The 72,089-nt window shown below is 39.7% G+C and overlaps 2 protein-coding genes across 2 annotated transcripts; one reads left to right on the top strand and one right to left on the bottom strand.

Annotated features, from left to right (window-relative positions):
• Positions 1 to 17,973: 17,973 nt before the first annotated feature.
• Positions 17,974 to 42,405, bottom strand: LOC121516169 (A disintegrin and metalloproteinase with thrombospondin motifs 15-like). The gene is made up of 8 exons (XM_041797269.1): positions 41,210 to 42,405; positions 36,069 to 36,201; positions 32,178 to 32,345; positions 28,247 to 28,530; positions 27,973 to 28,150; positions 25,335 to 25,510; positions 24,155 to 24,330; positions 17,974 to 21,163 (listed from the first exon to the last, which is right to left on the bottom strand). The coding sequence occupies exons 1-8, from the start codon at positions 42,176 to 42,178 to the stop codon at positions 20,389 to 20,391; spliced, it is 2,859 nt and encodes a 952-aa protein (XP_041653203.1). The 5' UTR covers positions 42,179 to 42,405; the 3' UTR covers positions 17,974 to 20,388.
• A 1,387-nt stretch (positions 42,406 to 43,792) lies between these two features.
• Positions 43,793 to 65,798, top strand: LOC121518575 (A disintegrin and metalloproteinase with thrombospondin motifs 8-like). Its single transcript, XM_041800954.1, has 9 exons — positions 43,793 to 44,800; positions 48,277 to 48,516; positions 53,971 to 54,103; positions 54,422 to 54,589; positions 55,421 to 55,713; positions 60,388 to 60,574; positions 61,671 to 61,843; positions 62,899 to 63,074; positions 63,420 to 65,798. Exons 1-9 carry the CDS (start codon positions 44,066 to 44,068, stop codon positions 64,162 to 64,164), a joined length of 2,850 nt encoding a protein of 949 aa, XP_041656888.1. The 5' UTR covers positions 43,793 to 44,065; the 3' UTR covers positions 64,165 to 65,798.
• The last annotated feature ends 6,291 nt before the right edge of the window (positions 65,799 to 72,089 follow it).

Below are 72,089 nucleotides of genomic sequence, written 5' to 3'. Positions count from 1 at the left end.
TAAGAGACAGCTGTTTAACCCTTTAAAGTTCATTAAACTTGGCTGCATATCAACAGCTGAAATCAAAAATACTTAAGGCCAGCCACACACTACAGGATTTTAAGTCCAATTTTAGCCAAGATTTGACTCCCCCGACGATCGTGGGGGCGTTTACCGACTGAAGCCTCATCGCACTTATTTTTCTGAGTAGTCTGCATGTGTGTGGTGTCAACACCATTCATTTACTGCTTCAAATCGCGTCATAGCCTCCCAAACCCGGAACTGTAAATATGTTTGATATTTAGGATTCTAGGTCGTAATGCTGCTGACGGAGTACCCACAACAACCAATGAGATCGAGCACACCGGTAGCGTCACCAGACAAATCATACGTACTTTAATCGCTCACAACCATAAACAGAACGGTACCTTAACTCCAGCCAGGATTTCATCCCGAGTCTTTCCCCTGTTTTATGATTGTTGCTGCACCTGTAACACACGCCAGGACAGCCTGTTGTGGAGAGACAGCAGGACGGTATCAACAGATATCCGTGTTTTTTTTTTTTTTTTGAAGTCACATCATCATGCAAGGTTGTAGGCAGGTCGGCAGGTGTGTGGTCTCCAGTGATCTGACAGTCTGGCTGAGTCGTCTAGTGTGTGCGTTCAGAGAATTAAAGATGAAAAATCTTTGGAAATTGTCCTGAAATCTGTGGTCTCTCACGGTTTTAAAATCATTTCAGATTAAAAAATCGTCTAGTGTGTGGCCAGCCTTAAGCATTAAAAAACATTCAATCACTTCATATTATCAGGCTGTTTCCTTTGATTTACGTCCAAGTTTTAAAGTTTGAAGTTTTCATTTATTGAAAGAGTTTCACAAATGTCTTTGAGGATGTAGTGGACGAGAGTCTAGATTATAGTCACATAAATATTTTACTTAAAATCAGTGCTGTCTCTTATTGGAATTTTCTAACAACGTGCAAGATGAGCAAGCATTGGCAACATGATCTGCTTCATAAGTTTCCTATTACAGTGTTCTAGTGATGCAGCATGGAGAAGTGCAATGTGACACACTGTTTTTCCCTAACACCCTGTTTCCAACATGTTTACAGGGAGGCAGAACTTTTAAAAGCTCAACACTACAAGCAGAGGCTTGCAATACATTTTATATTTGGTGAGCCATAATAGCATATAATATTTTTTATTTTTAGAAAAATCGTTCAGTCAACAATCACACACTCTGTTTGCTTTACCAGTCCTTACCACATGACACACAAACTCTGATGGTGGTGCTCTAATGTCCTTACTAAAAACACTGATTGTTGTGGGAGCTCAACGTGTTCTTATGCCATGTTTAGTAAATGCTGTTGTCCTGTATAATTTGGTAACATTATGACGTTGGCCTTGCATGTAATAAGCATCAGGTGTCCTCCTTATGTGACTCACAGCTTATGCAGCAGCCCTCATCAAAAAAAAAAAAAAAAAAAAAAAAAAAATGCTGGGGGCCCCACTTTTGCCAGGGGCAGTCCTGTAACCATAACAGGAAGTCCTAATCGTAACCAGGTAGTCCAACTTAACTAAGTTTATAAAGTAAATTTAATCACTTAAACATTTCATAACAGTAGCAAAAGACCTAAAGAATTTAAAAAACACAGGTATGAATACCAAGAGTCATGTATGTTACAAAAAAATATATATATATATCATCCCTATTTTAGCATATTTTGAGGTTGCAAGGATAACTACAGAAATAGGTTTGGAACTGCTCCAGCAGATATTTTCCAGGTATCCAGACTGTAAAGTCTGCAACTTAATCTTGATTGTGCCAATAAAAGTACAGTCAACCCAATACCAGGTTTTGTAATGGGCTGACAGGCTCAGATTGTCCTACACCGCTAAAGCCCTTTTCACACCGCTGCGTGGCAACTCGCCGCCTCCAGTCATTTTAATGAGCGACGGGCAGCAGACGGGAAGCAGTTTTAACCGCGGCGGTAGGACCCAGAAGCAGTTGCCGCCCAAGTGAACGCGCACAGATTTTGCCCTGCCGCTCGGAGTTTGGCGTGTTGAACTTTCCTGTGGCAGCCGCCTGGCAGCAGCCAATCACTTCGAAGGATGGGAGAGAACCCAGAAAAAGCAGTCTTCGTGGGTCCAAGCAAACATAAAGCTCATAATGTTGGTGTATCCTGAATATCCTGAGCTCTACAACACATCTCTACCTTCATATAAAGACAACTAGAAGAAATATTGTGGAACCAACCACTGAAAGATATTCGCTAGCGGGAATTATTTTGATGATGGAACCATATTTTTCCTTTCGTTTTATAGTACATTATACATGTTAATATACAGAGATTGTGAGGTACTCTACCTTGTTTTTGGGGAGGGGTGTGTGATGGACTTGTGGGTGGGCTCTGCCACTAAAACAAAGTAAGGCTGGCTACACACAAAGCAATTTTAAATCCAATTTTGGGCCTCGTTTCCAGCCTAATCAATGATTTGCCCAAATTTACTTTAAATGTGTGGTGTAAAGTGCCTTCATTTATCAGTCGTCGTACAGCAGATATTTAGTTTTACAGTCATTTCCACACAGATCAGCATTTGTCAATCTAGACGTGAGTGGAGGATACCCTAAAATCCCATGCCGTGGCCCAGTCCTCGTCCAGCAGTCCCTCCCAGCTGCAGACAGAGCAGGAGATGTTCACCCCTCTGCATCTGGACTGTAAATAAATTGTGCCACGAAGCTGCCCTGACAGTTTTCTCTATTGTCTCTTTGTGTCCATTAAAACTGTTACTGTAGGTTTTAGACACAAAAAAAAAAAAATCCAGTCTGCCAGAGTGTCTCTTTTGTGTCACTTTTGCTGCTCCCAAGCATAAAGATGGATGGCTGGAATTGTAGGGGTGAGTATTGGCAAGAACCTCACGATACGATACGCATCACGATACTTGGGTCACGATACGATAGTATCATGATATATAAGGATATCACGATATTGTAATATATTGCAATATTCTACACAGTTAACTAAGAAAAAAATAGAGATGATGTATATGTAAATCACACAGTACGTCGGTGGTGTTCCTGCTATATTTCACGGCAGCAAGACAGAGCTTGCAAACAGCATTTCCTTTCTTTAACTCGCTGTTTGTGCTCACACAAACCTGTGAGCAAGTCGTATTTTACTAACAACTCAGCTAAAATATGAATTTTTGTTTTTTACCAAAAAATCGATATTAAGAGTTGAAGTATCGATATTGTATCGGATGTAATCGCGATATATTGGCGTATCGATATTTTTTCACAGCTCTATGGAATTGTGACATTACTAAACAAGAACTGACAGAAGAAAGTTCATTTGTAGTTCTAAACATATTTTGGATATTTTTTAGTCACGTCTGGTCTCTACCACGATGATATTCTTCTGTACTGCACAGCCTTTACAATTACATGCACATGGCCAATTACGCAAATTAGGTGATGACATCTTTTAACCACTTAGCGACTTTTAGGACAGTCCATTTATTTCCCTATGGAGGCGTTGGCAACACTGCAGCCCAGGATAGTTTCAGGCTGGCCTCCTCCCATTAACATAGCTACTACATCTTTTCAGAGCTGACCAAGTTTTTTAAAACCCAACTTTAAAGAATTCTGATTATAATAAAATCTCAACATTAAGCACTGCGATAATATCATACACAAGTTATACATCACAGATATCTGAATTAAATATTCAAATATCAGCTGGAGTTTGGTTGTCTAACAACCCTGTTAAACTCAGCAGCGACTTCCCACCACATGCAGTATTTCTGAGTCACTTTAATGCAATTTTTCAGGCTGGAAAACAACAAAGATTTAATTTTCTTTTATTTCTCTGACCTGGAAATGTCCAGGGTGTGCTCACGGGTATATTAAAAAAAAAAAAAAAAAAAACGGTCCGTCTCCTGTTTTTAAATCAGCCCAGAGAATGGGGTAGTTGATGAGGATAATGCACTTGCTGTTTTTGGTCTTGAAAACAAAATTAATCTACTTGGGAAATCCCCAGATTTTTATGCCTTTTTTGTCATGTTTACACACAGAATATGTGAAAGCAGCATCCAGACAAATAAGAGACACCAAAAGGATCCTTAAAGGCCCGTTCTTTTAAACATGTCGTGACTAAATTATACTTTTCTCCCTCCCTGTTAAGTCAAACTGCACACTAAGCATGCTGTAATGTAACTTTACTCTCCATTTAACAGATGCCGGAGAGAATGAAAGAGATTGAACCAACTGGTCATCCATGCAGGAGATCAAACACTGGACCTACTTAACCTTTGTAAGTCTAAAAGACACTGTCTAATTCACAAAACACACAAATGGTGAAATTCACCTGCATAAGCTGCAAAACAAACAGTGTCTGTTCATTGGTGCTGTTTGTGTGTATTTAAATGAGCCATTATGCAGTCATTTGGAAACTATTGTCCCCTTTCCATGGAAATGGGCCTCACTGCATCTCATTCACAAACATCGGTGCTAACCGTCTGCTGAGAGCTGTCTGTACCTTTGCTGAGTATTTTACAGTGATATCACATTCAAGCTTCCCACTGATTAGAAAAACAAAACAAAACAATAAAGTATCTACATGACCCAAATGAATTAGTCAGTCCATCAGTCTTTATTTGTATGGTGCCAATTCATAACTGAAATTATGGAACAGTCCTTTTACGTTACCATCAATAATATAACCATGGGTTAAATCAGTTCACTTGACACGTGGAGAGGGAAAATTATGCTCATTTTGTTTGTATCTGTGTCCATTATTAATGAAACATACCCTAAGCATTTTAACCAACTTTACTTTAAGGCGGCTGAGCAGACAAACAAACAACAGCATCATTGACTCTTCCCAAGAGAACTCAACAGTGACTGCCTACTTTTTAAGCAGCTCTGGCTCTGGTAAGGAAGTTTCTCCATTCAAATTCATCCATCCATTATCTATACCAATTCTTTGGGGTTGCAATGGGCTGGAGACAATCCCAACTGTCATTAGGCTAGAGGTAGGATATACACAGGCCTGGCTGGTAATCAGTCACTGGGCTTACATATAGAGGGAAACAACCAGCAATGACCACGCTCATGGTTTATTCACCAATTAACCTAACAAGCATGCTGCCTTTTGAATAATGCAATACATTGTAAAAAATCTGTACTTTCTTTAATGGTATTTCCTAACAACATGCAACATGAGCAAGCATTGGCAACAAGATCTGCTTCCTAAGTTTGGCCTGTTGTTGGAAGCCGGAGTACCCAGAGAGAACCCACACATGCACAGAGAGAACATGCCAACTCCACACAAAAAAGCCCTGCTCAAACCAGGAACCTTCTTTCAGTGAGGCAACACTGCAAACCCCTGTGAAGCCCCCCATTCAAATCCTCCATTGATGTTACCCAAACTCCTCATTAACATATGTAATACAGGAAACAAGCTAATAAGCTATCTGAATTCTCATGACTATAAAACATTGAAATTCAGCACAAAAACAGCAGCAGAAAAAGGCAACGATACAATGTGTCCTGAGTGTGAATGAACTATGCACCCTAAACCATAAACTAACCATTGCAATACCATAAAGTCATTGTTAATAAACGTTTTTCAAATGTTTAAACCATAGATGGACCTTCGTTCTGTTTCTCTTTATTATAGCATTTATTTTGTTAGTGTTGTAGATCGCAGATATTTTTACGGTATGGTACCTTTCACTGATGTCAACAGCTGACAGCCAACATTTGTAAGCCTGATATTCACCAGTCTATTCTAACAATTGCATATATTTACAGTTCTGCCATTTGATTTTTGGGAACTAACATTGTGTAATGTAAGTGAAGGAGAAAACCATTAGGCTGAAAAAAAAATAAGAAGACAGAGAGACCAGACAGAGGTAAAAACTTTGGGAGTGGCCAGCTAAATAGTTTAGTACCCTGGTACTCTATTCTCAACCCTGTCACATCTATATTTTACCTTAAAAATTTAAATCAATATTTATCTTATTTATTTATTAGTTTATTTGACAGGGGCTATGCAAAACAAAACTGTCAAGCCAGACTTAGCTATAAAGCTAATTTTCATCTGTGGTCCCTGGGGAGGAAGATGTAAAAGAATATACAACTGAACTCTTCTGAGGTTAAACCACAACTTTGACCAAAATAGTGCAGTCGCTGTCACAAAAAAAAAAAAAAAAAAAAAAAAAATCCCATTTCAAACTTTAGCGCGGTAGTAGTTTGAAATTTTGTGTAATTGTTATATTTGCAACTACTGAATTAGTGTAAAGGACATGGAATATCTTAGAAAAATTATCAATAATAAAAGATATTTGAGGACTGAGGTGGGAAAATATTTCTTTCTTTAAAAAAAGAACACAATTGGTTTAAAAAAAAAAGCCAAAAATTTTGAGTCCAAATCAGACCGTTTTCATGAAATAACTTTGATGAGGAAGGCCTTCTCTTCCTTAATCAATGACTGTTTCCAGAATCACTACCTATTCACTATATATGACTATACAGTGAAAAGGGATATATACTATATATCTATATAGTGAATACGCTTTTGTAGTGGTGCCCGAATTCTGAGTACTGTTATTCATTATATAGTGCACTCATTCTATCCCACAATGCATTTTGAAAAGTAGTGAACAACCAATGCTCACTAGCTCAGCAATACAGACAAATGAGAGGAGCACAGTAACACATATTAAAACTTTTTAAAATACTTTTTCCTTTGTTGATTTTAACCAAAGTTTATAATCTGTAAGAAAATGTTAAGGATTCAAAACGTAGTAATTTTTTCCCCCATGATGATTACAAGACATGAGACCACCATCTTTAAGCAAAAATAAGTTATAATACACACAGAAATGTAGATTATTTTGCCACTAAAGACACAAACTCTTTTTATTTATTAGTATTTTTTTTGTGAAAATACATTATGTTCAGTAACAGCTTGCAATGAAATTGTACCGTTAATGTCAATCCTCAGCCATTGTCATCGAAATCTATGAGCTGTTGTTGCTAAATGTTTTAATTGCCAGACGGCGACGATGTCATCGTCCACAGCCAGGGTAAGTGACCAAAATCATTTTTGAGTTTTGCAGTTGAGTCCACTATATAGTCCACTATATGCTGCTCACTATATATTGGATAGGGAGAAGGGAATGAGTGAGTGGTTTCGGATGCAGCCAATGTCTTTACAGTTTAAATTCTAATGAAATCATCTCAGCAGCTGCTGATTCTCTGCCTGGAATGCACAGTGTTTTTTATTAACCAGTAAAAACCATCAAGTTTTCTTCATGCCTGTTCTCATTGACCAATGAAAAACACTTTTTTGTTGTTGCCCTATGGTTACTGCAGAGATGTGACTTTCAAAAAACATGCCTGACAGGGTGACCACTCCACAAGTAGCCAAGAAGAGAAAGCATCACAAGTACCGCAATGATTGGGAAAAAGACAAGAGATGGCTAGAAAATGTGAGAGAGAATTTTTTTGATATTTTGAACATAAGATTTTCTTTCCAAAAGTTAGTTAATGAGATCTTCCATTTTATTATGTTATTATTTTGTGCATTAAGTTATGTACAGTGCTTAACAAATTTATTAGACCACCTGTCATAAAAATGAGAAAACATAAATATTTTAGAAATCTTTTTAAAAACTTGTTTAAAACAAAAATGTTATTATTTATTTGTCAAATAACAAACTGAAACAACTAAATAGTCCTTTTTCAAACATAATAACCAAAAAACTTCATATTTTGTATGGCGTCCTTTGGCCTTGATAACAGCTTGCATTCTTGCTGGCATTGTTTTTATGTACTTTTCCACAGTCTCTTTTGTTATTGAGTTCCAAATAGTTTCTAGCTGTTTCCACAGACTTGCTTTAGATTAAACTTTTGTTCCATCAATCTTTGAATCTACTAAATCCCAAATTTGTTCAATAGGATTCAAATCCGGACTTTGACTTGGCCAGTCCATCAGTTCCAGTACTCCAGATTCCTTTTTCTTGGCCAAATAGTCTCTACACAGCTTTGAAGTATGCTTGGGGTCATTGTCTTGTTGGTATATGAACCCACGACCAATCAGATTCAGCCCAGAAGGGATTCCATGATGCACTAAGATGTTGTGGTAGACGTTCTTGTTCATGATACCGTCCATTTTCACTAATTTGCCCACGCCGTATCCACAAATGGAACCCCATACCATAATAGAATCTCCACTGTGTTTCACTGTGGGTGCAATGCATCTGGCATCAAAACATTCTCCAGCTTTTCTGCGGACATAAACATGACGATGCTGACCAAAGAGTTCAAACTTGGACTTGTCCGTCCAGAGTACCTTCTTCCAGTCATCAACAGTCCAGTGTTTGTGCTCCCTGGCAAATCTGAAGTGTTTCTGGATGTTTGCAGGCCTCAATAATGGCTTCTTAGCAGCTATTCTTCCCTTTAAAGTAGCAGTGTGTATATTTAGCCTAGTAGCATTTAGCAAAACAAGCTCGGTTAAAATGAAACATAACATTTATAAGTTGATTGATCTAAATTAGTGTTGACATCTGATAACACATTTTTTAAATTTATTTTTTAAATTAACTCAGAATAAGCCTTTTATTCATACATAGGGAGGGTCCCCTCCAAGGACGCTGCCATCTTGGATTTTTGCATTTTGCCTGTTTCTATGGCACCATAGAAGGAACCAAATAACAGTTAAGCATGTGTTGATTTTTAAACTTCACTGGTTCCCACAGTTATCACCAGAGAAATGATCATCACACTCCAGAATTGACTGTTAGATGTTGATAGTCCCAATTTTACACACTGTACCTTTAAGCCTTGTTCTGTCAGTTATTCTGGAGACTTTCTCAGACTCTAATCTAGAAGCATTCATCTCTGCCTGATGATCAGCAGTGGTCGTCCTTCTGTCTCTAGTACTTCAGATCTTGAGGTGTCTGACATCTGCTTCAGTTAACTTTGGTTTCCTGCCCCTTCTTTGGTACATTTTGTAAGTACCAGTCTCAGCAATTGACTCCAAAGCATACTTGACCACACTGTGAGAACACTTGTCTTTCCCTATTTGTCTCAGAGACCATCCAGCATCATGAAGTGCTTCAATGCGGACTCTTTCATTTTCAGTGAGCTCTCCACGGTTTACCATTTTGAACAGGAATGAGGAATTTCAAACTGAATTCACCTTTTCATACCCAAATTTGAGTCGGCTCACTGGGCTCCTCTGAGAAGTCAGAAATGAATCAAGCATAACATTCAAACACTAAAACTCATTTGTCTGTTCAGGAATGCAAGTAAATAACTATAATTTGACACATTAATCAAGAAATAATAATGTGCTTTACTATTTTTTCAGTTTTTTGTAATCAGTAAATTTGAAATTTCATGGATAACAATTATAATTATAATAAGGCTAGCTAGCTAGATATTAATTTGATGTAAAGCTAGCTAACTAGATTGTAATTTGGTTTAAGGCTAGCTAGCTAGATAGTAATTTGATTTAAAGCTAGCTAGATAGATTGTAATTTGGTTTAAGGCTAGCTAGCTAGATAGTAATTTGATGTAAAGCTAGCTAGATAGATTGTAATTTGGTTTAAGGCTAGCTAGCTAGATGGTAATTTGATTTAAAGCTAGCTAGATAGATTGTAATTTGGTTTAAGGTTAGCTAGCTAGATAGTTATTTATGTTTTGATAAGCATAATGAGATACTTTGTATTTGACCATCAAACCCATTTGAGTAGTTGCAGTGTCTGGACTATCACTCCAACCCCTTATTATAGGCATACTGAATGGATGGACTCCTGTTGCCTCTTGAACGTCCCTTTTTTTCTCCGGCAGTATCACTTACGGCCAATTTCTGCTGTACCGTGCAGCCTTCCATCACATGAGATGAGACAGTCTTGATACCTTAGCTGGAGCATGACCCAGATGAAAACACATTCATTCATCCATTTTGGTATTCTGCTGATTCAAGCTCCGTTGTCCTGGCTGATCTGTAATAACACACCCAGCCCGGCCAGCGTCTGCCCCATAAGCCTGCTGCATTGTTGGACAGACGTCTGTCAGACTTGGACACCCTCACCCCAAAGATTTGACCTACATAAAGAGTTAGTGATCCATCTCAATATCAGTATTTACAGACCATCTCCATATCAGATTACAATTCAGTTTTTATTTTTATCTTTATTTTTGCTGCAGACAATAAAATAGATCAGCTTTGATATTTGAAGTAAAATGAGACATGTTAAACTGATCCATTGTTAGTTGGTGGAATCTGGACTCAGCTATACATTTTGGTGATTTGTCATCTATCAGTTTTGACATGAGACCCCAGTAGAAAGCCCCCTACATAAACCTGATTATCCTAAGAAAAATGTATATTTTGTGAAGCCAGAGTTGTGGTATAAGACTTAGGTGATGTTAGTTTTGGGCTTTTAATGGGATTTGTTCTCACAAGCCAGAACTGTACCTCCCTAATCCAATAATTAAGAAGCTCTGTCTTGGCTTAAGTTTATGAGCCTTTTATTATTTATCTGCATGTGAGACTTTAAAAGATTATGTAGGATTGTGAGACTTAGATCTGGACTCATGTTGCAGCAGGTGTCCAGCCTCTTTAAAGTTCAACAAAACCAAATAAGCGCATGCTCTGAATTCCTCCTGATCTCACCTGAAAAGCCTGAGTCTAAACTTCAGAGTGAGTAAACCAGATGTGCTTTGTTCTTTGCTTTTATAGAAGATATCTGTAGAGGAAGTTTAGTCTTTGTGTCAGAACAACCTGTGAGGCCAGTGAGCTAAAAACATAAACACAATTACTTCATTATCCAGAGGTCATCTTTTGAACCTGAACTCGGTTACCTTATTATTCTAAACACATTTAGAAACAGAGATGTCACACAATAACAGAGGTGAGACAATAACAAAAGAGCCAACAGTGGGATTTCAGAAGTAAAATTCTCATTTCTCCATAGCTGAACTGATTATTAGTCATGTTGTCATAACCATCCCAGGAAGACACACCAGAAGGTACATGAGTGTGAAACAAGGTTGTAATAGCCTTTAATTACCTCCACCAAGGAGATTATGTGATCAGCAGGGTTTTATAGTTTGTTAGTTTGTTTGTTAGCAACATAACTCATAAAGTCATGGATGGATTTTGATGAAATTTTCAGGAAATGTCAGGAATGGCATAAGGAAGAACTGATTAGATTTTGGAATTGATCCGGATCACCGTCTGGATCCAGGAATTTTTTAAAGGATCCTCTAAGGACTAATGGGTCTGCGCTCTCCGAGTGCTTTTCTAGTTTATCATTAGTTTTCATTTTATTTCCTTTTCAATTTTGGTTTTCAGTTCCAGTTGAGTTTTGATTAGTTTTGAATGGTTTCTTAGTTTAGTCTTTACTTTGCTAAAATGTTTAGTTTAGTTTTTATTCATTTAAGTGTGAGCTTTAGATTTTTTTTCTGTAGTATCGGATACTTGTCAGGGGCAAGACCCAAAAGGATCAAAACAAGTAAACATCAAACAAAAAACATAAAATATGTTTAAATGGGTTACTCTTCACTCTTTGTTTTGTTTATCCAAATTTGATGTTTTCAATACAACTCAAGACCTACAATTGCCTTTATGTTTCTTTATGCTTCTTAAATCAAATCAAGCTATTTTAAACTCCACCAGCTTGTACATGTCAGTTAGTATGCTGCTGTCACAGACTAAAACTAACCGGTAAATTCTACATGCACAGGCTGCCCCATGCTCCATGGCTTTGCTCTCATATAGTGATGATTTACTGTCAAGAGTGGACCAAATACATCCATGTTTTTCCAGCTATTTAGATCAATCTGCAATACATGGATTGGCATGGTTAGGCAGCAGTCGGGGCTGAAGATAGACATTTGTGAGATTGTTTATCATACATATATTTTGAAAAAACAAAGATAATTTCCACGATTTATTTGTTTCTATCATTCCATGTAACAGTGTTGAGTTTTTAAACTTTACAACTACAACATCTCAGATAAACACTGAAATGTAAAAGATGTTGGCAACTTACCTCTCTCTAGTCCTGCTGCTCCAAAGGCCCCTAAAATGTCTCTCCTGGTTGCTGGTGTCACATAGGGATCAGTTCAGTATTTTTATAGGGGAAAAGATGCTTGTGTAACAGGGGTTGAGAGGTTACCAATGGACAGAGTTAAATTTTGATATTTTAATAAGAAATCATGAACTTCTTAAAACAAACACCAGTAAAAAAAAAAAAGGACATGTAGATGTTTGTGTTACTGGCAACAATTATGGATTTATTCTACTTTAATAAGTCATATACCAGGTACACTTTCATTGAAGGCCATGTGGGACATGACATAATAGGTGGTTTCAAATAAAAAAGGGGAAAAAAAACCTGTTAAATGTTTTTTTTTTTTTTTGTCTTAAACCTTCTTACAGGAGAAACTTCAATTTCTTTACATCAAATTGCTACCTAGCTTTCTAGCTTCACACCAAATTACTATCTAGCTGCTTTTACATCACAACACTATCTAGCTAGCTGTACACCAAATTATCATTTATCTAGCTAGCCTTACATCAAAATAGCTATCTAGCTTTCCATCAAACTGCTAGCTAGTTATTTACAAATATCTAGCTAGCTAGCAGTTTGATGTAAAGCTTGCCTTACATCATTTCAAGAAACTTAAATTTGCTTGCTGCAGTGACAGCCAGTTTTACTCAATACCTGTCATATTTTGCTCACAACATCATGAAATAAGCTGTTTTTCTGGACTTGCTGGGTGAATATAGTTTGTGTCAAATGGAATGAGATATTTTTTTTAATAGAAGTTTAATGATTACGCTTGCTCAGATTTGTGTTTTGCAGAAACAGTAATATTTCGGTGCTGGCCGACCACAAAATATAAAAAATAGAGCAGTTTTTGGCACCTCATTGTTTGTTGTGCTGTTTTCAGGGCTGTTAGTAGTAATGCGTTAATGCTTGTGATTAATCTTGAAACCTTAACGCATTGAAAAAATAATAACGCAATTTAATTATATGACTAAGTTTGATCACAACCTGCTCCCATAGTCCGCAGATGTTTACATGCCTGGGGTTGAAGAGGTGAGAGGGTCAGACACAGCCAGCGGTGATGTGTGAGGAGACAGACCCAGGTCTGCTTAATGGTAATTTTCATTTTAAAAAGCTGGCGAATATTAGTCAAGATAAAACCAAAGCTGTGGGCACATGCTGCAGTGATGAACTGTCTTTACACCGCAGCACGAGTCTGAGGTTCCACCTTCAGGCAAAGCACATCTTTGCTAATGTTAGCAGAGATGCTAACAACAACGACAGTTTTTTTCTTCAGCTGAAAAGAGACAGTCCTGTTTGTTAACAATATTAATCCAGTGTAAAAATCCACAGTGGAACTGGCAAAATTGAAGTTAATTAGCAAACTTTACAGGCTGAAGATGGAAAATATGATGCGTTCAGGTAACCTCAGTAAATTAGACCACTGTATACTTTATGTTACCATGTGTTCAAATCTAACATAAAAATGGGAACATTTAGTTTTTGATGAGAAACTTCAATAAATACAGTGTGAATGTGTTTATATTTTAGGGATATACAATAGATGTGACAGACTGAAATATCAATATGCTGTACATAGAATTAAAAGAACAAAAATAAAGCACTTGACAGTAACAACCTTTAAAATTATAAGAACAAAAATATTCTTAACTATTAAACATTTTAAAAATGCCGTTATTAATCATGATTAGTCACAGAATAGTGATGTGATTAACTTGATTAATTCTTTGTAATCAATTAACAGCACTAGTTTATTTTAAAACTATTTTACCAGTTTTTAAAGAACAACATGGTCCCACACCAGTCTACCTTTCAGAGATTGTTTAAGTATATAAACCAGTATGGCCCTTCAGATCTTTGGCAGCTTCTCTTTTAGCTGATTCACAGAGCAGAACAAAAACCTAAGTTGATTCAAATGTTGCTGTCTAAGAAAGTGAAAAGGGTTGAGAGAATCGCAGAGGAGCTAAAGTATAGAGATTTTTAATGTCAGTCTTTAAACTTGTGTATTCTGTATATAGGGCTTTATCATTTTATGGTTATCAATAACTTACTCAGTTTAATGTAAACATCATTAGTCTATTCTACTTTTGAATTAATATAATGTTGTAATCATGGTTTGTAGTACAACCCCAATTCCAAAAAGGTTTGAGTGCTCTATAAAATGTAAATAAAAGCTGAATGCAATGATTTTCAAATCTTATAAACCCATATTTAATTTACAATAGAACATAAACAACATACCAGATGTTAGAACTGAAACATTTTTACCATTTCATGAAAAAGTAGGGACACGGCCATGTTTACCATTCCATAGCTGTAAATGTAAATTCAGACTGTAAATGCTAGGGAAGTAAGGAGACCAATTGGTGGAGTCTGATGCACGATTCTAGCTACCAGTCCTGGGTCTTATTTTGCCAGATTTTTTTTAATGATGATCCAATTGTTTTGTATTAGACCTTTCCTGACAGAGGCATTGTTTTGATAGAAGCATATGTTGCTCTAAAATCTCTATAGACTTCTCAGCTTTTTTAGTGCCTTTCCAGATGTGTTAGCTGTCCATGCCACAGGCACTAATGTGAGTCCACACCATCAGATATGCAGTTTAACTGTGCACTAATATGGTCCTGTTCTTCTTTAGTTTGTAGGACATGGTATCTGTAGTTTCCAAAAATAATTTCAAATTTTAATTCTTCTGACCACAGAACAGTTTTCCATTTTGCCTCCATTTTAATTATAGCTTTGACCCAGAGAGGATGATGGTTTTCTGGATCCTGTGCACATGTAGCTTCTTCTTTGCACAACACTGCTTTAACTTGCATTTGTGGATGGCATGGTTGACTGTGTTGACAGACAATGACATCTGGAAGAGTTCTTGAGCCTATTCAGTGATTTCCAGTACTGAATCATGCTGGTTTTTAATGCAGTGGCTGCCTGAGTGCCTCAAGATCCCGGGTATCTAATACTGACCTTCAGCCTTGTCCCTTAAGCACAGAGATTTCTTCAGATTGTCTGAATCTTTTGACAATATTATGTACTGGGAACAACTGAAAATTCATAGTCCTCAAAATTTTACATTGAGGAACATTTCTCTCAAATTCTTCCACAATTTTTGGATGCAGTTTTTCAGATTGGTGAACTCCATCCCATCTTTACTTCTGAGGGACTATTGACCTGTTGCCAGTTAACCTAATTAGTTGCAAAATGCTCCTCCAGCTTTTTTTTTGGGGGGGGGGTCGTATCACTTACTTTTCCAGCCTTTCGTTGCACCCACCCCTACTATTTAGAGATGTGTTGCTGTCATCAAATTCAAAACCAGCTTTATATTTTTCATGAAACGGTAAAATGTTTCAGTTTCAACATCTGACATGTTGATGTTATATTGTGAATAAAAAATGACTTCTGTTTTACACAACAACCCAACTTTTTTGGATTAGTAGTTAGATTTATTTCCTATTATGTCTGTCTAATTTTCATCCTTTTTCAGTAGCACTTAACCAGTCTTTTTTTTTTCTCAATCTTTTCAACATTGGTTTGTTACATTTAATTAACCTTTAAATGTTTCTTGGTTTTATTAATTCATAATTTTATTGCATTGCCCTTGATTTCATGTTTTGTTTTTTGTTTCTTCATTCATCTTTATTTCACTGTTATTTATTGAATTCATATTAGTCTTCATTAGTCTCTAAATCTCTTTATCATACAGCATTTTTAACTACCGTTTAATTCACTTGAAAGGAGTGAAGAAAAATTGAGCTCACTGACTGATCACATTTAGCAATTGTTTATATTCTTTAATATATATATATATATACTTCTATACAGCTAAATGAATGTATACATAGTATACAATACAACAATACAAAAGAAAACAATACAAAATAACATTAACTGTACATGATTTATAAGAACAAAAACAACTGTACAGTACCATCTCTTGGATGGTATGATTGGACCTTTTGAACCAAAACAGACTAGAAAGAGAGACTGAGTGAATTTCCTACTGAAGAAGTGTTAGCAGTGTTCATCAGTTGTAAGGTTGGGACCAGAGGGTGAAATCACACGTCTTTCAGCTGCTCTATCTTGTAAACCCAAAACTAAATGTTCTCATTTAAGCCTGTACCATAAACTGTCCAGAATCTAATCATGTAGTTTTAATGCCCAAACCCTCACACTGTAAGGAAGTGGATAGAGACATCTTGATGTTACCCCATTTTTTTGAACTCTTGTTGTAGTGAGGTTAGAACTGGATGACCTTGTGGGCAATGACTTCAATAGGTTACCATACTCCAAACATACCATACCTCATCACCTGTTTGATCCTAAATAGGTCATAATCAGCTAACATCATACTGTATCAAAGATGACTTGAAACTAGAGATTTGGACCTTTAGCTCATTTAGAAAGTATTGAGTAGCTGCTAAATCAAGAAGGAAGTAGTCTGATTTCCTCAGCCAATCAGACTAATGCCAAGCATTAGACATAAGACAGATTTAGGAATTTTGATCATATAGGTTACATTCTCCTCTTCTATACAGTCTGCTACCTACAACTAACCAATGTTAGTTATATACAATGTTAAGCAGCTGCTTGAAAAGGAGTTCAAATCTAGGCACTAATTCTACATAATTAGATTCGGGAAGATCTGCTCCCACCTTGAACTTTGTTTATTGGTACAAACCAACTACAAGAATAAGAACAAAACACACAGTTTTGCAAATGCAACAATCCCATCTGACATCAGGGCAGTTTAACAGAAGATTCCACCTCCAAATATGAAGCTATCTGTTTTTCTGAGATGTTTTTCTGTCATGCATTCCAGCTGTTATCTAATAAAAAAAAATGTTGACATTGGAAGTGTAGGAATTTTTCGTCCCAAAGGTGAGGAAATCTTTCTCTTTAAGTGCCTATCTGTCTGTTTCGTTGTTGAAAATGGAAACTTTATAAAGAGTCCAGACGGACGCCCTCACACTGTCGAAACTTGAGGTGTGACGCCAAAACTGGACCTTTACCAAATATTTTTAAGACTCTGAGACATTTTTTTAAACTCAATCTCACATATTTTCAGCTGTACAGGACATACAGTATCCAATGAAAACAAACTCTATTCCAGCAACAAAATGGAAAGCCAGGATAGAAAATGGAAGAAAATGTTTGATAGCTGATTCTTCATGCAAACATGCATGTGACTGATTGATTGACAGACAAGTGTTTTTCTGCACTTTTACGTCAAGTTTTACTCATCCATAAAAATCAAATTAAGTGTTGGAATAGCTCTACATGTCTGACATGATTTATGAGTTTGACAATTTGTCCTGTTATTTTGGGTTTGAGTCAATGAGGCAGCTGTGCAGCATTGGTATACTGGGTATACGGGGTATACTGTGAATCAGGATTTGTGACTATTAAGGGAACTTCTAACCTTGAAAAGCAGATGGATACGCCCGTTTCCTTGCTTCTCACTGGCGAATCCATCTCGCAAAGCTCCCACCTGAACTGTTTGGGCCCAGTTAGAAAGTGACAGGACCAATCAGCGATGAGGGCAGTACTTTCAGGTGTAGCAGAGTCATGACATAAACAAGCAGCAGCAAGAGCTGGTGTAGTTATGGAGGAAGAGATTAGCGTGGATGCTGCTAAAACGCCAGTTTTACCAGAACTTGACGACACTTCTTCATTAAAAGAAAGACAAAGAACAGCAGTGAGTTGTTTTCTTTTCAAAAACGACAAAAGTCGAGTACTTACATGCCTATAGTTGCCATGTTTCGTGTTATTCGTTGTAGCTGCGCACGCGCAGCATGATAGCGGCTACGTCATGTGTTTTGTTGCTCTGATTGGCCTGTAGAGATGTGACAGACAGAACATTCACCCAGTCACACTCTGAGTTTTTTTCAAAGCCTCTGCCTTTTCTCAAACATTTCCTTATGAAGCTTTCCCAGATGGATGTGTGAAACAAATCAGGGTAAGGAACATCTGGGTTAACTGGGATTTTAGCACTTTATGATAACTTGTGCTGAACACCTAACCTACTCTGAATCAGGATATGTTCAAGATAAATGATCACTTGGTTTAAATCTGAGCCCACAAACCAATCAGATCCCCCTGATCTGACCTAAACAATTTAATCTGATCTGATCTAATAAGATCAGATCTGATCCTATCAAATCTAATCCATACAATCAGATCTGATTTCGTATTATCTTATCTTATCAAACCTAGTCTAATTGAATCTATTCTATTCTAATAGTATCTAATTCAGTCTAATCTGATCTAAAATGATCTGACCTTTACAATCTGATCTGATCTAATCTACCTAATCTAATTTAAATGGATCTAATCTAATCTCCTCAAATTTATAAAAGCTGATGTGATTTGATATGATCTAATCAAATCTAGTCTTATCTAATCTAATTTATCTAATTCAGTCTGATCTGATCTGATCATATTATTTTGGTTTGTTAGTCTGATTTTGAACAATCTGGGCCAGTATGACCAAGTCAGTGGTTCTCATATGGTGTAGCAAAGCACACTGGTGTCCCTCGAGGCAAGTCTTGGTGTGCCCTGGCAATTTTTACAGCCATGCATTATTACTATAACTATACAATAACTTAAGTTACTATGACATGTTTCAAGGTGGTTGTTCTGTATGGATATGGGTATGGTGAGCTCTAAGATTTTGGCTTACTGAAGGTGTGCCACTCATCTCAGTAACTAACATGTTTACATGTAAAAGTCAGGTGTAAATGGAGTAACACAATAATCTGATGTTTTCAAACCAGTCAACTTCATGACAAGTTCTGCCTGCTATTGGGTACATAAATGACAATTTTAATTATAGTCAACCAAAAAAGAAAGATTGCTTTTTCCCACAAATTGTGTTACTGCTACTAAGGAGCAGGAAGAATCAATCTGCAAAGGTCAACCTATAGCTGAGATCAACTTGGTGCAGGAAGCAAAGGCTTCCAGAGACATTGTAACTCCAACAATTTCAAGTGATACAAGGGTGGAGTTGATTTTCAAGTAATGCAACCTTCAAAGAGTAAATTATTATTATCATTATCAGGGGCCAGGGTTTAAGAGCCACAGTTCCCTAGTGCCGAATGGGTTATATAACTGAAATGTTTTGGAGCTAGAGGCTGTCTGTTGAGCTTCCAGGAGGTCAGATTTTAACAAACTTTTAAGACACAAGAGCACAAAGGGAGTCGCAATACAAAGCAGGAATGTAATCTTTTCTGTAAAACACATAATCAAATCTTAGCTGGACTTTAAGGTACTTAAGGTAAGCAGTGATACTGTTAAAACAGCACCAAAGCCTCTTTGAAAGTCATAACTCTTTGGCAACATAGCACTAATAGCTAAATATGCTCAGTTTGGTTTTCACAGAACATGCATTATGATTGCACTGGAAAAAGCCTATTATACATTCACTACGGAGAGTATTATTACATCCTACCTCTAACTACTCTTATTTCCCTTCTATATAAAAATATTCTTCAGTTTTTGGTCTCAGTTAACAGTGAGGAATTGTTTGATTTTGGTGAAGTTCATTAGGGTGGTAACATATGCATAACATGTACTGTAGACTGCAGGAAAAGAAGCTTGTAAAGCTTTTAGTCAAGATGAAATCACTCTGGTGAGCAGCGTAATTGCTAGCTGGTTTTGTTTTTCTACAATGAACGACAGCAATTAGCACTGAATAAAGAAAATGAAAAGTGAATAAAGCAGATGTAAAAACAGCATGAATGATACAGTACTGTGTTTCACATTTTGATAAAGTGAAATAAGAAAAAATGTCAATTCACAGGTGAGATTACTGCTCAGTGTTTCTGCAGTTTTGAGTTTCTCCTTGTGAAACTTCCATCCGTTTGTCCTGGACTTAAATTTTCCTCATATTTTCATCTCATTCCATGCATGTTACAACACCAAGAGGCAATGTCTCTGAGCAGGCTGTGATTGCTGTCTCTGCATCTTTCTCCTTGTTTACTCCCATATTCTCAGGCACTATGTCCTCTCTCCTGGTAGAGGTAGACGTACCACAAGTCAAACCTGCTGCAGAGGGTCCAACAGTTCACAAAGGACAGATTTCCTTCTTTTCCCACATCTTTAAAGATGTCCATGTCCTCAAACAATGGAGAAAGACCCTCCCTGTCTCTATTAGCCTCTTTTGTTGCAGCAGACGCCCCTTCAGGCACTGTAAGGCTGCTTTTAAGAGTAGTTAAACTCAACACAGCGTTGGAATCCTTATCATGCTGATCAGAGCTGAAAGTTCATGTCAAGTCATCAATTTGACTGACAAAAGTAGTCCTCACGCTAAGTCTGCTCTGCTCTAACATGGCCTAAGGTTGCAGAGGTCCAGTTCCTGAGGCTTCCTCCTTCCAGCACAGTGATCTCTGGGTAGAGTCAGGCCGTTGTCGGTGATACAGCGCACTGGCCGCCTCTTAAAGCCCCTTCCACAGGACTTTGAGCAGTGAGACCAGGCCCCTACATCCCACATGGGGCAGGGATCCCCACATGCTCTCACTGCTACAGGCCTGTCAGCATGGTCACAGTCCACTACAGGACGCCCCTCCATGCTCTGGCATTGCACCAGCCTCTTCTGCAGACCGTTCCCACATGTCACTGAGCATGGATCCCAACTCCCTGTCACCCAGTGACTGAGCGGCCTTTTACCCATCATCTGCTTCTTTGCTTCCACCCTGTTACTGTCCTTCAAGATGCTGTTCTGCACTGCATGACTTCTCTCCTCTTTCTGCAGTGTCTTCTCCTTGTTCTCCTTGGAGATGTAGAAGGAGTAGCGTACCCTGGGAGGAGTCATCTTCCCCACGGAGAGCACCTCCACAGTCAGAGGCTCCTGCAGAGGTCTGGTAGCCTGAAGAATCTCTACAGAGGTGGAGGTGCCGCTGTAGCGCAGTAAGCTTCCCTTCACCAGCAGGTCACGCTCCACAGCTGACACCACATAGTTGCCGTTTAGGAGGTACTTGCCATGTCGATTCTTCACTGCCAGGTAGTTTTCATCACTGACCATTCCTCGGTAGCCACGCTGACGGATGTCAACATTGGAAGCTCCAACAGGAAGTGTCACCACAAAGTTGTAGCCATGACTGAAAGGAAAACAAGGAAATATACCACATTAATGATGTCAGAAAGTCAATAAAGATTTCAGCAACATGATAAAAATGTAACCGGTACACTTGAAGTGCTTCATGAAGCATTTTTAGGAATGCTCAGTATGATTTTCCACGGAGTAGACGATAGTGTCATCTTGTTGAGCCCTTACACTTTCACTTCATGACTCAAATCTTAGCGTGAAGAGGAAGTCAAAAATTATTCTTATTGCACTTCTTCTAAGTTCACATGAAAAGTCCAGATAAGCATTTCAGTTTGAGATATAGAATACAAAATTGGATTAAGTAAAAAATATCTGCAAATACTGATGGGATATATTTCAAATACTGCATTGGATATGTTTCACATTTGTCTCGGAAATCTCCCATACAAAGCTTTTGGAAAGTGCAGGACTTTTCAAAGAATTCTCAAAGGTCATTGAACCACCATTCTGTCTGTCACAGTAATTACAGGCCAATCCCAGCAACAAGACTAAATAAGGTGGTAGGTATGCATCACTCAGGTGTAACAAGGTTTTCCAATGGTGGAGGTTGTTACCCACATTGATGAAACCAGCAGGGGGTTATGTAAAGGGTTCTGTATCTTTGTTGTTTGTTAGTTTGTTAGTTAGTTTGTTTGTATGTGTACAAGATAACTCCAGAACAGAAAGTCATATCTTCACCAACTTTCAGGGAATATTGGGATAGTGACAGGGAAGAATCAGTTAGATTTTGGTGATGATCCGCGCACCCGTTCGTTTTTTCTCAGACTTCGAAATTTCGAACACCATAGTAAGCAATGGGAGCGTGAGTTCCTTGGTGGCGCTGCTTAGGTGTGGGTCTGCCGCCTCAGACTGCCATTCTAGTTGTTGGATAAAACTTATGGTAAGGCTGGAAAGGAGAAGTTTGCATTCTAGGTTTGCTCTTGTTTTAATAAAGGAGTATGGCCCAGTTCAAAGAAAACTGCCGCTGTGACTACATCTGAGCTAATAGCTCCACCAACAGCCATTGTATACCAACTCAAACTACAAATAAACACCGCTGTCACAAATTCATGCCAAAGCAGGTCGACAGATGAGTGAAAAGATCTTTTTTTATCATGAAAAGCTTTCAGCACAGTTCCTTACTCTTTTTTTAAATAAAAAAATGTTTTTCAGTTCTGATAAAACTGTCACTATACTACTGCTACATCTGAGGTAATCACACACCGGCAACAACCATTACTGCCAGGGACTAGAAGTAAGTAAGTAAACTTTATTTATATAGCACCTTTAAAACAGCTTTCAGCTGACCAAAGTGCTTCCCACTTAAAGCATAATAAGAAACAACCAAACATTACATAGGAGATCACAGACAAGACAAGACACAATAACATGACAGAGAGTACACATTCAATTGAGAGGAGAATGCTTCTTTGATTGGAGAAGTCTCTAAGCAGTATTGAAAGCCTTGGAAAACAGGTGGGTTTTGAGCTGGGCCTTGAATGAATGTATAGTGTTAGTCCCTCTAATTTGAGGAAGCAGATTGTTCTGCAGACGTGGACCTGCCACTGAAAAAGCCCGGTCACCTCTGAGTTTACATTTAACTCTAGGGACAACCACGAAGGACTGCTCAGAGGATCTGAGGGACCGAGGTGGGGTATATGGGGTTAAAAAGTAATTAGGAGGGGGCTAAACCATGGAGAGATTGAAAAACCAGCAATGAAATTTTAAAATGTATTCATATGAGTCTTAAATTGTTTGTTTTACTGATTTCCATTTGTATTGTCTGAGTATGTTTGTATATGTGGATTCTCTGATGTTTTTATTGTCAGGTTAATTTTATCTCTATGTACAGCACTTTGCCTGAAAGCGTTTTATAAATACATTTATTATTACTATTATTATTATTAATCAACTGGGAGCCAATGAAGGGAGGCGAGCACAGGGGTGATGTGCTCCCATTTGCGTGTACCTGTTAAAAATCTGGCTGCAGCGTTTTGCATGTATTGCAGGCGAGACAAAGTGGGCTGAACCCCAGTTAGAAGGAGTTACAGTCATCAAGCCATGATGTTATAAGAGCATGGATAATTTTTTCAGTGTCTGTAGAAGATTAAATGGTTTAACTTTTGCTGAGGCACATAAACTAGACGACTAGAACAACTACATCCCCCATGTTACTACTGCCTTGCTCTCCTTAATTAATGCTCATTGGTCCAGTCCACTTTCAGACAGGGGACAACTGTTTTAGATTCGAGTTTAGCAAGATAGATTTGCTAGATTACAGACATAGAACCTGGCCAATCCATTAAAGGTTATGCGCTAAATCTAATTTGAAGACACTTGACAGGTAAAACTCACTTGCTGCATAAGCAGCCATCTTCTCTCAATACAAGCTAGGCCTTATTATCTGCCTGGACTGGAAAGATGATCATGATTTATAACAGGTGTAATGAAATAATTTTTGATCAATATTAGACAAAAATAGTCTTTAATATTATTATCATCATTAATTTTGCTGTGTATCATTCTTTTAACAGACATGGTTACACCTTAAACACAGATCAGTCATAACACTCTGAACAGGTCTGCAATCAATCCATTTTAACAGTGTTTCTGTATTTGAAAAACTTCAATATCATCATGTTTTGTTGACATGGTCAGAAAGGTCTACTTTATGTTACATATGATGTCATAGTGGGTGGTGTTGATGTTCTGGATTGCATTATGAGTAAAGGTGTGTTTATTGCATTTGCTTGCAGTTTTTGCCGGTAAGGGTGTCACAACCAGCTGTTAGGCTTAAGGGGCAATTCCTTCTTCATATGGGGCCAGGTGGGCCCAAACACTGCCTAGCCATTGCTTTGATTGATGTGAGATACCAAGTCATGGGTATCTGAAACAGTCTATCAGGCATGCCAGGCTACTACAGAGATGCCCTCACTTCAAGCCTGTCCTGACACTTTAGTTATAGTCTTACTAGTGTTACAGTGCCTACTTGAAAACTACTTACATTGGTTTGGTGAACAGTCCTGAGACCTTCTTGCAGCCATGGTTGTCTCCTCCACACACCCCACACTTATCGTACTTCCTGTTAGAGTCGAGCTTGCCATCGCAGCCGGCCTTGATGCATTTTCCCTGAACACATACAGCTGAGGTGTCAGGAGAGCAGGGCGTCCCATCCACAACCTGCAGAGTTGGAGACATCATATCAGGCCAAGTGTTATGTAAGCATGAACAACAGGGAGACGGAGAGCACAAGACAGAAACATTTGGCTCATACGTGTTCCAAAATTTACAAACTTCATTCCTCGGACTAAACAAACACAATAAGCCAAAGAGTACATAAACAGAAAGTCAAAGCAGCAGCACAGGGAGTGTTCAGTGTCCTATAGTGTAAACTAGATGCTGGCTTGTGTCGCTGCTGCATGATTGTTTCCTTTGTGGTTGCATAAATAGTTGCTGACAAGCCACAGCTGTGAAGTGATATGGTCCCTGCATGTTTCCCCTCCCTCTCCACTCCATCAATCCTGCCGCAGCAGCAGTGCCACCACTTCCTCTACTGCCAATAACAAATCTCCTCTCTCTGAATGACACATCATTTCTATAACAGGGGACATGGGTCAGATTACAGCAGGTAGTAGCACTCCAAACCTTTTCAGACAGACATTCATCATATTCCTACCTAAATGCTCAAACTATACCTCTTCCATGAGGTTTTAATTCAGAATGAGGTACTCAATGACAACGAGTTCAGATTGCATTCGCAAGCACAATACTTGATACCCATTAAGCACAGAATAATAACACAAATCCCCAATATAATGCTTCAGCTTAATAGACAGATCTCAGTGTGGCAGTACTTTAGGTTTTAGTCTCAGCAGCATAATGAAAGCTGACAGCATCGCTCCATATACACTCCACAGGCTGAAACCACATTTGCACTAAAGCTGGCAATTATCGGCCTTCATCAGCCTCCAGATGGTTGGGTAATTATGTTTTGCTGGTAATGTGAAAGAAGTCAATATGTCATTTGCCCAGAACTTTTCAGAACTCATCAGAGTTTCTCTACTTTGCTAACACAGTGTTCCCTCTGGGTTCTCTAATGAACATCATTTAGAAATTAGGAAAAGTGTGCCATTGACAGATTTAGTATTACTGTGAATGTGTGGGGAATGGATAAATGAGCATACCTTTGGAGCTAGGACATAGAAGTATCCAGTCCCGTTGGCACGGCAGATCAGCTTACACTTGTCTTTGGGAGAGATGCCTGAATATTTGGGAACCCAAACTACAGAGGAACCCAGTCTGTTGGTGTTCAGGTTTAAGCCATTGAACGCCTCACACTGCTCCTCACGGAAACTCTTACCTGTGAACATCAACAAAACAACACATATTAGATTGACAACAATCAAGCACAATTGACCCTATAGAATAGGAGTAAGGCTTTTATTGGTTAGAGCCACTTTGCCTGTCAGGCTTTTATTCCTGCCCAGCTCAGGTGCACCTGACAAACATACATGATTCTAACAATGTTTGAATTCTTAGAGGTGTTAAATTTTGTCAGCAGACTGTGGAACCTGATTACCCTAACATTTGCTGAAAAAATCTGTCTTTGCATTCCAATTAACTATCTTTATTTTCTTTGGTAACTTTTAGTAGTGATTAAGGGAATGTAAACTTTTTTCTGTATTAATTCTCCAATATTTGGGTTACTTCCCACTGGATTAACCCTACGAAAATCTTGGACCCGTTTGGTTATCATTTGATCAGTTAGTCTTCAAGGGCCACAACCATTTTTTTTTGTTTTGATGAACTCTGTAAACATTTAGATTACTAAAACGGATCATTACCTGCAAATTCCACATAGGACGACTGCGTCGTGCACGGAAGTACAGTGGGTTTGCTTCGATGAAAAGGCAAGCGACCTCGCCCACCGGAAGCGTGTCTAGAGCACTGTACCACAGCGCTCAGCCCCAGTCAGCAGGCAGAGATCATGGGAGAATTGCGAGTTCACACAGCAATAGTGTGTAGCAGGCTATTTTACCTTTTGGGGTTAATTTATCATCCTTTCCGGTATAAGTCCATGATATTTTTGCTTACGCTATCGTGTGAGTACATTAGGAAGTTAGAAGGTTAATGTTTGCTTAAAGGATCTGTGGTTTTATGTAAAATTCTTTGGCTACATGTCCTCAAAAGTTAACTTTTCCTCGTCAATGGCACCATTGTAGCTCTGTGACCCTCTGACCTACCGGTGACCCTTTGCTCATGCTGCAGGATGCGACGTAATGTTGATACAGTGATGATTTGTGACTAGGAGTCCATGCATTGTGTTTATTTTGAAAGAACAGGATACTCTACGCTTGTGACTTCCATTTTTGGAGCTGTTTCATCAACGGGTATTGACACGATTTGGCAGTGGCCGGCGCTGAAAATAGACCTGCAGCGTATCTCAAACGAAGCGGAGTGAAGTGGCGCTCCAGGGATGCACCGCTGCTGGTCTGGAGCGCCAGCTGTGGACATGCTCTGATAGACTAGAGAGAGAGAGCGATTTACTTTGCAGTACAATTCACCAGCGGACCGCATCGCAGTAGCTGTATGTGGAAATTAGAGGTTAGACTCAATCTTTCTATGCTGTTTCTATTGTTATCTGTTCAAAGGCAACTTTGTATTATAAGGAGTTGATTTCAAAGACAAAGTCACGATATCTGTGTATAGTTCTCTTGTCATCAGACAACAACTGATGACTATCAGGATTAATGTGGTCAAATCCTGACAAATTGCTAAATATGGGTAGTTTAGAGTAATTAATATAATTTCCGTAACATGTTTAAAATGTATCATAGTTTGCTTTATGAAAAATATTGACAATTTTTAACAGTTCTGATCAGTGTCTCCATTTGGGAATCAAATGAATGAAAATAAATGTTCTATATGATGTTGACTATTTGGTTAATTATTTAAATGAGTGCTACAATGCTATACCAGTGTGAAACCATAGCATACTCATGGAGAAATATGCAGGAGTGCATGTACAAAATGGGTCATTGATGCCCAATGATTTGCACAAATCTACAGCGCTTCTTCTTCTTCTTCTGCTTGTCTATTGCTTTAACCTGGTTAGCTTCACCTACAGGACAGTGGTGCAATTAAGCAAACTGGCAGCCCCACCCTCAGATGTTAGTTATTTACCTTATGTGGCTTTACTTGAAAAGTAATTTTAGGTTAAGGGTTCTTTTCTTCCTGTTCCGATAAAAGATGCTTTCATACTTAAGGAAAATAAGGAACATCTAGAAGATCAAAGGTGTTTACATAAGCTTAACCACAGAAAGAAGAATTTTCCATTAACGAAAAAGTAAATCATAATCTGTAAGGAGAATGGTTAAAAAGTGAAATGTTGTATGCATATTGCTTCTGACTGATTCACAAAGTAAGGCCAAGAATAGAAGGATGCTCATGTGAGTAGTTTCAAGCTGTATCCCCTGCTATGGTAGCATCAAATAAATGGGATATCGTAAAGTTCAATGAGTTAATGTTTGAACTTAATCACATAACAATGAATGCTTTGACGGGTCAGGTCAGCCACAAACCGACAGTCTCGGTCAGGACTCATTGGAGGAACTACACACCATCTCTTTTGCTCTAAGCCCACTCAAGCATGATTGGTCAGTTCCACTAAGGCTCTAAACAGAAATCATGGGATAACATCTCTGGAAAAAAAAATATTGTACCTAGCCAGCAGGTTCTGCTTTTATGTGCCAATAAGTGAGACACTGATGACCCACAGGACCTCTTTGGAGCATGCACTTAAATCTGTAGATATAACAGTACCTGTTTCAGGACAAGAGTTGAGGTTGCAGGAGCGATATTTGATTCGAAGGCCGTAGCAGTATTTGCCCCCATTCTCAGGTACAGGGTTGTTACACTCTCTCTTGGCCAGCTGAACTCCTCCACCACAGCTCCGGGAACAGTCTCCAAACACACCCCACTTCCCCCACCGACCATCCACCTGGAATCAAGCAGAAATATGCACTATGATACACACAGTTGTAATGAAAATAACCAAGCCAGACAAGGTGGTGTATTCATCCCCCCACTCTCTCACCTGGATGTTCATGGTGGTATTCTTCTCGGAGCAGGTTCCTTGGTAGCAGACTTTGCCATTACCACAGTTGGTGCCGTCTGCCCAGGGGAAGTGTCGGGTCTGGCAGACCAGCTGACCCCGAGCCTTCCCGGTGCACCACAGCTTGGAGCAGGGCTGCATGTACGGGCAGGGCTTGGATCCTGGTCCGAAGGCAAGCTCACACTGTCTGTGCAGACTGTAGCTAGCACCTGGCAGGTTATCTGAGAGAGACAGCTGTCTCTGAGGCTGGTCCAGCAGACAGTCTCCTGCAGAAACAAAGAAAGAAGAATGCAAAAATTCAGACTGCTACACATTTCTGAGTAAATGAGGAGGTGTTCAGGTAACTTTTCCATTCTGTTTTACTCCTTCTGATAGCCTTTTAAGAGTCAACATAAAACTGCACTCATCGATATTTTGTTTTTACAGTGGGGACTTTTAATATGAAAGGTGCTGCTTGACAAACACAGCCAGAACTGTCACCAACTCTGCAGTTTCCTTCAGTTCTGTGGGGTGTTTTAATATTGTAAAGCTCCTTGTTTGGATTTAATGATACATACTCTGTTTTTCTTCCTTCTTGAGCTCTCACTAACCTCACTTTCACAATCAGCAGACATCTTTTTCAAGAACAATATTTTTAATTTACTTCCGCCAACCTATCTAATGAGTAAAATTCACCATGGTAAGTCCCTCAGCAGATTACTAAAGAAGGGGGACTTCTTATTTGGTCTTTATCTGCTCTATTTGTGCACTGGTTAGCTTAAAATTGAGACAGACTCTTCAAGACACCTGTGATAGCCACTGATACTGGATTTGATGTCCTTTTCTTGAAGGGGTATCAGTACAGGGCTTTGAAAAAGGATTTCTTATTCTTTTGCATATTCGTCACACTTAAATGTTTCAGATCATCAAACTAATTTTAATGCTAAGATAACCCATGTAAATACAGGATGCAGTTTTTAAATGATGATCTCATTTATAATTGAAAAAAGACATCCTAACCTATTGACCCCATGTGAAAAGTAATTGCCCACTTAACCTAATAGCTGGTTATTTCACATCACTGTGGAGAAATTTTGGCCCACTCTTCTGAGAATTTTTTTAATTCATTCACACTGGAGGGTTTTCCAGCATGAATGGCCTGTTTTAGGTTATCCCACAGCATCTCAATCAGAGTTAAGTCCAGCTGTTTCTAAATCTTTCTCTCCAGTCAGTATAAAAATAGACTAACATGAGACAGTGCAGCACTGGACTATGTTTATAGCAATAAAATCACACATATCATAAACCTAGCAGTGTAGCTTTGAAGTTTTCTCCTCTGAAGTGAGAGTGTTGGTCAAGGGGAGGTCATGAATTAATGTTTAATTCTTTTATCACACAGAATCCTGTCACGGTCACTTACAGGAGTTTATACACAGACAGAAAAAAGACTTGGCATGGATCAGGTACTGACGAGAAAAAGCTCAGAGATTTATTAATACACTAACAGTGTTTGAGTCTGTGTGGACATTCAACATGGATACAGTATAAACTAATCAGTCCCATTATGACCTTCCAAGGAACAATACTTCCACAGAAATACTTGTTTGGTACAGTCAGTGTGAAATGATAAATGCACAGTGTGTCACTCCACCATGGAGTGCCTCACATTTCTGCATTTCTTGTGTGGTGTCAGTTCTGAGCTGCTTACAAAATAAAATCCTCTACCTATAGTAAAAACTGGCTGAAAAGGCATTTCTCTGCTCTGATAACCAGGTGAAAGAAGATGATATATGTCTGGGTATGACAACGTCAGAAGACAACATTTATCCAGGTAAAAATGATGTTTTTATCTATGTGTCCTAATCCATGGAAATACAATACAATTCAGAAAAGCAGAATGGTGTGGCGAAGTCCTTTTGCCCCTGATCTGAAACATGAATGAAGTCTTGGTGTTGTCAACTATTTTGTTACCAGTGCGGAAGTTTGAAGCCAGTGGTTAGAGGTCGCCATATTGGAAATGCTGTCTTAACCTAACTTATGCTCAGCCTACCACCAGGCAAGGGCAAGACCCTACATGTACATATGAGGACATTAAATTACATGGTTATGATTTCTACAATAAGAATTTTTGAGATAACTGTCCAGAATGCCCATTAAGGTTAGAGTAATTTGCTTGAAATTTTCATGGAAAATTAATTTTTAGGGGTTCTTTTTCTTGGAATTTTTTACGTTTTTCCAAGTTCCATGTACTGGAGATTTTCATTAGAGGATTTTGGTGAAATTTGCTTCAGAATTTTCAAGGATTTTCATTGAAGTTTCAGTACATTTCTTTGTTTTTTTGCAGTTTGTTTCATAGAAATTTGGGGAATTTATTTGTACTATTCTTTTGTTTTAGGGGAAATTTCCCTTGTAATTTTGGGTAATTTGTCTGTAAATACACAGAAATCTGTGTGGAATTTTTGAGGATTTTTTTTTGAAAGTTCAGGCCTTCATGGTACAATTTAAAGATTTTAGAGAAGCTTTGGCATACTTTTTATGGTATACCTTGAAAATTGGTTTAACATTTTTCACAGAAATTTTAAGATACAGTTTTTAAAATTCTAGGGTGTATGAGTGGATTTTGGAGAGGAACATTTCCAAGAAATTCAGAACTATTAGTGGAGATTTTGTTCAGGCTTGGCCTTGGCAAGTCCATACCTCTCTTAATGACTGACCATTTCTGACTGGCTGAAGACCTCAAACAACTGGCCAAGTAAACCAGAACATCTGCTTTATAACAGATTCAGCACGCTATTCTGTGCAGGAACACGACATACAGGAGTTATGTGGACATCATTTTTGGTAAAAAACTAAATCCTTTCCCAAGACCAGGCTGAGCTTTAAACTTATCAGGTCCTGCTGATCCCAGAGTAGTGAATGAAACTAAAAATGCATTCCAAAGAAAAGCTCAGGTCTCAGGAGGTTATGCCTCCTGACAGACAACTCCACAGCACTAGCCGTTGAGTCAGGTCAGACACACGCTTTTTATGAATAACTCTTATCCCTCAGAAAATCACAAAAGATTAGTTATAAAGAATTTACTCATACTGTGTAAGCCAATCAAGAATGACGCTATTCAGGCTGAAAATGTCCTCTTATCAGGATGTAGATTTGTCTGCTGTAACAACTGGTATTTTTGAATTGGTGTGAATGCACAATGTTTTCCATAGGCTTAGGGCATGTTGGGTGCTAAGAATACATCACAGGGCCCAATGTCCCACAACCCAGGGCTGGAGACAGGATGTCAAGCTCAACACATGATGGCACACATGTCACCTGGCAGGCGAGGTCAAGCTCGATAGCATCTCTTTTGCTCAGACCTTTTCACTCCTCGTAATACACCTGGAGACTGCCAGTGGTTTCTGGGCCTGTTGGCCGTTCACAGCACAACAAGGGGCAATCCTACTACCTGCCCAGACGGTACCCAAACATGCCTAAAAGCTCTGCACAGTTCTGTAACTACTGAGGCTTCTACACACTGCCATTTCTCTCCATAACAGAGATGTACTGGGGAGGCACATAGTTTTGCATGTGTACATATTAAGCTCATACTGTATGTTTACACGTTGTACCTCTTGTGCTACACAGTGTTGTAAATCTATGCAGAATTAAACACTGACTGACTTCTATCTAAAATCCAAAATTTAATTTTAAAAAACTTGCCTAAAGAAAATTCTAAGCTATATGTCTAGAGAAACGTCTTTCAGATGAAAACAAACAAAAAAGAAAAATTGTAATGCTTCAGCATTTCCATGTTAAATCTGAGAGGACATATTTAACCGTGACCAAACTGTGCCAAGGTCTCCTTTCTTCATGGATACAATCAGATCACAACCAGCTGAGAGGCATGAGGCCTGGGCAGAATTAGAGACTCATCCAGGACGTGTTTACTAACCATGACCTCTGTCCAGGAACTCAGTAATGATGGCGGCGCTGCACACGGACCAGGGCCGGCTCCTGTCGATCTGAATCAGAGTGGGAGACATCATGTGGTTGTCCTTCAGTTTGCCAAAGACCTCCTCACATGCTTTCACATTGTCGTGGGGCATGTTGAAGACATGACCTAAATGAGGGGAGAGAGATACAGAAAGTCACGTTTTTGGTGAAAGAAGAGGAATAAAACAAGGGGGAAATCAAGAGGAAAGTTTTTAGATTTATTAATACATGAAGGAACAAGCTTATTCTGTTATGTGACAGAGTTTTATTTTTCTCATGGTCAAATGTAAAAGAAAATGTCAGCAGTGTTGGAGTCCTGCTCACACTGACTTTTTTAAGAGCAGGGGTGCTTAACAATAACTGCAATAAATACAATATCATTATTTTGAAAACAGACAGAATTCAGAAGAAGTGATGAAAACATATTGATAGAAGAATCAGCAGTTGACTAAATTGTTGTTCTAAACATCAGTGTCTTCACAGTTGCATCTCTAAAAGAAACGGTCCCTACAGAGAGCATTCTGTTACAATCAGAGCATCATTTTAAATATAATAAGCAGTAGTAGAAATCCCTGGGAAGCTAAAGTTGAGTGTCTATGGAAATTACTTTTTGCCAGACATCTCTCCACACATGCATGTGTGTATAAGGCAAAAGGAGCTAAACTTGGCCTGGTTTAAGGCTGATGTCATAGCAGACAGGAATGCACTTAAACATGGGAATATTCAGCGTGGCACACATCCATGTTCTAAACCAGACTGACGGGAGAATCTAGTTCCCAGGGAAATCATTTCAGCCCCAAATATGAACACGAAGTGCTTTCTGAAGGGAAAAAAAACACATTTAGCCTCTTTCATCATGAAACAGGACCATTTTAGGGGGAAATTGTGTAATTACTAAACATGTATGTGGACAGTGTAAACCAATCTCTCTCTCGAGGCCTCAAGAGTTACTTTGGCGTCTGGTCTTTCAAAGATTTCTCAACCACTGATGACTGAAAATCAGAAAGAAAAGCTGTCTCTTTAACAGGATTAATCTGGTTTAGGAGATTTAGGAGTGTGTCAAGCTAAATGCAATTTATCACAACCCATTAAAATTGTATTGAAAGGCTGACAAAGAAGAATTAGCCTCGTTCAGGGTCAGCTTTCTTTCAGTGCTCACCTAAACCACTGAAAAAGGTCATTTAAAGCAGCTGCAAGGAGAAAAACACTAATAACCTGAATTTCAGATGCAAGAGAAAGAAAAATTTGCCATCAATCCGGCCTATAGTCCAAACATTCCCTTTATCTTTGATTGAAAACAATCAATAAAAGCCTGAAATGACTGTTGGCTTACCTATAGCTCATGTATATTAACCATGTTACAATAATCTAACCACAGTATCTACTTAAGAATTATGTTACAGATTTTAAGGATTTTGTCAGACATTCTATCAAAGAGGGAGGTGAGACAACATTTTTTCATTATTTTCTTCTACAATATTACTAATATTACTGGGGGAAAAAAACAGTTGTTTTTCTTTTCATGCAAAAAAATCCCCCTGGCACCTGCACTGTTTCTGTTTCTCTCCAACTGAATACCAGTGGCAGGTAGACATACAGTTCATTCAGAATCCTTTTGTCAAGAAACACACGATTTGCAGTTTTATTGATTTATCTCTTTATTAGCAAGTATTCATTTCCTCTTATTGCTGTTATATATATTTTGTGGTGTGGCTGTATTGGGATCACCCTGCTCTTCCATGAACCTATGTGAAGGGCATCAAGCAGGAACAGCACATGCTCCTTCTCATCCTGTGCTTACAAGGAAAGCCTGAGGCAGGAGGAGAAGCAGCCAGAGCAGAGCTTGCATCAGTGACCCAGGAATGACATTAAGTCAGATATAGCATAAAGGAGGAGCTGGGTTGGAGGAGGGTTGAAAAAAGCAGCTTGCAGAGGGAGCAGCAAAGCATAGCAAGGCTAGATCATGTTAAATATGGCAGCATGAGTGCAATCAGCCAATAGCGTGCTTCGAGTTAATCAGCTGGCTGTCCGCTGGTGAGGGCTTGCGTGAGATCAGCTGATCTTGTTTATATCACAGTGTTTAACTCTGTGGCTTGTCTGAACTAACACTATACACTCTATCTGTGTCAGTGCATATGTATAACTTACACATTCAACAGTGCTTTTTACTTTGCAGAAACATTCCCAGTTGTGTGGATTTTTTGGACCAAAGGAACAAGATCATCATGATGAAATTCCATGTAAATTAAGAGCTTGTGGTGTCTTGTTTTCATTGAACAACTGTGTCTAATGTTTTAGCCTCTTCCCAGTTTATTGTCAGATGGATACCATTATGAAGAGCTGTAAAGGTTACACCGTCTGTTCTAGAGTTACCAATTATAAGTCATAATCTAAGCTGTGCTAGAAGACGCCATTCATTTAAGGGTGGATTTGCAGTGGGCTTCATACTGTCAGGACAATATCACCAAGGCATAGCAAGCCACAAAAGTTGGTTTAAACAGGATTTCTAGCCAAGAAACAAGAATTTTGAGTCCCATGTCGAGTCCAATCATGAACTAAAGCTTTTTTTCCACTGTTACGTAGGCTTCATGTGGTCACAGGCTGTTTTAGAGGTAGAAATGAGTAACAGTCTGGATGAACAACAGTCCATCTTTCACATATGTAATGGGGAATTATCATGAAACTGGTCTCTACATTTTGCATATTTTGGGGTCTAAATGACTTATCTTGGAATTGCTCTGGTAGATTGCTTCAGCCAGCAGACAGGCTGAAATGGTCCTAACCTCTCAGGGCAAATGTGCCTGATCAAAGAGCGACCAGCATGCATTGACCTCATCCTGGACCCTGAGACCTGCTGGTTCTGATTGAGCCCATCTGATGAGGGTCTGATTTGCAGGCAAACAGGTGAAGGCAATTTAACAGCCACCACGCTGTGCTCTGACACTGAGACTGAGCTACGCAGACATATAGATCATCATGAAAAGTTTCAAAACCCCCTGGCCAGGAAAATTTCCACACTGATTATTTAGGTATACATTTGCCAAAGCTGACTTCTTTGACATTTCATGCTACAGTGATATGCTGCTCTTTCCCTCTGAGGCCACATGTGTCCCAGCATAAATCTAAATGGATAATGTGGGTATCTGAGCCCTGCTGATGAACAGGATCTCCTCAAACTCAATAATTCCCTCACAGTAAGTGCATACGGCTTTACAGCACTAGATCACACATAAGTAAACAGCTCAATAGAATGCTCTTGGTCTGTATCAGTAGTGGATGCTAAAATGGGTAAGGCTACAAGGCACAGAAATACAGACACATATGAATTTTTATAATAAACTAAGAGAAAAATGCTGTGAAAGAGGCACTCAGCCTTTTAGCTTGATGCTAATTCATCCCAATTGAATCTTATTGCCAACAGCTTCATTGCATGCAGCATGCAGGGAGATATTTTCCAGAGAAATAAAAGGGTTTTCATAAAAGGCGGACAATTGTTTTCTTATATAAGGTGAAGTCATTTTCAGTGAGCTGCAGATGTGTACTTGGAAACAGAATTTGTGGCAAAAAGTCTATGATGTACTTTAATTTTGAAAGAAACGCTGTCATCTCTTTAGTCTTTTAAATTTTTTTTGTGCCGTTTCATGTCCAAACTACTCCATTTTCTTTAAAGTTATTGGTTATGCTTAAACATTTTAAGAAATTTGGGTTGTGATTTGTCATTAAGGAGGTTGTGGTGGGTTCTGATGCTAAACCAGTTGAGGTCCAAAAAACCCAGAAAAGACCTTAGGGCACCAAAGCACCCCAAATCCAGTCCAATTATATTGTTGCTTAAATAGGCAAACTTTCTTACCAAGTTCATGGGCTGTTGTGAACGCTGAGGGCAAACCATCGTCTTCAATGACAGAGCAGCTCCTCTTCGGGTCACACATGGTCCCAACGTCGGCCATCCCCAGTGTATCACAGGTTGTTGCCCCACAGAGATCCTGACAAAAAAAGGCACAAGTCTAAGCTTTAAAAAACCGTTATCATTATAACAAGCTCCTAATGTCTGATAGTACTGTGGCTGAGCATGTTCTTGTGTGCCTGTTCTGGGAGCTACAGACTGAACACACCATGAAGAAGACTAATATAACGCACATGGGAGTCTGGTTTGCTTGTTGCTGCACTGTTCCTTAAATATACTAAAGCTGGAGGTCACCAGCTTTAGTGACCTCCACCACACATTTATTCCTGCTTTTTTGGAAAAGAGGTAAAAAAAGGAAGGCTGGATGACTTCCACTTGTAGTGCACAGCATACTCAGTTTAGTAAGTAACACCATGGTAATGTTTGAAAATCTGCTACTTTGTGACTTCTTGTTATTTAACATGACAGAGGAAGCTATGAACCTTTTCTCACTGGATGATTCATTAATACTGGAAATGATGATTATTATGGGAACAGTTTATTGTTATTAGTTATCAGAAAGTGTTGCCTCTTTTAATCTCAAAGCCTATTGGAAAGATTTTCATCTTTGCCTAAAATTAATTCTGTCTGCTTTTTATTATTTCTGGTCAAGGATTTTATTAACTTTTTGGATGAAGCCAACTTCCCTGTGCTTTTGAAGAGTCCAATCTAAATATGAGCACACAGCGGATGGTGAACTTGCTAACCCAGTCACACAATGAGACCCAGCAGTGACAGAAGCTGCCTCTGCCAGCTGTGTGTACTCCACACCATGTGCTCTCTGTAACCTATTACAAGGCTTTTTCCACCGCTGCAGCTGCACTGTGCCCTACAAGGACTACAACACCGGACCTGGACTTTCCTATGTATAATTGTCCCCATTGTAAATAAGGGATATGTCCTGGCAGTTGGGTGATTTTGACCTTCAAATGTTTTTGGTTGTTGCTATGCAGTGAAGGAGAGAAGATGCGTATCAGATGTCTTAACTGGATCTAATGGAAAGCAGGCAACAGTGAGCAGGCATCAGAGAGGAGAGACATGGAAAGTTAATGAATATGGAGAGAGATTTATGCTTCAGTGGGATAAGTTTTAATGACCACATGGGATTATCAGCTGTGACTGGGCTTAAAGCTTCAGAAGGTCTCCATTTACCCAAGTTTGGATGAATAAACAGTTTATCTGCAGTCTAAGTGGATTCTTTGAGACATTTCTGGTGATTATGAAAGAGGCTGACAGTGACTGAGCTCTGTCCAAGCAGACAGGAGAAAGGTTTTTCCTGGAAGGAACTGACTCATTTCCAAAGAGTCATTCACATAAATGACAGGGGCTATATCAGTGTACAAGTTTATCGAGGGATTGCTGAACAGGCATACAGGGTGGTAAAGCAAGAGGCTTCAAGGCGTGGGTCATATACCAGAGGGCACTGGTGTGAGCCTTGAAAGTTTTGGTTTAGCTCTTAATATGGGCCTAATCTTCTGCCTACTATCTACAGACTGTCAACTTTATGACCCTTTTCCTTGCCTCCACTCACCCAGTCACTTTGCTGCTCCCTTTCTCCCTCACCACTTAACCAGTCACTAATTCTGCACCAAAACATGACAATAAGAGAGATGACATGTTGTTCATGCCCTTACAGATAAAAACACAACCTAGTCTCTTCTGATTGTTCAAAAACCAGTACTCGGCTAAGGGTGATAAGTCAGACCCTGAAGCAGGATCTCCAATGCTTTCTAATCACACTCAGCATACTTTATGTGATCCATGGTTATGTAAGGGGTTAACGACAGATGGACAGTCAGTTACAGATAAAAAACAGACTAGAGAAACACCAGTGGGTGATAGATCCAGAGAAAAGATGGAGAGAAGAACAAAGAGGAAGTAAACAATGTCGACATGACACTGTTAGCTGTAGATTATTAGCATAATAAAGAATGTGGGTATAATAGTGGTATTAGACATCACTGAATATTTAATGTGGGGCTAGATTGATTATCAGCCTGGCTGAAAATTGATGTCAATATATTTTTACTCGCCAATGTAGATGGCAGTAACGCTCTGTTAGACAACTCCTTTTAAACAACCAACAAAGAAGAGGAAGAAGCAGGCATAAAAAAACACCAGTCATAATTTTTCATTGGTGATACATTCTCATCAGTTATTGTGAAGTAGACAAGAGAGACGACATCAGAGGAGCTGGGAAGTGCGGCTGCAGAATCAGCTTAAGGCGACCTTACACTTAACGACTTTTACTCTGATTTCAAAGTTGCGGAAAACATTCCAAAGTTGGAGTAAAATCATGTGAGTCTTGCTGAAGTTGTAGCTCACTCCCATTGTCTCAGATGTTAGGTGTGGTCATAAGACTCATTTTAGCTGTTTTAAGGCAATCTTTCTTTAGTGTTGGCGTTACGATAATATCAAACGTGTTCAAGAGTACCTTGATGCAGACAAGATGGCCGACATACATCCAATCTATACCGGAAGTCTCAACCGGAAGTCCGTACGTCTAAGGGTAGGCTTAGGCATTAAAACCCGAGTGGTTAGGTTCAGGGTAAGGCAGTGGGGAAGGTGATATATTTGAGATCCAGCACCAAGGGTTAGGCATAGGCGCAAAAAAGACTGACAAACACTGGCAGCTGAGTCCAACATGAAGAAGAAACTTCCGCTTGGGACGTCCGGCATGGATTGGATGTGTAGCGACGCCCATGTCGGCCATCTTGACTGCAGTTGAGTCCCTCTCAACATGTTACATATTGTCAGAAGTCTTAAGTCTGGTTGTATGCCAATTGTGTTTCTCTGTGTCGTGAACGTCGTCAACGACCAATGGGAGCCAGTGTTGTCACTTCATTCTTAAAAATACGAACTTGAGCGTAGATCAATCCAGAGCTACTGAATGTCTGCTCATAACTCAAGAGTTTGAGTCTGCCCAGAGCTGCAGTCAAATCTCTGCACCTGTGTGTTTGTGTGCCTTGTATGTCAGTTCATTTCGGGCTGACATCACAGGTATGATAAACCGCCACTGGGATTTTCAAAGTAAAAGCCCAATCAGTTTGTTTCCGTGGTGAGATGACTCGCGTTTTTACATGGTACCCTTATGCTGAAGTGTTGCCAGCATAGTTCCTCAGTTGTTGTAGTAACACACAAATTTGCTTCGGTGTTTAACTTTCCTTTCATTTCTACTCAATGTCGTGGATTTAAAAACATCAGATTATAAGAGATATTAACTCAAATGTGATCTCCATCTCCTTCTACATCTTGTTCTCTGCACAAAAATAGTTGTGAATTTCCACCAGATGCATGATGGGAAATAATCTCAAAAGGAATTTTATTCAAGTCTTGTAGTTAGTGGCCTACAGTCTTTGCAAAATGTTAGTCTGAGACTAAAAACTCAACGGCTTGCCGAAAAACTGTTTTTAGATGTGAGAGGGTCTCAGATGTCAGTCTTTTTAGTCTTTAAGAGGTTTAGCAAAGTCCTCTGGTGTGAGGCCGGCATTAGACAGAGGACGGGATTTTTTCCCCCCTACTTACTCAGCCATTATTAGATATGGATGTGAAAATGCACAGCTGATGATTTTAAATGTTGGCGAGAATTTTTAACTGATTTTATCATCATCTGCAGCAAATTTCTTACTCTAAAGTACACGCAATATGTCGTAGCAGTCACTCAGTGCTACCCAGCAGACCAGTCACAGGGCTTGAGTTGTATTGACATATTGTTTTGTTTTGAGGAAGTGGACATCAGGCTACATACATGCTACTATGTAGGGACTAGGCTATGCAGATGTACATTATGCTACACTGTAGCTTTGATGCAGTAGTACAAATTAGGCATAGGAGGTAATAGTGTGCTAGTCTTGGTGATATCTAGCTCTTTTTGTTCTGTGGCCTTGTTAACTGAACAAGAAGCCTTAAATATTCCTGTTCATGAGCTACGTATAATTGTTATTTGCACATTGGAGAAGGCCTTGTTTCAGTTTGCACTAAAACCACCACTAAGTATGCAATTTGTTTTGGAGGCATTTTTGTCTTATATTCTCATTAAAGCCCCCAAAAATAGAAAAAAAAAGAATGACAAAAGCTGTCACAGCTGTCATTCTGACCACATTTAACTAACTGTTGGCTTACCTGCTCATCTTCGAACTCACCTTCCACCTCAATATTCTCATTCTTTGAATTAAGCGTTCATAAGCAGTCTTCCATATACAAGTTTGTCTTACGATAGCTGAAGTTTTCTAGCTGGGCCATAGTCTACACATCCTCTGTCTCCTTCTCTCACCCTGTCCCTCTTCCTCTCTGTTGGGTCTTTTTTAGGCATCAGCTGTGCACAGATGCAAGGATAGAATTCCAGTTGATCTTTTCCCACAAAGCACCTGCAGGTCCAATTAAAAAACCTTAACTAAAATGAATGTTGGTGGTGTGGTTCTTGTCAGTGGATGGCAGTGAGGGTATTTGGCCACAGTTAGCAGCGCTCCTCTCCCTACTCTCTTGTGAGATCATCCTAGACTATAAGTGAAGCAAAGCAAGTTTGTTTGTTTGGGGGGAGTGGCTTTGTCATTTTTACAGGTGGATACCTCAGGGTCTAGCTCTACACTTGCTGCTGTCTGTGAATTACTTTAGGATTTAAGCAACATACTTCCCTGTATAAAAGTTTGACTTTTTTTTTAAAGTCAGATGATGTTTCACTATAAATTGAAATTGCTGGATGTCTCTTGTCTTACATTTACAACCATTTGTTGTCTCTTTTTGGCTGTAACATTTTGTTGATAGAAAAAAGATGTTCCTTTGCTCTTCTGAAGGGCCCTTGTAGTTGGAGAGTCGATGCCATTTTGAAACCCAAATAGACCTTCAATAGTAAAAACTCAGTGAGTAAAAACTTAAAAGAACAGACAGAAATAAAGTGATTTTTCAAAATTGCAAAATACTGTAAAATGCAGCCAAAATTAGATGAAAGGCTTCAAAAATTACTCCAACTGCCCCTGTGTGCATGCATTTCTATGTTTTACAGCACTAATTTGATGCATCACAGCTGGCTGTCCCTCTCCCCTGCTTACCTGTCTGGTGAACAGTATGGCAGTGTCCCAGTACTCCGGATGCTTATCATTGTGTTTATTCAACTTCTTCTGCCAGGAACAGAAGTTGCGCAGAGTCAAAGCAGCATTGCTGGAAACCTTTGGTCCCTTGTCAGCTTCATTAATCACCATAAAGCCCACCACCACTATGTTTATAGAGTTAAGAATGCTGGGATGCTTGTAAAGCCTCGCTGCTACTGACATCAGGGTCAGGAGGTAATGCTTCAGGTCATCTCCGTGAAATTTGGCCATAGATTCATCTGCCACCACCAGCACCTCCACAAACCTGGGGATGGAAGCGAACCTCTTGGACCTCCCCAGACTTTTCAACACAGTTTCAGTCAAGCCATCCATCTCCATTTCGCTCATGTGTTTGTATTTCTCCAAGGACGCATTGAAGTTGGCGTCAGGTGTAACTCCGCACCTGCTGGTGAAGTTGCCATCCGAGTGCGCAGCGCGTCTCCAGCGGCGGATCACATGAGTCCTGTCGAAAGAGTTTGAAAAACCAGACGCAGGTACGTCTTCAGTCCGGCTTAGGCTGATGAAATACTCCATGCCGTTGTAGGAAAACCCACCGTGGATGCCTTTACAGAGACTGACGGCTGCGAATGAGTCTGAATCTGCGTTAACATCCCCGGAGTAGAAGCATTCCCTCAGGTCAGCGGCTGCAGAGGCGTTAGGTGATGAGGAGCTGCTCTCGGGCAGAAGGCTGCCCGCTGCAAGGAAACCAGAATCCGGAGTGAGGTGGAGGTAAAATTCCTGATTGAATGCACTTAACCTAAAAACAACCTGTCTTTCATTCATCTGTTCCGTGCGCCGGTGCAGATGCTTGTCATGCTTTTGGTAATCCACACGAACAGGTATGCAGAAATCCACCTCCATGCAGTATGTCACTTTTAAATAAAGTAGGAATTTGGTAAGAACTATTAATGAACTAATGAGTATAGCCATCTCTGTTCGTGCGCAGCAAAGTCCACTCTGGAATCTGGCTGCGTTTGCATGCAGTTAAAGAAGTTGTGCGCAATGGCACCGCTTGTGCGTCCTCAGAAAAACTAAGCACCAGCACTGGCTCGCAGCTTCACTCCCATCTCGCACAATTTCCACTCTGGTCACTGAGTCCTCAGAGCTGCTGAGCTTTAAAGTCGCGCGTAAAAACCGACGATCGCTATCAAGTGAATTCTGGGTATGTGCGTAAGAGAGAGATCTCATTGGTCATGCGTCTGAGTTTGTGCTGCAGACCGCAGCCACTTGTAACTCTCCAAATATTATTGTTGCTGTACAGCATGTGAGACAGGAGCTTGAGCATCACCCCTCCCTCCCAGAGCTGAGAGTCACAGAGGAGGACTCACGGGGTGCAAACACAAGGTGTAAGAGGAAACGGGGAAGGTGCTTAAGTGTCTGTGAATTGATCTCAAACTCAGGCAGCTGATATATCAGGCTATAAACGAAACATGTTTTTTATATTTCTTCACAATTCGTTCCAAAATCTTGAACCATTTCTTATGTTCTGCGTTTGTCTTATATTTTACGCAGTTTTGTTTAAAAATAAACACCTAGAGACTCTGAGGTGCGCTGAAAGCCAACATGTACCAAACATGTCACCAGAGACATTCACTTAAACATCTTTAGTTCTCTGCTGTCATGCACAAGATAAAGTTCAGTTCAGCTTAAGTTGAAATCAGGGTAAAGAGCGACACCTGTTGGCACAAGGAGTCCACTTGACACCAGTATAATCAAACTCATGGTGAAACTTGTTGTACTCTACCACCATCTTGTGGAGAAAGCCTTAAACTGCAGTTTGATGATCATTATCACTGCCTCATTCTTCCACTCTCCGAGAACACGACTATATAAAAACGCTGGCATTGGAAATGTGCTAACTCCTGCATTGAAAGGATTTAAGAACAAAAAAATGTATCATTTTGAGAAATGCTTTACGCGGAGTTCGTAATTGCGTAAAATACGAACGAATTCTTTTTATTGTCTTCTTGTACTTTGAATTAAAATATAAGCCTTATAAAATAATTATCAAGATTTACTAAAGGACTATTTAAATGCCTGAAACCTCTCTATTTGCGCGTAAAGTCCGTTTATTTACTCGGAAAGTTACAGCAAAGTTATGCAGCGTAAAGCCAAATTAGATCATTAAAGTCCTCAGAGCTCTGCTGATGTAATTAAACGTTTCTCGGTGTTGAAAGCAGCGTTCAGTGCCAAGCATGCACACAGTTTTTTTTTCCTTTTGTGTGGGGATAAAGCAGCTCGGCTCGGGGGGCTTCAGGCTCTGTGGGGGCCTGTCACTCACACACGGCTCCGAAATAACTCGAGTAGCGGACTTCCAGCTATGCGTAGTATAGATGTCCTGCCGCTGCCTTCTAACACGCTGGGTTAATAATAGGAGCACGGTTGTCAAGCTTTTTCAGAAGGGGGGAGTGTCTGCCTATTCTCATTGGATCCGTTTTATCCGCGAGTGTCTCGTGAAGTGCGAGAGTGGGAGGAGAATTTCCAGCAACGCAGGATATCAAAAATAAACCCCCTCATGTCAGGGAAGAGCAGAAAGTATAAATACTCCCGAAGTGTCCAGACTGCAGCGGTGCTGGTGAGTGGCACAACAAGACTTAGCCTGGATAGAGGGTTAGAAACGTCAAGTCAGATAGACTGAAGTTTAACTCTAGTCTTACTTTGATGACCCAGACTGGCTCTCCAGCACTGACATCACTTTTGATTCTGGAGGATTCTCTTTTTTAATTGAGGGGACGCTCAACTTCCTAAAGATCGAGGACAATAACTGAAATAAACTCCAATTTTTGCGACTTTTGATTGCAATTTAAGTTGCAGAAGATGTGTTCTACTTTGTGTTTTATCGTTTTAATGCTGTGCGTAATAAACGCAACACTTTCTACTCCATTTGAATCAGAGGATGTTTTACCTGTAAGGATAACTGGAAGAGTTAGAGGTCGCTTTTGGAAGAGGAGTGAAGAACAGCCGAGATTTATTCTCAGCGCGTTTGGCAAGGACATGACTCTTAATCTCATTCCAGACACCAGCTTCATCGCACCTTCTTTCACCATTGAGCGCATCAAAGCCAAAGATGTTGGCGCTTTACGCGGCGCCTCAGGTGCCCGACCTGCCTCAGGTCTCCAACGTTTCATGAACCACACAGTAGAGAGTGAAGAGCATCTTAGAAGCTGCTTTTACTCGGGGAACGTGGACAACGATCAGGACTCGGTTGTGTCTGTCAGCTTGTGCTCGGGTATCTTTGGCTCCTTCATAACGGAAGGGAAAGAGTACTTAATAGAGCCCAAAGTTAAAGGCGGCCTGGGGCCAGACTCTGCAGAGCAGCTGCATGTCATCAAGAGGAGGACATTCACCAAAAGCCTCGGTGTTCCCGTTCTCTTTGATCACGCGGCTGTGGAGAGCCAAGCAGATAAGCACAATGGGGAAAGTTTTACGCACAGCGACAGTGACGCACGAAGGGAACCTCGCCGGAGACGCTTTGTTTCCGCGCCACGGTTCATAGAAACTCTGGTGGTGGCAGACTCAACCATGACCCACTTCTATGGAGATGAAATAAAGGTCAGACATGATGAACTCATTCTTTCCTGCACGCGTTGTTGATATAGGAACATAAACACACCATAGCTGAATTAAGCAGATTAGACGGTCCCATAAACACACTTCTAAGACGTCACCTTTTTCCCCTATTTCATGTTCCCAGATCCTGTCTGCAGGGATTCACAGCCCAGACACTTAGGGTCAGGAATTAGTTGCTCTGCGCTGTTTCATAAAAACATGTTTTTGGAGATTGGATGGAAGCCGGTGTGCTCCCTGTTTTCCACAGACTGAGAATAAGGTCAGGCAACAGAAATGTTAGAAATGCTGAAGCACATTCCTCAGGACTTGGTCACGATTTGGCAGCAATGTCTCAGCATCATGCAGGGCAGATTCACCAGGCTTACAATATCCGCTCTATGCTGCTTTTACTCAGAATATTGAATTCATTACATGACCATTTCCTGCTCAAACAATCCAAATTCAAATGGAACAAGTTTGATGGATGCTGGCTTTATAAATAGATTTTTTTTTTTGTAGAGATATCACTCCAGTTTTATTCTGGAGCTAGAACTCCTAAACCTCAGTAAGACAGTCCAAGATGCTGGCACAGACAGGGGCAGCCAAATTCTTGTCTGTTTGTACTTAATAAGCCACTCAGTTTCCAAACTCTGCTTTCTCCTACAGTGAAGAAAAAATAAAGTCATAGAAAGAACCAGTGTCAAGTCGACAAACTGATAAATTAGCTTAATTTTCACTTTTACTTCTGAATCAGATTCCAAACAAAGTCCTTGTAACTGCTTTTCAGTGAGCAGGAGGTCCCAGGCTCACACAAACATTTGTCTCTGCGATATGTGTGGGTGCAGTGTGTGTGTACAACACGTGTGGAAAAACTTTTTTTTATGTGGGAAAATCATCCCTTCCTAGGAAAGTGATTTCAGCACAGCTGACAGAAGACTTCACAATACACATCATGGCACAATCCGCCCACATTCATAGTGATTTACCAGCTCTCCACTAAAACACGAGCCTATAACAGGATTGTGGAAAAGGCTGCCCATAACTACATCATCCTATGACACAACAGTGAACAGCAAAACCATAATTGGGGGAGGCTTTTTATAGTTTCGTTTGTGTTTTACCAAAAATAAATGGATCACAGTGCCAAATGCAGTATCCTGTTAAAGAGTACAAACAGTGTTATTAAAAGGAAGCATACAGTGGTCTCAGACTTCTGATCACATCTGCTACTCTCATCCTCTTTAGAGGCAGTAGACAGTTTATCAGACCCAGAGGAGAGTCCAGACAAGCTCTTCTTCAGCAAAGCACAAATAATAAATAGATCTAAATACCTAACTTTACAGCATTCAGTGATACAAGGGAACATTATAGAACTCCTTCAAATGTATGTTATTCTGAGTAATATACATTTCTGCCTGTGAGTACCAAGACACACAAAGATGTTCTTCAGCCACTCTAATCTGTGGTTATAAATACAGTAAATTTGCAAAGCTATGGCATAATTATCATGTTCATCTCTGTTACATTATTGCTTTATTTTAATTGTATGGGTTTTAGTGTCAGTGTCATTGAGCATGTATCTATTTATAACTGGTAATTTGCACCATGGCGGAATCTTTGTTTAGTGGGTTCACTACAGGCCGATGTAGCTGTTAAAATCACTAATGGGGAAACAATCAGCAGTTAGGTACAGAAACATAGGCATAGTTGCTAGACAAAGAATGAAAAACAATCTTACGCTGAAACGGAGCACTGAGTAACGACTCATTGACGTCTGTGTAGGTCATTGTTATACAAATCTTCATCAAAAAGGGCAATTGAAGGCGATTGAGGTTCTTGAAGACAGTTTGGATAACACAGTGATGTTTCACTTTGCAGGGACAAAAAAATGAGTGAAAAATAAATAATGATTCAGTATTGAGAAACAACCAAGTATGATTATCAGCTGAAACTACTTAATTTATGAAACTTGATGAGGAGTTACTATCTACATGTTGACTAATGATTAACAGGCAGTGTGACCTTCATTTGTTCCTTTAAAACCACAACATTTCCAGTATGTAATCAAACAGTTGCTATCAATTAAAGTTGCAACATGTAGATTTTCTCCTGAAATGTCTAGATTAATTTAGAACAGTGGTTCTCAAACTGGGGCCTGAGGACCCCTGGGGGTCTGTGAGCCACAGCTTGGGGGTCCGTGAAATAATTCAGAATAAATTATTAAAGTAATGCCTTGCAATTAAAAATCAAATAAATACATATAGGAACCACAGCACCATAAAACAACCATATTAAACCAATCACTCCAACATAATTTGGCTTTGGACCAATAAAAACTCAGATATGATTGTGAGATTTCACGTAAATCTATCCCCCATCACTCAGGTTTAAGAGTTTAAAATACAGCAACTAAGAGTACAAATGGCAGTTAACATATGTTTAATCAGCGGGAGAGTTATGTGGGGGTCCTTGGAAAATTTCTGCCCTCTCCCTCGTCCCAAAAAGTTTGAGAACCCCCGATTTAAAAGATGACTATTCCTGTGTATTCATGTCATGTATTTTTAAAGTTGAAGTCTGAGGTAAAAGCCAGCTGCCTCTGATATACACTAATATTGGAAAACGTCACTCTGTAGGGTGTATTAACTACAATAAACCAGAGTTTTAGTTTCATGGATGAATTTGAGGAAGGATTAAAAACTGTTAAAAGTGCACTTCCTGGTTTACGCTGCAAGCAATCCCAGCATGCTCTGAGAGGAGCTTTCAATGCAAACCAGTAGTGCCATTAAAAACAGCTTTTCTTCATCATTATGTGAAATTTATCAGTGAAACCAAAACATCAGTTTACTCTTTAGTAAATACACTTTATGGAGTGCCATTTTTGGTTAAACAGAATACGCAATTCAAAACAAGTAGTAAACAGAGGAGATGGTCTCTACTTGTCAATTTTTGTTATTGTTTTGATAGTGAGCCCCTTGTCCACAGAATTTACATATTGTGCATTGTAGTTATCATTATGTACCTAATAAAGTTTGTAAGGAGTTATCTACCATCTACATGTAAATGAATGATAAACAAGCTGTTGTTTCTTCATTCATTCTCTTGTTAACTAGCAGTTAGCTACTCACTAATTACTCAGTAACTATAACTTATGTGTTCCTCATTGTAGAGTGTTACCACCATGAATCAGTGGTCCAAAAAATACTATGGACTGGTAAAAATGGACTAGCACCTTTCTAGATGCTTCTACAACGTAGGTCACACCTACCCATTCACTCCACATTCATACACAGATGGTGAAGGTTGCTTTTGGACTCTAGTCTGTAGGCTTAGCATTATATTATATTAAAAAAAAACTACCAGTGCTGCATGCCCTCTTTTTATTCACAACCCACTGTGTCTTTGAGCTGTCCAAATCTCATATTAACAAGTTGATTTTCAAATTTTTAAAGATATGGTACACTGTCTCTCCTCCTCCACAGCACTACATTCTCACCCTGATGTCTATGGCCGCCCAGTTGTACAAGCACCCCAGCATCAAGAACTCAGTCAACATGGTGCTGGTGAAGATGCTGGTGGTGGAGGATGAGGAGGTCGGCCCGGAGGTCTCCAGTAACGGAGGTGTGGCTCTGAGGAACTTCTGCTCCTGGCAGCAGCTCTTCAACCCACCCAGCCAGAGGCATCCAGAGCACTATGACACTGCCATGCTGTTCACCAGAGAGGTGAGCGACAAATACATACCTGGTGTCTGTAAACCACGGCAGAATGGCTGCTTAGATCTCTGCACTAAAACATAACATCATCTGCATATAATGTATTACATATTTATCAGATTTAAGTTGAAAGATTATAAGCAGCTTTACAAACAAAACCACACCATGTTTTATATGAGAATGTGGCGGTATCATGTGGTTGGTTTGTTTTTTCTTGGAAAAAATCAGTCTTAAAATTATTTGGCTATTTGCTAATAAATAAGAACTTTTTTTTACTGTGTGCCTTCGAAGGCACTGGTTATAGTAAGGATATTTTTTATAAATTTATGGACACAAAATGAAACTTAAAGAAGGGGGAATAATGGACTTTGATTATCTCAGGTGGCAGAAACACTTCTTGAAAAAAAAGACTAATTTTTCTGTGTCTTCTGGCAGTCAGTTTATTTTGAGATCTTACTATTTGAGGAAAACCACAGACACAGGGACAGTTTCAGCCCATTTTAATATCATCAGTACAAAAAACAGTATGACTCAACTAGCAGGTCACACAGCTGCCATTTACAGCAGGGTTTCACAGTGCTGCTTTCACAGACACTGGCTCAGCACTCCTGTTGTTGCCATAGTTACATAAACTGGTGTTCTTTCTGAAAGTTTTACTTGGGTCAGGGTACAGTCAGGTTTATGTTCTTTGACATGCTTGTAATGTAAGAAAGTACACAACATCTGTATGGTGATGCTTCCAGGGCTGCTAACTCAGGGGTTTGTACATATATGAATGGAGTTAAACATGTTATTTTATCTTGACTTTTGCCTCTAAGTAACCAAAAAAGTAGCCAAAAAATTATGTAAAAAGAAAGCATCTTTAATGTGCATTTTATTTGACATACTATGTGTTAGCGAACAATCTCTGCACACTGTCATGATGGATTATCATAGCCTTATTTCAGGTCATAGTCTAAGTTAGACCTGTTTGATTCTTAAAATACTTGTTACAAGATTAAGAGATTCAAAGTGTATTGCTTAAGTGGAAAGTCTACTCACTCATGTTGGTCTGATATATTTTTCCCCAATCAAAAGGCAATAACTGAGCTGGGATGAGTCATGAATGAAGCACTGGTGGAATTCAGTCCAGCTGGGGTGCATGATGTGGTTTCAGAAGCAGCAGACTCAAAACCACACGGCAATTACATGAAACCAAAGTGTCTTTCAGTAAAACAGGTGCATTTTCTGTCAAAAGTGGGGGGTCCTAGCTGGAAATGAACACCCTTGTTCCAACACAGTTAATGTCAGATCTTTAAGGAGCACTTGCTTGAGATTAAAGAAAGGATAAAAAACAGAGGAAGTGAAGGAAAGCCTTTGTAGCCCTCAGGGTGAATTAAGGTGCTGAAAGGGATCTACAATATGGAATAGTTGTAATCTTTTCCAAGCAGGGGAATGTCAACTGAGAACAAACAAACTGTGCTTTATGGATGCTTCAACAGGAAATAAGTTCATGAGACCTCAGGGTGTGTGTTTTGATTGGCGCGTTCTGCTGCATTTGGCTGCCGTCTCTTCTCTGGTATGTGCACTTTGACAAGGTGTTAGCAGACAATGCATTAGGCGAGTAACTTCTCTATTATTACACTTTTATAGCTGAGTGCATTACTGTTTGTAGCTTGATTGATGACAGTCTCAGTGTTTATCCGCCTACTGAATGACGCCCGCATGTTAAACTGACCCTAGTTTGGGGGATTGATGAATAGAACATATGTTTTTTTTTGCAGACTTGTTGTAATGGCTTTCCATTGGGGAAACCATCTTTCACACAAACCTGGTTTATGTTTGTTTTTCCATTTCCGCGGAGATATGCTTTGAAATGCAGAGGACGGAAGGCTCCTTGTGGATGAGCTAACTTTAGTGCTGCCACAAATCAAGCCTGACACGATTAGGGACACTCCAAATGGTCAGGGTTTTGAATATGAAGCCAGGTCGAGGTTGAAAGTCTAATGTCATGAATGCCACAGTCATAAGAGATGCTGCCGCTACCACTGGCTGTTGTGAAACTCTAAACTCTGTTTCTTGTAGTGGAAACATATTTCTCATGCATTCTTCTGGCCTCATACTGTATGTGTGTTCTTGCACGCCTGTCTGCAAATGCAATACTGTAGCTAATGCTGTGACCCATACATTCTGCTTTGTGTCAGTGTGTCTGCACACATGACTGATGGGCGCCATTGTGGAACAAGGTGTACAAACACACGCTGGGTTGTGTTTAAACGGCAGCTCCAGCTCCAGATGTGTTTTGAATCATAGAGGGCTCTGCTTTGTGGTTTTTTTGAAGCTTAGGCAAAGAGTCCATGTCCGTCTTACACAGCCAGGCTTCTTCTTAAGCAAGGAAAGATTTCGAATGCACGACAGGGTTCATTTCCAACATCACAGCTCTGAACAATGCATGCAGAGGATATTTATTTGCTTTGTTTATGATGGAAACTCTGAGTAAGATGTTTCTGACTGGTTTCCTAAAAATGGCAGAAAAACAAGCTGGGGTAAATAGATGTTGAAGTTTCATCCTACTTGATTAATAAAACAGTCACTCAGGGTTTAGAATAATGGCTTTAACTCTTAATGGCCCACTTCAGCTGCTCATTTTAACGCACTTGGGGCCCTTATCTAAATTAGTTTTAAAACACATTTTTAACTGTACTTTGGCAATACTATTCTGATTGTCTTTGGAAATAATTGTAGAGCAATCTGAATGAATTGTATTTAATAAAAGAATGTGTTGTCTGTGGCCAGCATGTCTCGTGCAATGATGCTTTTGTTCCAGTGGCACTAGTTGACTAGTTGGTATGTCATTGTTGGTATTTGGTATTCCACCGTGGCTTTTCTGTTTTATAGCACCTATAAATAAATCTTGTTTCAATGGTGGATACCACTTTCCATCTGTGCACAAACTCTCCTATTGTTATACCACACCTCTTATGATGATGTGGCTGTATCTTGTTTTTATTGTTAAAAACTGAGACTTCTTGTTTGTCTCAGTGCCTTGTGGTTAAGACAGTGCTGGAGTTCAAATGGCACAAGGAAAACCTCTGATGACATGAAAAGATTCTGGCTGGCATATGTGGTTTTTGTTCCAATTGTTATGTAATATATATAAACATGTTACTATTTATTTGGTTTGTTTTTTATGGCTTATTGAGGAGGAAGAGAGTGGATAAAGTGGGAAACTTGGATGAGACAGTGGGGAATCATCATCATAAGCTTTTATTTAAGCATCAAAAATCACTGAGGTTTCTTTGATTTACAGTGATGTTGACTTACAAAAATAGTACACGACTTCAACAATCCTTCATTTAGTCTGAGAGAAATGAGTGGCAAACTTTGGAGTACAACAAGCTTGGGAGGCTCCAGTGGGCCAGTTCGGCAAAGATATTATATAAGATGTCTAGTACAGTGGTTCTCAAATGGTGTGGAAAGGCACACTGGTATTCTTTAAAGCAAGTCTAGGTGTAACTTGGGAATCTGTACAACCAAAAGTTATCACTACAACTACACAACAGAAGATTCTTTATTATGTATTACAGCATTGTGCATGGATATGAATATGGTGTGCCTTGGGCATAAAAACTTTGAAAACCACTGGTCTAGTAGATAAAAAGAAACTAGTGTTTATCACACATAAATGCCAGAAAGCTTGACGAATTGACTTCAGGTCAAGTGCCAAAGGTCGGAGTAGATAAAAAAGAAAAAAGTATAATACCCAGTGAATAATCGTGGAGCTTGGCCAATATGAGATTTTGAGGCTGATACCAACTTCAACAGGGTTATGATAACTAATATGGTGGCTGATGAAACTGAAAGATGAAAGAAAGGTTAATTGAAAGATGTGACAAATAACTAAATACTGCTGACACATTTTTTAGCCATGATGCTCTACTTCATGCTCTGCAGAATGTTTTGTGCTAAGAAGTCTGAATGGCTCTTTTAGACATGATGACGCCATTTCTTAATCAGCCATAAATATTGTTTCCTGCATTATATGTTTTGGTACATTTGCTGAACAATATAATGTCCAGGTCATTCTGTAAAGCCTTCTTCACAGATCGAATTTTGCCCAAGGCCATTGTGCTGAGCTAACCAAAATGTGGGACATCTCTACAGATCATCACAGTGTCTTAGGGTCTTGGCATGAAGCCTAGTGTTAGTTCATGCAGGACACATGCAGGTAATCATTGCCCAGCCATGATCAGCTGATGTAACCTTGCAGAGCAGATGGATACACCCGTTTCCAGGTTTCTCACTGGCGAATCCATCTTGCAAAGCTCCCGTCTGAACCGTTTTGGTCCGGTCAGAAAGTGACAGGACCAATCAGCATCGAGGGGCAGTACTTTTGACGCGGCAGAGTCGTGACATCAGCAAGCAGCGACAAGAGGCCAGTGTAATTATGGCAGAAGACATTGGCATGGAAGCGCCAGTTTTATCAGAACTTGATGGCATTTCTTCATTTAAAGAAGAACAAAGAACAGCATTTAGTTGCTTTCTTTTCAAAAACAAAAGCTTTGCCATGGTTCGGGTTATGCAGTTCTCTATGGAGTTTACACTTCGGTATGGGCGCAGTTACATCACGTATTTTGTTGCTCTGATTGGCCCATGAAGATGTTACAGACAGAACCTTCATCCAATCATTCTTCAAGTTTTTTTTCCAAAGGCTCTGCCCTTTCCCAAGCGCTGTCTTTGAGTGGTTTACCAGATGGATGTGTGAAACAAATTCATCTGATGTGCCAGTATTGAAATATATCAAGCTTGTCACTGCTGCTGCTAGCAAAGCTTAACCTCCTCCACCCCAGCCTCCTCCTTTATAGCATAAAGCTTGTTGCATCCTCATATTGAGATTCATGCTACTATGGATTAATTGCCTTTGAACTAATTCACAACCTCCATGGCTGCAGGAGGCCAAAAAACAGAGCCATCTCTCCGACACAAAACAAACAATCCAATCACACAATCCAAAACACATATGAGATCAACTATGACAAAAACCCTGTTAAAAACTTTGCCAGTCTGGCCCCAGTGTGTTTTGAGCAGTAGAGCAGCTGTTTGCAATACAAATAAACTGGTGTGAAATTTAAATTGTGTCAACTGGTGTGCTGTGGGTGATGGTGGTGGCTGCTTAAGCATTTATGGCAGCATGTGCCAAGCAAAACTGATGGCAGCTGTGAATAGGATGCAGCCAAATTTGAATTTGAAAAAAAAAAAAAAAAAAAAAACAGGTATTAAAAGTAACACCTTTCTCAAAAACAGTTTGAGTGACTGCAATAGCTACCGATTTTTGGAGGGGTTTTTTTTGGATTTGAAACCATGATTCTTAAGATTTGAAACATCTAATTATGTCAGCTTTCATACAGGCCTCATCTTCTAACATCAAGTCATCGTAATGCCATTGATGCTTCAGTTTCAGTATTTCTCATGTCTATGTTGCAGGACATCTGTGGACAGAAGAGCTGTGACACCTTAGGTGTGGCCGATGTTGGGACGATGTGTGACCCCAAGAGAAGCTGCTCAGTCATTGAGGACAACGGGCTGCAGGCTGCCTTCACTGCTGCACATGAGCTCGGTCAGTCGATATTTTTTGTAGTTGCTGCTTTGGTCATGAGTTTAAAAACAAAACAAAAAAAAACAACAACAACAACAACAAAAGAATGTTTGTAATATTCTGTAAAAGGACCAAGTTTTCAATTTCAACTAGATATTGGAACCAGTGACCCTCCAGATTTTCACTGAATGTGCTGTTTTGGTAGCTAATTTGGGTAGTGGTGACATAAAAACCTATATTTCCCTCAGGTGTCCAGAATGTTAAAACTTGCACTGCATCAGAGGACAATGGCATCCTCTCCTGCAGGGTGAATTATAATAGCATTTTTTCCTCCTGCAGGTCATGTGTTGAGTATGCCTCACGACGACTCCAAGACCTGTGAGAGGCTGTTTGGAGATTTGGGAGGTCATTACCTGATGGCTCCTCTGTTTGTCAGCCTCAACAGAACAGCACCCTGGTCTCCCTGCAGCGCTCTCTACGTCACAGAGTTCTTTGACAACGGACACGGTAGGAAGTAAATCAAGTTCACAAAAATTACACAGAGGATAAATCTCAAACTGAGAAGCCCCAAAGAGGACGCCTGCCAATGTGGCAGTCTGCCACTACACTGCGGCTCCATCATTAGAGCTGATTCAGAGATGAATAAAACATACTGTTAGACCTCTTGTGCTCTAACGATGGCTTTCCTGCTTAAACATGTTGCTGCCGTTAAATTATGGGTTATACGGATGGTTTATCTTGCCCTAGATTTCCACATCCTCTCTCTCCAAATCATCCTCTCCCCTTCTCTGCCTTTGTCTTTGCCTCTCCCTCTGTCACTCATGTTTTGCATGGTGCATTGTTTGTATCCTTGCAAGACCTATCAGTGAACTATCTTTTCCAGTGACTCATACGATGGACTTCTTCCTGTTCTTCACCTCCTCCGCCAAGAGCAACAGCTGGTGTCAGCAGAATGTGTTCTTTATCAGTTGGGAAAAAGCCTCCAGCTAAAAATGAATGTGGCTGAGATTGTCGATTCCTTACTGGGGACGTCATTGACAACTCTGGACAGAAAGCTTATTGAATATAAAATACTATCATTAGCAGAATAATGCATAAATTCACATTTAGAATCACTGTCAGATATCCAGATTTGGAGCTTAAGGCGGCCTATAAAACTGAACCCCATTAGTTAAATTTAATGATTTATATTAACAATCTGGACACAACTTGACCTAAATATTTTCCTAATGTTGTCACGAAACACATAAGGAGCAGCACATTTAGAATAGTCTGTGCCATTATTTCCAAGTATAAAACATTCACCCACACACTGTTTTTTTTTAATTGTAACCACAGGGGACTGCCTGCTGGACGTCCCAGAGAACTCCATGTCATTACCCAGAGAGCTGCCAGGCACCAAGTACAGTCTGGACCAGCAGTGCCAGCAGATCTTTGGAGAAGAGTTCATCCACTGTCCCAACACCTCAGACAGTGACATCTGCAGCCAGCTGTGGTGTCAGGAGGATGGAACAATGCAATGCTCCACCAAGAACGGCAGCTTACCATGGGCTGACGGCACCCCCTGTGGCATCAACAGGACTTGCCTCCATGGAGCTTGCATGTCCACACAGGAGGTGATGAAGCCACTGGTAAGGCTTGTTTGTCTGTATCATCAAGGCCAGACTAGGTATGTTTTTCTTAGTTTTGTTCTGTCTGTTTCTCTCTGCTGTAGCAGCCTTAGGTGGCTTTCACACTAGGGGCCCGGTCACGGATCCGAGTGCACTTGAGCCCAAAGTCCGGTTTGTTTTGGTAGTGTGAATGCAAACGAACAGCACCCAGGCACCAGGCCCGGGCCCACTTGGGGAGGTGGTCTGGGGCACGTTCAAGTGGACTCTGGCACGGTTCAGATGAGATGTTAATGCAACCGTGCTCGGATACGGGACAGAGCGACGTATCAGCTTTATGACATCATCGTAAAAACTAAACTTCTTTCCACAGCGCGGCAGTTTGTTTACATTTTTCCTCAATAAAGGGCAGAAATCATCAGAATCCAGTCAATAAACGGTCTGTTGTGACTTACCTTACAGATGAACACAAGTTGAAGTCACTGAGAGGAGGTGCAAAGGCATTGAAAGTCTCCTATCACCTCAAAAACCGCTGTATCTGCACAGCGCGAGCCCATTTAATCCTCTGAGCTGTAGTAGATGTACAGATATGAAGAGTGAATTTCCTGGCATCTTTAAAGTGATTTAATCATCCATGGCTGCAGGATGGACTTTTTGCTGGTTCAAAACAAAAATAATCTTCGCTCAGGTCATGACCCCGGTGGTTGCCATGGTAGCTTCTTCTTCTTTCTCCTCCTTTGTGGGGTTGTAAACCAGCTACGTGCATACCGCCACCTGCTGTTTCAGACCGAGTAAATACGCAAGTGTGCCCGGGCACAGTTCGATGTTGCTAGTGTGAAAGCAAACCGGGGGGAAGGGGGAGGTGGAGGAATCACGCCGTGGCGCAGTTCGAAACAACTAGGCCTAATATGAAAGCACCCTTAGTTAGCCTGTTGAAATCATGGATTGTTTGGAAGTTCACTCAACATTTTGGTAAATACAAACTTTGATGTTTTGGGACTAGAAGTTACCCTATGTGGATGATGCAGCGGCTACAGGCATTTTTTGTCTTTGTCCTAGTTAACAGGATGTTAAAGTCAAACTTTAGCTATATAACTGTCATAGACTGTATAAAAAGAATGTAGTCTCAGTGACGTCACCCATTCGTTCCTGAAGAGGTGGTTTGTGGCAGCCGCCATATGGGAAATGCTTTCTCTTCCTGTCTTTTGGTCTGTCCTGATTAGGATGACCATACTCCAGATACGCCTGATATTCAAGTTCCAACACTCATGGTTTTGACTAATTTGATTCAAAACAAAACATCACGCTTGCAGCTCACATTTGTCTCTATACACTCTATATGGACAAAAGTATTTGACTGCTGAACTATTACATCGACAGGGACAGTGATGGCATTTTATTCAAATACATAAACTTAAAATATGGAAGGCTTTGGAGTGTTTTGTAGCAATTTGGGCATTTATGAGGTCAGGAACTGATGTTGGACGAGAAGGTCTGTCTCACAATCTCTGTTCCAATTCACCCCAAAGGTGCTCATTGGGGTTGAGGTCAGGGCTCTGTGTGGGCCAGTCAAGTTGTTGCACACCAAACTCATCAAACCATGTCTTTATAGTCCTTGCTTTGTGCACTGGGGCACAGTCAAGTTGGAATAGATCAGGGCCTTCCCCAAACTGTTGCCACAAAATTGGAAGCATAGCTTTGTCCAAAATACATTAGTTGGCTGAAGCATTAAGATTGGCCTTCACTGGAGATACAGGGCCTTGCCCAAACCCTGAAAAACAGCCCCATGTCATTTTTTCTTCCTCCACCAAACTTCATGGCTGGCACAGTGCAGTCAGGTAACGTTCTTCCAGCATCTGACTGCCAAATAGAGAAACATAATTTGTCCCTCTACAGCACAGGTTTTCACTTCTCCACAGTCCAGTGTAAGGGTGCTTAACACAGGATGCTTATTTTTTAGACTCCTCTGGGTATAACTTCTTCTAAATAAAGAGAATACCCACCTCTAAAGAGTATATCAAGTAAGAGTATACCCATTTCTGCATGCACCACTACACCACTGGGCAATGGGTCTGATTAAAACACCTGAAATCAATAATTAAAAGGTATGGCCAAATACTTTTGTAAATATAGTGTATATTAATCAGCGCTTGTCAATGTTAAATACTAATTTGTTTGTACATGTGTCAGCACATCAGATTCACAGTACAGTAATACAGTAAAACCCTCTGGCAGGAAGGCTGAGGCTGTTTTCGAATTCGCCTACTATACTAGCAGTGCGAACTGATTTTCCCAAAATGCAGTATGCAGTATGCAAACAAATGAGAAAGTTGCAGTATGCCAAAAATACCCGGATGACGTACTGATTCAGGAAAATTTCACAGTATGCATCAGACCAGTCTGCTTCGCCTACTGTTACCCACAATGCAAAGCACTGGGTCAGAGTTCGTAATGGCGTAGAGCGGCGAAACTTTCACTGGAGCGGCTGGAAAAAAAAAAGTGCCATTACTTTTTATCTTTACCTTTTTAACATGTACTATAGCGAAATAAGTTGTAATAAGGTCACTGTTGTTTTTGTTTTGCTGTTACGGCTCGTAACGGCCGAAAAGGTGCTGTCAAGTGTGTCCTTTCACTGGACTATACATGCTAAGCTAAAAACAACGGCTATAAAAATCCTGAAAAAGACAAATAAAAACACTTCCCAGATTTTTTCTGTACGTAAATGGATCGAAAACCGTGTAGCGTCATTTGCAATTGACCAGGGTATGACGTACTTCTGTATAACAGAAACCAGCTAAACCGGGGCCAAGCATACTACACGATAACGTCTGACTGGCAGTCATACTGCATACTACTGTTGAACGCAGTACGCAGTGCACAATACATACTGCAAACTACATTTGGCAAGAGTATGCATTAGGCCAATTAAAAAAAAAAGCCTTTGTGTCATGGTGAACAGAAAGCCAGCTTTTTCCAAAAGGCTCCAGGACAGTTAACATCCCCTTAAAGTACCAGGTGATGAATATGCTACGTTTTGCTCATACTGCAAGTGTCCATTTTCAGTGATACAGGTTAGAAGTTCTGACATACAAAGCCCTTTAAAATGATTGAACACAGATGTTGGTACAGGCTAAAAGTAGCACTTTTGTGACCTACTTCAGTGAGGCAGATGCTGATGACGACAAACTTTGGCGGCACAAGATTGGAATTTTCAAATAAAGTTTTGGTTTATCTATGGAGACATGATTTTTCATCTGCTCAGCTCTTTCCATTGTGTTGAACGGCGCCCTGATGAAAAATCCAACTGTACCATGAGCTCATACATGTGGGTTTGTGGCAGAATTAGTGTCCCTATTTGGAGGTTTGACTATGGTCAACTGTGGTCTAGTTACAGTACATGCAAAGTATAAGAGCCAAGAGTGGCCTTTAAGCCTCTGGGCAAACAGCTGTAATGCACCCACCTCCAGTTGTATGGCTCCTCATTTGTTACCATTTTGGCTTCATTTTATCTGCCAACTTTAGCAATGCTATGACATGAGATTGATATTTGTGCTGGTATTCTACTCCAAATATGCTTATTTTTTTAATTAGTCAAATATCATGTAATTGTTTAGCAAAACATTACGTTTCCTCAACACATGTTGCTGGTCAAATGAAACCTGCTCTCTGGCTGGGCTGCATGACAACACTGACTTAAAACATTTATAGCATAGCTATAGAAGAGTGTATAGGTGGCCTTGGCATTCCCTCCACACAACAAGATTTCTGATAATGAATAGTGAAAATGTTTAATATTTCAAATCAGGGCATTCCCACATCATCTTCTAGCAGATAAGAGGGAGTAAAAATACTCTTCTCACACCTCCAGTTGTATGGCTCCTCATTTCTGCCTCATAATCTTGTAGTGTGTACCCCACTTAAGCCAGACCTAATGTCCTTTAAAATTCGGCTGTTTTAGGAGAATCAAAAACATGTCTACTTCTGAAAAACACTTAAAGGACAGCCTGGGAAAAGGGTATTCGGTTCCAAACTTCCATTAGAAACCAACTTTTTTAGATTATAAAAACATTCATGTAAACTCTGTATAGTGTCTCAGTTAGTGGAGATGTAAACATTTCCTGCATGGCAGCAGTGTTCAGTTTTTAGCTGGAATATATGAATGAAATGTAAAAGTACATATCACATTATTGGAGTCTAGTGAGTTTAAAAAGTGCTGCTACTTGATGCTTTTTTATATTTCCTTTAAGAACATTTATACATTTTGGTGTTTCATTTGAGCTCGGTTGCCTTGATATCTTCTCCTTGTGTTATGATCACACATCTGTTTATGAAGCCAGACGTGCTGGCAGCTCAAACTTTAGCTGATCCAAACTCGTAAAACTTCTGGAAAGGACACTCAATCTGGCAAACACACACCCACACATACACACACTTTAAATTTTGCTTTACAAAGCTGCAGCATGGCAGCTTCCACCGGTGGTGAGTGACACATGTGGCAGGAATGTGGGTAGAGGCAGACAGCAGGCGCGTGCCGAACTTCAACACAGATTTAGCCTGGAGTGTCAGCCCGCCAACACACTGTGCGGCCTCAAAGCCAGGAGCCAGACTGTGGTCAGGGCTACACAGCTGAGATTGCCATTGGCACAGAGCTCTAACCAACCACTCTGACTGCTCTCTTCTTGTTGTGTTTGACCACAGGTGGTTGTGGACGGAGACTGGAACGAGTGGGGAGCGTGGCAGCAGTGCTCCAGAACATGTGGAGGAGGAGTGGAGTTTTCCTACAGAGAGTGTACCAATCCAGTACCTCAGAACGGAGGAAAGTACTGCGAGGGACAGAGGGTTCAGTACCAGTCCTGTAACACGCAGCCCTGTGACAATAACCAAGGTGAGCATCAGCACTGGGATAGTTTCAAAGACACAGTTTATGCTGACTTATTATGTTTGACAGGTGTGGAAAATAAAGATAATTTTCAATCACAGAAAGCTTTTATTTAGCATTTTTGAGGACAGCAAGAGTAAATACAAACTTTAGGTAGTTTGTAAGGTGTAAGAAAATAAACCAAAAGTAAAAGACCCTCTTCCTGTTCTAATTGTTTAACATCATACATTGTTTTATTACCATATATTTCTATTAAAAATTTAGCATGAATAGGATTTAAAGTAATAAATGGATTTGTTTACACTCTTGTAGCGTGTTTTATATATTGTGTTTAAACTACTAAAATTAAACCGAAAGCTCCTATTGTCGCCAAATCACAAAAAAAGAGATCAAGAATGCAGCTGTAGATCAGTGGTAGAGTCAGTCGTATTTTGACTGGGGTTAGATTCCAAGCTCCTGCAGTCACATGTGGATGGTAGGTGGACATAAGCTTGTAGACACTTTTCTGGTTGTCTGACTACTTAAAGGGCTTTTACACCGCAGGTCGCACCTATCGATTCACACCCTTTCACTCCATTCACTGCACATTTACACACTGATGGCAGAGGATGTGTCCTTTGGCAAGAAACTTAGCCCTAAATTGCTTCCACTGCTGCATCAGAGTCATGTGAACCTGCATGGATGTGTCTGAATAGGACTAACTTTGAGTGGTCAGACGAGTAAAAAAGTGCTATTGATATCCATATACCATTTACCATATTCTTTTTTTTTTTATTTGCTTGACTATAGGACATAAAATCTCTTATCAGAGTAGTTGCAGATTACATTTCTTATCATTTATAATTAATTTTGCCTGTAGGCTCTAACTTGTCTTTGAAAGCAAATATCCTGATATTTAGTATAGAGGATGTGAAATGTGTCAATATTTTCAAATAAAAATAAAATCTAGACGCATTCAACATTTTTATGGAACTAGTTTAACTCATGTATACTACAGAAGAGTGGTTTCATTTATTGAAGTCTGAGGCAAGCATGTTTTCGTGAGCTCTCTGCCCATTTGTTGGTCTTAATGCTCTGAGTTTGACTTCTTGTTTCCCTTCAGGAAAGAGTTTCAGAGAGGAGCAGTGTGAGAAGTACAACAGCCCAAACTACCTGGACTTCAATGGGAACATGAAACAGTGGATACCAAAGTACGCAGGGGTTTCTCCCAGAGACAGATGTAAGCTGTTCTGCAGAGCCAGAGGCAGCAGTGAATTTAAGGTGTTTGAATCCAAGGTAAGACATTACAACTTATACACAGCCCTTTTAATCACATCCTAAAGTTAGACCTAAGTTTACAATTTACAAGATTATTTTCATAGATTCGGTCATGGTATTTTAAAGCCCAACAATAGCAGATGCAATATTGGAAATGCCCTCTTGTTTAAATTTTCCATCAGTCTGGTAGCAGACAATACATCCACTCTTCAGTCAACTTAACCACAACTCCATATATGCAAATAATTCATAGTTCTTATACTTAACATCATCAAAACAGGATTTCTTTCGATCGACCCAATTGTATAAACGTACAAACAATTTATACCTACACTTTTATTTGAATAGGCTGTTCAAATAGTTGAAAGCTATCCTGTAAAAACTGATCTGTCAACATGGAACCCAATGTGGAGTTTGGTTTTAAGGGCCAACATCAAGTGAACCATTAAGAAATTGAATCTCTTTTTGTACTTCAACATTGACAGCATTTTCAGTGACAGGACGCTGCTTGCTTAAAACAAATAATCTCAGAGTATATAAACAGTACGAAACAAATTCTACAGGAGACATTAAACAATTGAAAGTTGTCAGTTAATCAATTAATTATTGTACCAATTTATAACCAAGGTTATGTCAAGACACTTTACATAGAGAGCAGGTCTAGAATATGTGCAAAGTTACAACTTCCTTTGAACAGGCAGAAACCTTGAGCAGAACCAGATTTCTGTTGAACAGCCATCTGCCGAAGCTGTGTTGGGGTTGTAAAGGGATAGTAAAATGCAACAAAAGTATGACACAGTGTGAATAAGGAGAATAACAGAGTTGTTGTAGTTGTAAACGAAGTCCATAAAAAAATCAATTTACTTAAGAATAAATAAATAACATTGTCACTTCATTGTAAAAATTCAGGCTTTTTCTGAGATTTACCAATCTCAATCTTCACCAGCTGATCTAAGGTGCATCTTGATATACAAACTGAGCATTAACATTTAAAAACTGAAAATTGTTACATTTCTGCAAGATGCAGGTGAATTGGTTTGCTTCAGTAAAACCTACTTATTGTGTCCATGCAGGTCATCGATGGGACGACGTGTGGTCCTGATACCACATCAGTATGCGTCCAAGGCCAGTGTGTGAAGGCGGGCTGCGACCAGGTGATTGGATCCAGCAAGAGAGTGGATAAATGTGGAGTGTGTGGAGGAAGTGGATTGACCTGTAGAAAGATCACAGGCTCCTACAATAAAGCAATGTAAGTGTTCAAAAAATCCATTATATATGGAACAGTTAGATATTGCACAGCTGAATTGAAGCAGAGATTCGCCTTGGATGTATTTATGCTTTACCTCTATAGCTGCATTGTTAAAATCTTCCCATTATTACATTAGCAAGCAAAAATATATTAGTTATATTTTAACTGTAAAAAGAGACTTTAGCATTTACTTTCTTATCACTCTGCCAACTGGTATAAGCTAAGCTAATTACATCCAACCTTTAGTTCTCACATGTTCTTAACTTCTGACCACAAAAAAGGAAAGCAAATGATCTAAACTGTGAACTTGAAGTTATCTAAGTCCTGTTCTGTTTTCTCTACCAGCTATGGATACAGTGACATTGTCACCATCCCTGTTGGAGCGACTAACATCGACATCAAACAGCGGAGCAACAGAGGGATCAAACATGATGGGAACTACCTGGCTATAAAGAGAGAGAGCGGTAGTTACATCCTCAACGGTAACTTCTCAGTGTCTACAGTAGAGCAGGACATTCCTGTGCTGGGTGCAGTGTTAAAGTACAGTGGCTCCTCCACCACCCTGGAGAGGATCCAGAGCTTCAGGCAGCTGAAGGAGGCCATCACCATCCAGATCCTGGCTACTGCCGGAGACGCCAACCCCCCAAAGGTCAAATACACCTTTTTCATCCCCAAAGATGTCTCCTTCAACAAATCTAAGGAGAAGAAGGTGCCGTCACCATCTTTGCATGTAATCCATCCATTTGGCGTCCCTGAGTGGGTGCTGGGGGAGTGGTCTGAATGCTCCAAGAGCTGCGGCTCCGGGTGGTCCAGGAGAAACGTCGAATGCCGAGACAACGAAGGGTTCCACTCCAGCCTTTGTGACAAGGACTTGAAGCCCATAGATATCAGGGCCTGTGGGGATCTGCCATGCCCCATTTGGCAGATGGGACCTTGGTCCGCCTGCTCACGAACTTGTGGTCAGGGGGAGCGCCGTCGCAGCGTCTTCTGCATAGACTACACTGGGAAGACTGTTGAGTCAGAGAAATGTGATCCAGAGAAAATGCCGGAACCAGTCTCTGGAGAGTGCCTCAACCAAGAATGCTTATGAGGGACAGACAGTCAGTGAACTTTGCCATTTTGGTCTGATTCAACTAAACATGGGTGGATTTCTAAGTGGGCAACCTGGGCACAGGAAAAGAGTCCAAGGGGGCAGAGGGTATGGATGTAAAACGATGACAGAAGAGACGCAAAACAAAATTACAATAATGCAATATAACATAATTAAAAGGATGTAGTACATATATAGGGCTGTGCTTAACAACTACAATTTCATGCAAATTTCAAGCAAAGCAACTCAATATACCCAGTAAAAGAAATGTATCCTGACTTTAAAAGACACAAAAGGGCAGAAAATATTCACAGTTGTTTTGTGCCTCTGAGATTCAGAGTCCTCACTTAACTGCAGATTCAATGCTATTCAAACTGTTTTGTGTCTGGAGAGAAAATGACTTGGGGCCTTGATATGTCCGTGCCCAGGAGCTCATGATCATGTTATCCAGCCATGTAACTAACTGTTCATACAACATTACATCCAAGGCTCTTGCCTGAATTTAGTTATGTCATCTTTTGTTGACAAATTACAACCACTATTGAGAATCCAAGCAATGGAAATCTACCTCAGGATGTACATGTGATGCTATGTATAGATGCTACATGAAGGTGCTGTGTGCAAGAGGAGTTTTCTAGTCCCACTTTTAACGGATACTTTCTGTATGAAGTCTCTGCAATGTTTTTTTTATCTTTCAAGTTAGCTGTCATATAGAGTGGGACCAGAACTATGGCATTAAACCTGCTGTCAAACACCAGCACAGTGTAAATATATACCTCCAAGTGTCCTCCACAGAACTCAAACCTCCATAAAGCTTTGATCGAGCCATTTACCTTTTACTGAGGTAGGCACATACGATCAATGCGGTGGGATTTTAAGCCTCTGGGAAATGCGCTCCTGTTTGATTTGCTTCTCTCTTCAAAACACATACCAATCTGATTAGTAATTATGATTTTGATGGAAATGCCATGCTCTTATCCTGAAAAATTTGCATTGTTGAATTATGGAGAAAACCAATGAGTGTATCCTTGGCTAAAATGTGCTTTTTGAGAACACTTGGTTCTATTTCTGAACCAGACGTGTAGTGTTTATACAAGAGTTTGAGTTTACACGATGTGTAAAGGATTTAGTCTAGATAATGAGCAGTCATTTAAAACTAGAAAAACCAATGACAGAGAATTTCCCTCTATGCAGTGTTTCAGTTTTCCCTGCTGAGACAGTTGAGAGGAAAATATGAACAATCAATCTGCAAGGCTATAAATGCTTCTTCAGTGATGTAAGAATGAAATAATTACCACATTATTGCCTATAAGAAAGAATAATTATTTTATTCATTTCCAAACTTTATTTGTAAAAGCATCATATGCAATCACTCACAGTTGTTTCCTTGTATGTATATTTGATTTCTTCATTCCTGTTGTTAATTTACAATATGTTATAAAACAAAACAGACGGAGCATTAGGCCAAATATCCCTTCAGTGAAGGACCATTCTATTATATTATTACAGCTTCCTTTTTAAGCTATTTATTTTTGTAAAATTTGTACCTTGTATGTGTAATTAACATGGCAGATGCTGCTGTCTTTGAGATTTTTGTCCATGAAAATGGTTAAATAAACACATTTATGTCCAAATATGATTCTCTCTCTCTGCAGCTTTATGTCCATTGCAACCACAAGAAGCTTTTGCGACATGTGTCCAAGTGTCTGCATCATTCCCTTTTCCCCTGTTGTGCACAAATATTTGAGAATTCTTCTGTCCAGACAGGTGGGTATACATGACCAGTACATGAAGGAACCATACTTTCAAATGACCTGTGACTGCCAAATAAATGTTCAACTTTTCCATGTTTTCCACAGCACCACTTTTAAACCATTGTAAGCCACTGAAACACATGAATGACTTTCAGACGAGCGGAATTCTTTTTGGTGGGTCGGCGTCTTTAAAGTAGGGTGAGGCACATTTTATTGTGGATTTTACAGAGTGAAACCTCTTAAGATGTTCAGTAAAATCCTCCCACATTAGAACAACCTCCCTGTCCAGACATCTGACGGACAGTGGGATAAAAACACAGTAGCTATAGTTTTTTTTTTGTTGTTGTTGTTTTTTTGTTTTTTTTTTTGGAACCTCTTTTCAAGGCTAAACCAGGGACTTAGCAATATCATTTTCAGGTGTATTTATGATAATATTAGTCTAGGCAGACTGACCATGATATCAAAATTTTAATAGGTTAAAACAACCAAAAGACCCACTGTATTTAATGAAACTAGTATAGCACTGTATAAGGTATTAAAGTTGTCTTCTGAAATATCGGGTAACAATTAGAAGACGCTGGAGACTTTCTTTCTGGTTGGAATTGTGTGGCTTAGTCCTGAACAAACTGCAGTGAATGGACTGAATGACTGGGGTTGAAGAGAAGACGACCCAAGACTGAGGCTGTTTTCGAATTCACCTACTATACTAGCAGTGTGTACTGATCGTCCCAAAATGCAGTATGCAGTATGAACAAATGCAAAAGTTACAGTATGCCAAAAAATACCTGGATGACGTACTGATTCAGGAAAATTTCACAGTATGCATCAGACCAGTCTGCTTCGCCTACTGTTACCCACAATGCAAAGCACCAGGTCAGAGTTTGTAATAGCAGAGAGCGGCGGAACTTTCACCGGAGCGGCTGACAGTTACAAAAAATGCCATTACCTTTTATCTTTACCTTTTTAACATGTACTATAGCGAAATAGGTTGTAATAAGGTCACTGTTGTTTTTTTTTTTGCTGTTGGGGCTCGTAACGGCCAGAAAGGTGCTGTCAAGTGTGTCCTTTCACTGCACTACACATGCTAAGCTAAAAACAACAGCTATAAAAATCCTGAAAAATCAAATAAAAACACTTCCCACATTTTTTCTGTACGTAAATGGATGGAAAACAGTGTAGCGCCGTTCAGTATTGACCAGGGTATGACGTACTTCTGTATACCGGAAACCAGCTAAGCCGGGCCAAGTGTACTACACAATAACGTCTGACTGGCAGTCATACTGCATACTATTGGCGAACTCAGTACACAGTGTGCAATACATACTGCATACCGCGTTTGGCAGGAGTATGCAGTAGGGCCAATTCGAAAACAGCCTGAGACTAGTAAAACTCCTTCAACTGATTCAAGACTGTTCCGATGGAAGTCTCCATTGGTGTCAGTGATAGTCCTGTTTGAAAATAGGATTCTAACTACATCATCTGTGAAGGAGGCTTTACTATGATAACCCTATCATAAAAAGTAAGGAAATTTGTGTTTGGTAGTTTACTTCTTTGTTGTAACAACGCTTCTTGGCAATGGATTTTATACAGTTGGAAAGCCTGTTTATTACCCTTTAAAATGGTGCCACATTTGTAAGGAACATGCATTTGTGGGATGAACTGCAGAGCTGAGTATGTAGGTTGTGCACATTAAAAATTTGTCAGATCTCCTCTGCCAATGCCAAACAGCTTATTCTCTTGTATGACTCTTGTTTGGTGTTGTTTTGAAGATTGGATGATTGAAGTCTGAAGAAAGAAGACATATTGGTTATTCAACAATACATTCATCTAACAAACAGCAGTCTCAGTAGCGTGTGGAAGAACCATACACAGCCACGACAGCCTGGCCCCTCCTCCTCATGCTGGTCACCAGCCTGGTCACACACTGCTGTGGGATGGCATCCCATTCTTCAATCAGCATTTGTCACAGGTCATTCAGTGTGGTTGTGCTGGTCACTGTGGTATGAACTCTGATAAACTCTGCTCTGTAGGGGTGAGTGTTGGCATCTTGGAGGATAGAGTTCGGTCCCAGACTGTAGAGATATGGGATTGCTGCTGGTTGCAGAATCTCGTCTTGATATCTCTGCACTGAGATTGCCTCAAATGATGACAAGCCCCTTTTTTTCCAGGGAGGCAGATGCCACCCCACAACATAACACTGCCTCCACTAAAACATATTACTCTATTGATGCAAATGGGCCTGACAGTGAAGGGCAGTCATGGCAGGTCTCCTGGCAGCCCTATGAGGCCGGAGACTGTCCGCGGCAGTCTTTTCTGGATTGTCTGGGCATATCATCCTGCAAACTTTGACTGCAAATCTGTAGAACACCTAAGTGCTAACAGGGTGAGGAAATGGTTTTCTTGGGGTGTCATCTTTTTGGGAGGCCCACTTTATGGTCTGTCTCTGGTATCCCATGGAATATGGAACTTGGAGATGGTACTAGGGCTCACTCCAAACAATGCTGCAACTTGTTTTTGTGGCACACCAGCTTGAAGTTACCCTATCTCATGATCCCTATCCAGATCAGCATGCTGATTCTTGGAGCAGACACCGACGGATCACTGGGGCAGCGATGCTCACAGGTGTAACCAATCAGGCACCTGATTGTCAGCACCTGAAGGTACCATAAGCTCAAAACAAGAGTCAATAGCAACAGCAGAATAAGCTGTTTGGCACTGGCAGAGAAGATCTGGCAGAGATTCCCATTTAAAAGGGAAGTAAACAGGCTTTCCAACAGTATAAGTTTTATTGCCAAGAAGCATTGTTACAACTAAGAAACAATCTATCAAACACAATTTTCCTTTCTTTTTTTGTTAACTTTAAAGAAAGGTATGCAAGGTATGCAAGTTTTAATGCAGTTCCAGATGCAATGCCAAGGTCTAGGAGAGTTCAGGGTTTTGTTTCTGCCAAAGTAAGATGACAAAGGGTAAATGTTTGTAATCCTCTTAATCAGTAACTATGCAAACATCTGACTTGTAAAAACAAACTCATTCAAGAATTGATAGATAGTAATCAATGGGAACAATCAAAATCAGGCTGGAAAATAACTTTTAAGTCTTCCAAAAGATTGTTGTAATTGATTTAAATGACCTTAGCCATGCGTATTGAGTAAGAGCCACTCAGAAAAGGCAAAGGCAGTCATGGGGGACCCTTACCACTCTTGTCATGCAGAGTTTATACTTTTGCCAACAGGAAGAAGGTTCAGTTTCATAAGGGGGGCCAAATCAAACAAATATCTGAGGCCATTTTTTCCCTCAGAAATTGGGTTTTTAAGAAGTTGAAGGTTGCTTTTGCATATTCAAAATGGACTGTCGAAGTTTAAATATCATGTCTCATGCACATACAGTGCTTAACAAATTTATTAGACCACCTGTCTCAGAGACCATCCAGCATCATGAAGTGTTGCAATGCAGACTCTTTCATTTTCAGTGAGCTCTCCACATTTTACCATTTTGAACAGGAATGAGGGATTTCAAACTGAATTCACCCAAATTTGAGCCGGCTCACTGGGCTTCCCTGAGAAGTCAGAAATTAATTAAGCATAACATTCAACCACTAAAACTCATTTTTCTGTTCAGGAATGCAAGTAAATAATTGGATATATTAATCAAGAAATACTAATGTGCTTTACTATTTTTTCTTTGTTTTTTGTAAATCAGTAAATTTGAAAATTCATGGATAACAATAATGATCCAATTTAGCATAAAAAATATCATTTGGGTTAAAGTGCTTCTACATATTGGTGTATTAACCATTGCAGTAACATAAAAAATGATTTTGGTTTTACCAGTTTTTGCCGATGCTGTTAATTTAGGGCAGCTGTGGCATAAACCTTACTTTGGATGGTGGTCTAATGAATTTGTTAAGCACTGTATATCATGATGGCATCCATGTGAGTAATGTATTATATGTATGCATTGTGTAATTGTGCATTTTTAATGAACGTATAGCCTCAAAGGACTTCTATTTCAAACCAAACTGCCCCTTGGAAAGACAGCAGGCTAAAATTTCTTCATTAACAGCAAATAATCACGTTGGACAGAATTTTGGAGAACATGTTTTTTAGTCAAGAAATCAGAATTCTAAACACTGATATGATGAATTAAAAATTTAGAAAAATTAATATGCTACCTGTTTCAATACCACAGTTACAAAAATGAAGTCCTTGATACCCAAGGTTTAGTATTTTCTGTTGTTTTTGAATAATAGAGTGTGTTTTTAAATTCTAAACACTGGCCAATCCAAATTTTAAAAATATGTTGGCAATGTTGCCAGAGTACTTTCTTCTTTTCTCTCTATGAATCTGGTTTAGAAATAACCTATAACTGAGGTTCTGTAGCTTTTTAAAGCTTTGGTACTATTTGAGCTATTGTAGCTTAACAGTTGACATGAGGACACATAGGTCACATATTATGCAAAATACACTTTTAAGGCTTTTCTAGCAAAATATGTGCCCCTGGCCTGTCCAAAATCCCCCCAAGAATCAGACCCCCCCCTTTCTTTCTCCACCTTTCAGAAAATGTGTGCTGAAACAATCCATTCTCAGATTTTCCCCTCATGATGTCATACGGGGAGTTAGCACCAACCACAGGTTCGGTTGGCCCTCCCCACTTGGAAGAAAGTTCCGCCCTCCTCTCCTGATCAGGAGAGCCACATCCACTAAGCCACATGCATTTCCTGAGAGGGGTGTAGTCAGGGGCGGAGTCAGACAGCTCATTAACATTTAAAGCCACAGACACAGAAACAGTTCTGGGCAGGGCTGAAACAGAGTGTTTTTTAGATCTGCAAAAATCCAATACTGGAGTGTTTTTTTCAGCAACAAACTTCACAGGCATATTTTGGGGACCTCTGAGACAAATATAAACTTGTCTTAAAAGGCTAAAATGTACGACCTTTAAAAACATGTGGTATCAAAAAGTATTTAAGTGCTGAAAACGTTTTGTATGGTTCAGGGCTCTGTGGAAAGATATCCAAACCTCGGCTTCCCTTTCTAGAATATTTTCCAAACCAATTAAATGCCAACACCCAGGATTGGTGGTTCTCAAGTGGTTGGGCATCAGGACCCTACACCACCTCCTTATGACAACGTGGTCAAAATTTAAAAGATTTCCAACCACTCTTATTTATTTATTGAAAAATGTAACAGTGTCGATCTCAAATGGAGCAGAACATAAATATACAAAGAGGCAGAATTAAACAAACACTTAAAAGTGCATCATTACAAATGACATGCATATACCTTATCCTTCTGAATTTTTTGAGATGGAATGGAAATTTCTCATGTAATTTCCTCTCATCTTATCCAAATAGAATTAGACAATTATGAAAAAATCTTGAGACAAGCACTGGATGTTACCCATTATCACAGGAAAATTTTAAAAAATGTATTTATTTAGTTTAGTTTATTAAGTTTATTTGTGTCAGGGACAATGTATAAAATTACATTAGTCTCAAAAACAGAAAAGATGCTTTGTACAAGATTTAGCTTGCTAGCTAATTTCAATCTCTTGTCCCTGTATATTAGTGTATATCCACTTTGGGCTTCCCACAGAGTTTTTTCCTATTTGGTTTCCTGGCATTCATTAGCAACCCAGTGGAAAGAGCTTCCCACTTTTGGGTCCAGACCCACCAGTTGAGAACCACTACCCAAGATAAACTCTTTCTCTTTCTCTCTTTACCTTTTCTTGTTGGCTGATATTATTTAATATTTTCCTAATCACCTTGGTATTATTGCAAATACAAGTATTCAATGTGAAAAAATGTATATACATATGACCTTACCACATTGAAGTGCTGCACACAGGAGGGCTTTTCTGTTATTTTGTTTCCTTTTTTCCTTTTCTTTTGCATTCTCCTTAGATTGTGGCTGTTTTTTACATTGTTCTATTGAAAACTCAATAAAAACAGTTTAAATAATAGAAGGAAGTAACAATTGGAAATTTGACAACGGTTTTATATTTTAATGTTGGTAAAAAAAAATAATAAATAACTAAATAAAGGAGCTTAAGGCAGTATTAACTGAGGTGTGTAGAGACCTAAAAAACAGGCTCATCCTCTGCTATATTCAGATAGTGGCCTCGGCATATTTAAAAATTTGAGGGAAAATGTTTTACATGATATATGGTGTAGTT

This window comes from Cheilinus undulatus, linkage group 2, assembly GCF_018320785.1.
Source record: "Cheilinus undulatus linkage group 2, ASM1832078v1, whole genome shotgun sequence".
NCBI lineage: Eukaryota > Metazoa > Chordata > Actinopteri > Labriformes > Labridae > Cheilinus > Cheilinus undulatus.
Note: the sequence above shows the minus strand (reverse complement) of the source record. Positions and strands in the feature narration are given on the sequence as shown.

Excerpts from the sequence above, each read along its gene's own strand:
- LOC121516169 (XM_041797269.1), bottom strand. The coding sequence starts at position 42,178 with ATGGCTATACTCATTAGTTCATTAATAGTTCTTACCAAATTCCTACTT. Across the intron at positions 32,346-36,068 it reads CACAACAGCCCATGAACTTG|GTCATGTCTTCAACATGCCC; the intron begins GTAAGAAAGTTT and ends CCCCTCATTTAG. Across the intron at positions 28,531-32,177 it reads GTTCCTGGACAGAGGTCATG|GAGACTGTCTGCTGGACCAG; the intron begins GTTAGTAAACAC and ends TTGTTTCTGCAG.
- LOC121518575 (XM_041800954.1), top strand. The coding sequence starts at position 44,066 with ATGTGTTCTACTTTGTGTTTTATCGTTTTAATGCTGTGCGTAATAAAC. Across the intron at positions 48,517-53,970 it reads CCATGCTGTTCACCAGAGAG|GACATCTGTGGACAGAAGAG; the intron begins GTGAGCGACAAA and ends TCTATGTTGCAG. Across the intron at positions 63,075-63,419 it reads GGCTCCTACAATAAAGCAAT|CTATGGATACAGTGACATTG; the intron begins GTAAGTGTTCAA and ends TTTCTCTACCAG.